General features: G+C 45.4%; 3 protein-coding genes across 4 annotated transcripts; all 3 read left to right on the top strand.

The window, feature by feature from the left end:
• The first annotated feature begins 4,350 nt into the window (after window positions 1-4,350).
• Window positions 4,351-28,688, top strand: LOC135817135 (putative uncharacterized protein DDB_G0271606). 2 transcript variants are annotated; one of them, XM_065330258.1, is made up of 5 exons: window positions 4,351-4,476; window positions 12,988-13,899; window positions 17,807-18,004; window positions 26,073-26,120; window positions 28,174-28,688. In XM_065330258.1, exons 1-4 carry the CDS (start codon window positions 4,450-4,452, stop codon window positions 26,076-26,078), a joined length of 1,143 nt encoding a protein of 380 aa, XP_065186330.1. In that variant the 5' UTR covers window positions 4,351-4,449; the 3' UTR covers window positions 26,079-26,120; window positions 28,174-28,688. The 2 variants fall into 2 exon arrangements, with proteins under 2 accessions (XP_065186330.1, XP_065186329.1); XM_065330257.1 differs by having other exon boundaries at window positions 28,171-28,688.
• Window positions 28,689-44,991: 16,303 nt separating this feature from the next.
• On the top strand, window positions 44,992-57,408 carry LOC135816528 (putative uncharacterized protein DDB_G0271606). The gene is made up of 5 exons (XM_065329724.1): window positions 44,992-44,997; window positions 47,326-48,300; window positions 49,786-49,935; window positions 56,290-56,337; window positions 56,860-57,408. The coding sequence occupies exons 1-4, from the start codon at window positions 44,992-44,994 to the stop codon at window positions 56,293-56,295; spliced, it is 1,137 nt and encodes a 378-aa protein (XP_065185796.1). The 3' UTR covers window positions 56,296-56,337; window positions 56,860-57,408.
• A 195-nt stretch (window positions 57,409-57,603) lies between these two features.
• Window positions 57,604-58,170, top strand: LOC135816527 (uncharacterized protein DDB_G0271670-like). Its single transcript, XM_065329723.1, has one exon. It carries the CDS (start codon window positions 57,604-57,606, stop codon window positions 58,168-58,170), a length of 567 nt encoding a protein of 188 aa, XP_065185795.1.
• The last annotated feature ends 4,997 nt before the right edge of the window (window positions 58,171-63,167 follow it).

The raw sequence follows: 63,167 nt of genomic DNA, 5'->3' as shown, positions 1-63,167 counted from the left end.
AATGCACGTGCTACCAAAGCCAAAGGTGTAAAGGGTATCGCAGCCATCATGCAGTAGAGCCCAGAAATGCACACAAATTTATCGCTTGCCCGGGGACAGAGGTGGCAAGCTAACTTCTCAACATGCATTCCACTACTTTTCGAAGTGCATGCATTTCAATATCGAGTAGTGATATACATGGCAGGAACTGATCGCTTGAAGGTGCCGATCCAGGCTTGACGGAGGAGTAAAGTTAGCAAAATGTTATGCAATTTGGGGCCTGACTCCCTATTAGACTTTCGACTGTTGATAGAACGACGAACATTTGACCATAATAATTATGTCTTTCATTGTGTTGAAACAGGAATGAACATGCAGTTGATCAATGTCGGCGACGTGAGATGGCCCGCCAGCTTTTTTTATCGAGGAGGCCCAGCAGCTAAGGCAAGAAACTACAGCAGCAGCATCAGCAAGAAAAGCAGATGCAGCAGCGTGAACAGCAGCAGGAGAAAGAACAGCAGCTGCTCGAGTCTGTAGCCCAGGAGCAGAACGGGAAAGTATGTTCTTTAGTTTTGGTTACTATCAACTTTGTGAAAAAGATCTGTAGCTAATGCAATGTTTGACATTGAATGCGTATTATTGCTCTCCAGCTGAGTATCATTTCCAGTGCATCCAGACACATTTTTACGTATACCTCTTCCCTCTCTTATTCCTCACCTCTTCGCTACCTTTTTAACTCCCATTTTGGATTTGCGAAATAAAATATAAACCCAATTTGTTCGACGGAACGGTAGTATTATTTTAATATACGTTGAAATTGTTCAAGTAACATATCATTCAGCAATGTATTTCGACTATGACAATCAGCTCATGCGATAACGTTGCACAAAACCAACCGAGAGTGCTGATGCTCTACAATAATTGGTCTTATTCTCACTGCAAAATCACTTTTTGTCAGATCTTGACCAAATTTGGAACGGACTTCTCGCTTCAGGTGCACGTGGAACGGACGACAAGTTGACTCTCTACTTTGATAGGAGAGACGAGCTAGAACAAAGTGCGAATGTGCTCGTCTAAATGCGCTGGTGAAAGAATGGATTGTTAGTGTCAGCATGAAGAAGCTACCTGAGTCTTTTGTGCAGGGTAGCAGGTGATAACGCGGGAAAAAGAAAAGTGTGAAGTACTGTTGACGCGCATTGAACATGCATGCAGCGTCGGAAATTCGGCGCGGAAAATCAATCACTATTCAATGCAGAAATAACGTGCCAGAATCAGATTACTATCATCATAACAAAAGTGATAACAAGGTCACGTGCTACATGTTCCTGTCCCAGCCATGAGCGCGTGTCGCGATCACCTGACCTTGTTATCACTTTTGTCACTTAGGGTATGCCATGTTTCTATGCAGAATGAGCGCAATTTCGCCAATTTAGCCCTATAAATTTAGGGCTAAAATAAATTTAGCCCTATAAAGATCAGTCTATTCTTATTATTCTTTCATTCAACATCATATGCCACCACTGATGATCTCAGGAGGAGCGAAAAAGCTGTCTGGAGTGTCATTGTCAACATCAATCTATATACCGGAATTGTCCTCGCTGTGGTGATCGTGATGTGAGCGCAGAGTTTGGATCAGCCAAGAGCGCAATGTGGTGGTGTGGTGTATTGGATTCCATAATGGCCGGTGTCATATAGTAGAATGACCCCCGTAGTGGAAGGCCCCCCCGGTCATTGTACTATATAGTAGACTGCCCCCGGGGTCACTCTACTAAATAGTACAACGACCCCCTCGGCCGCTATTTTAGTAGAGGTCCGTGAACTCCTGAACTCCTGAATAATCCAAAAGGAGCAAGGAGCACACAGAAAACTCAAAGGAACACTGAACTTGCAAACTTTCTTCCAACTCCAAAACAAAAACAATCCAACACAAGGTGGGATGTTCATGTCTCCTAAAGAGGAAAAGTGCGCGACCTATGTACAAATGTTGTGGACTTTTCACCACATATTCCCACAATCAAGAGTACATAACCCCGGACTCTTGCCACAATCCATAATGTCCACGTGGAATCTGTGGTGCAAACTCCATCCCTTTCTACCTGCACGTGCGAAACGACAAGTCTGGTGGACTCTGTAGTAGAATGACAGGGGGCAATCTACTATAAAGTAGAACGACCCCCCCCCCGGTCATTGTACTATATAGTAGAGTGACCCCGGGGTCACTCTACTATATAGTACAATGACCGGGGGTCCATCTGCTGGGGGGTCATTCTACTATAGTACACCGGGTCGTCGCTACTTCTTCAAAACAGGTAAAAAAGAGAGTAAATTATCGTGTCTGTTCCCGAAGGGAACTCACGACGGCCGCTAACACCCGGTAAACCCTAGCGGCAGATGCAGCGCCTAACGGTGGGGGTGAGTGGGTAAGTCTAACAACCACTGGCACAAGTGCCGAGAACGACCCCATTAGCTGCATCCATGTGCCCCTTGTGCCTGGCCACAAGTTCCCAGTTGACTGTGGGGAGCAGCACGGCTGGAAAAACCGCTTCCAGGCAGGACTTGAACCAGGTACCTCTCGTATCTCAATCATGGTCTTTGACCAACACACTGTGCCTGCCTGGTTCAAAACAGGCATAATGCCTAATAACATTGGACCCACCGTCATTATCCGCTGGACTCTAGCCACTACACATGTACATGCACCAGATGCAAGAAGGTGCTATACAGTCATGTATTTACGCGCATTACTTGACTTGCGCGGAGGAGAAGTGCTAACCACCCACGTTCAGACTTAGCGTGAAACCCGGTGTCAGCCCTAATAAGCCTATAACGAAAAAAATAGGGTCGTGATGACTTCATCATATGATGACTACATACATGTATTGACCTTTGACGCCCATCGCCGGAGGCGATGATAGCAATGCTACGGCAGAAGCCATAGCAACTTGTGCTGGGATTGCACCATTCAACAGCTTGCAAGGCTGAAGAATTGACCGTCACTATTCAGCCTGGTCTACACCATACAGCTATTTGAAGTGATTTTTCTGGCCAGTGAATCCCTATTTTTGACCATGATGACTGCGTAGACTGCCTGTAGAGTGTAGAGTGTTGACTGTAGTGCGGGGTGCACCATGTACTAAGTATGCGCACAAGGGTACTGGGCCATGGGTGATCGTGATTCCACTGACGTGTATTACATGCCGGCCAGGAGTATTTTTTATTCTATTGCTTTTAGTTTACATGGCAAGTCAAACGGGCAATCATGCCCAATGCTATGATGACGATGGAAAGACTACTACTCAAAACCTTTATTTGAAAGAACCCGAAGTACTAGTATAGTACTACCAAGAGTTCATAACCCCCAATAGTGCGCATTTGTCAGATCTGGGACGGCGAAATCCGTGTTGCACGTCATAAATAATAATGACATCATGAGTTCATAACCCCCAACTGGCCCCAAGCAAGAGTGTGCAACTTAACTGGCAGTCACCCAGCGCTCCGCGAAATTCCTACATTACGTCATGCGCAACTGTTACTTGTCATCCGAGGTAAAATTTAGGTTCCTTGCGATTTCTGGAAACTATACCCGGAACCTCTCTAAACTCAAGGCTATAGCCTTGACATTTCGAAGCTTCTATTTGAAGACGGTTCCGGTGGGACGTACAAGTATTACTTTATCAAAAACAAATTCTTTCTCCAAGAATCCCTGGACATCAACGACAAGAAGAAGGTGTAGCTTGTGCCAACTGGCGAGGCAAACAGATTTTGCATTGCTGTCGAGGATAAACATCTGATAGCTGTGAAACTCAGCCGAGAAATGCTCCTTCCACGCATTCTCAACTCCCTCAATCATTTGAAAATATATTCAAGGGAAGCACGGAAATATGCCGAGAAAAAAAAAGGTTTTGAACTTCAGAGACCTGGCTGCACTGCACTGGCGAAAGCAGAAGGCGACAAAGAGTTGCCATTGCGGGCATTGGCATGGAAAAATAGTCTTGTTTTTTAGGATCGAGCGCTTTGTTTTGCTTCTTCAAGTTCTTTTTGGGAACTCACACCAGAATCGCAGTTTGAGGCAGTTTACCCTGAGGAAGCATCCCGGTTTGACTGCAAAGTTTAGAAGAATTCATTGGCATGACTCATCGCACTGCACCAAATATGACGCAATGAAGGAATTCCGCCGAGCGGGCTTCCATACAGACAGATACTGATCAGGCGTTGCACACTCTTGGGAGTTATGAGCTCTTCGTACTACTGCACTAGTAGATCCGCTGTGTATTTACTGAGTAGTCGCTAGCAGTAGTACATGTATAAGAATGCGCTAGCAGCAGTTTCTACACCAGTGTAGTGTTGAACTGACACTGCTAGCAGTAGTAAAACGGAGTGTGTTTCCTGATTTGCAATCTGCTGTTTCCTGATGTGCTGCCACAACTAACTTCATAAGTACTACTACCTCATTGAAAGAGACGACGTTCTATGGAAGGAGAAGAGGACAACATGGTGGTAAGAATTATTATTGATTAATTGGTTTAGAATGCTTTCGGACGATTCAGGCAACTTTATAAGTAGAAGAGAGGGGTTTGAGCAACATTGGTCCAGACTCGATCCCTGACCTGGAGTTCACAAACTCAGTTTAGGTATGGACTCGGATGGAAAGCCAAGGATTAATTTATACAAAAGAGAAAGGATCAAGGAATTACAAGTTACGCTATACCGTCCAGTGTCCACTAACAACACCAGTTACTAAACAATCAGCTCATGTGATAACATTGCACGACACTGACCGACGGCTCTTTGGATGCGCACTCCAACAGCCTTAAAACTTTACAGCTGAGACTTCCAGCTCGTGCTTATCTTGGTTTCGCTCACCTTCCCCTCCTTATGTTATTTCTATAACTTAGAACCTTCCAAGTAATAGTTGGAAGGCTGTTGGAGTGTGCATCCAAGATGTGCTAGAGCTGTTAGCCAATTAGTTGTAGAACGTCAGTACAGTCGGTCAGTGTCGTGCAATGTTATCGCATGAGCTGATTGTTTAGCAACAGGTGGTGTTAGTGGACAGTATCGTAACTTGTAGTTCCTTGATCCTTTTTCATTTTCGGAAAAAAGTATTTTACCGCTACGATCTCGACCTACGTACCCGTCAACATCAGGAATACAGTTATTAATAGGTTGTGCGGATAGACATGACTGACTAATTCGTGATCGTGATGCTGTATACATTACGATAGTATTGTTTTAACATCACGAGGTGAACAGGCAGGCAATGCAACCGTCCTGCTTTAGACCAAAACATTAATTTTGTATACATTTGCTGTCGAAGTGCCGACGTCAAGACGCAGCCCGGAAGCTCGTAGTTGTGCGTAGTGTACAAGGCCATGTCACATGTGGTGACAAACAAAAGTTGGGTCACCTGCTCTTGTCGTGTTTCCAGTCACGGCATCCCTTTGACTGGGGCGCGCTGGTGCAAGATGGCGAGTTCAATTTTTTGTTTTACTTCAAGAAGCTTCTTCTTCGCGCTCAAGCCATCGTGCAGTGTTTTTCCCGCGGAGTGTTCACCAGCACCTGAGAAATAGGACTTCTGATTTTCGCTTGCCGCTGGACAAGGCAACGGGCCCAGAGGTGGCTGGTCTTAGAACCAAAAGAAATCAGAGATGGCTGCGATAGAAATAACAGAGACACCCAGCGAAAACTACAAACTCGGCGACAAGTAGCAGCAAATTTGAAATAAAATTTAATAATAATATTCTCGCTCGCGCTCCTCAGTCAAAATGATGCTGTAGCTACATGTACAGTAAGATCGGGCGCCGAAGAACGCAGGGGCTCGAGCGCAGCCTAGGAAAGTTCTTAAATTTTTGATTCTAGCCAGACCGTTCTTATTCACACGCGCGCGGCGAGTCGAGTGACGTCATGACGTTTGTCATGTACATGATTGTACATGTACATGTAGTGCAATGTAGTACTTCTAAACTAGTGGGTGGAAGGGGACGATGAGGATGTTGCATCGGATGTTGAGGCTAGTGGTGAGGAGGATGGACAATGAACATACAGAACGTCATCTGGTGTTGAGAGTTGATTGTACATGGATGCCATGAGCTCCACCTGCAATGATGGTACTGTATGGACAATCACGGCATGCATAAATGCAATGTATATGCTGTCTCTATGTTCTTGTACATAATCATAATAAATACTTCAAGCAAGTTATTGTCCAGATTCTTACATACATGTACATGTATATGCTTCAAGTACATTGTACACATACATGTACATGTAGCATGCTGAAACTCAACTCCTGGAGCTTCCTGTAATACTGTGCATGTGCTATTACTATTATTACTATTATTATTATGTACAGGTGTTGTGGCGAGCTCAAAGCCGATCAGTTAAATACTGCACTCATGTGGAAATTCCAAATTTTAAAAGTGTTCTTAAATCTGATAATTTTAGCCTGGACTGTTCTTAAATTTTGCCGGTTTTCCAGCCTGGGTGTTCTTCGGCGAGGTGTTCTTCGGCGCCCGATCTTACTGTAGCTGTGTTCACTGCATGCATGGTGCTGCCACTGGAAACAGGACAAGTAGTTGAAGTGCAGGTACAGATGACGCGACGTTACGGTCGTTGTTTGTCACCACTTAAGTACTTCGGCAGTCGGCACTTGGCCAAGTACTACTACTAGTACACTAGCACTAATACTACGCGTTGTCACGAAACAGTGACGTCAGTCTACGAAAGTAATGACGTCTAAACGGCCAGGGAGTAGTAAGGTTACGTCAGATTTCTACTTTTGGATCCACTAAGCCTAGGCCTATAGCAAGAGTACATAACCCCCCAGAGTGTGCAACTCCACTATGGGTGCTGTCCCGACAGAATTTCAAGTTGACGTCATTTTGATGATGCAATGCGCACTGTACACGGATTATCAGACGAATCCGGAACCTAGCTAGGCTAAGGTCCAAAAGTAAGGAGCAAGGTGTACAATCTATTCATCGCCGTAAGGTCGAGCGCCGCAGCGGATAATGCCGGCATTATATTCGGCATTATGAATGATGCACCAACGCATATGGCCCATTGGCCTGCCTGCGAATCATGAGGTCCGGAGTTCGAGACCCGCACTGGCAGCAGGGAACGTGTAAAAAGACTTTTTACGCGTGTTGAACTGCGCCGACACCCACGCGTGGTCAACTGGGTACTCACAGCTCGGAGTGAGTTGTTGTTATTGTTTTTGTTGTTTGGCTTTATTTAGAGTGGAGTTCCAAAACAGACCTAAACCTAATGACAATGGTCCCACTGATAATAAGAGAAAAGAAAAAAATATAAAAATAAGCGGACAAACAGAACAGAGAAGAAGATAGTTAGATAACTAATATGAGCACGGCGGCAGGGAAAAAAAGTCACAAGCACGGCAACCGGGAAAAAAAGGAGTGAGTGAGTGAGTGAGAGAGAGAGAGAGAGAGAGAGAGAGAGAGAGAGAGAGAGAGAGAGAGAGAGAGAGAGAGAGAGAGAGAGAGAGAGAGAGAGAGAGAGAGAGAGAGAGGATAACAAGGGTGCAGTTTACAGGGTTATGCCTTATGGGCCGTTACACGCCTGATTGGTTGAGAGACTCGCCTCCTCTCCCCTGACTCACTTGTGAGGTCTGCATTCGCCACTGAAGGTGTAAAGGCATAGTGGTGGCTAGGCTTAGGCTCCGGCGGATTATGCTCGCGAAATCATGGAATTATGCTTTCATGGAATCTCTCATTATGCTCGCGAAATCATGGAATTATGCTTTCATGGAATCTCTCATTATGCTCGCGAAATCATGGAATTATGCTTTCATGGAATCTCTCATTATGCTCGCGAAATCTTCATAATTATTATGCTTTGGCACGCGGGGATACATATCACATTTTTGTACTTGTGGAGCCTCAAAATTGAGAAAATCGTGCCTTTTTCGTACTTGCAAGTGGCCATAAGTACAACGAAATGTTACATGAGTATCCCCATACCAAGGTATCCGTGCATGCTAGAGATCAACATGAAAAGGAGAAAACATACTTCTTCTATTCATTCGTTGACTGCTTTGTAAAAATATTTTTTCATTGCCAAAATAGTTTGAGTTACCTTTGAAAATTATCATGTTCAACTGTCTTCGTAATCGTCATACTCGTCCAATGGACGTCACCCTCAACCTGCGAATAATCAGCTCATCTCTCCCGTAGCTCCACCTCTCCTTCCATCATGACCGAACATCAACTATACCTCTTCTTCTTCTTTTTTAATTATTAGAGCAATATCCATAGCCTGCACAGTCATGGCTGCTAAAGTCCAGAGGTCATGACTTCGTAACATGCATAATAGATATCCTTAACTAAAAATACGCTAACGTAAACGCAAACCTTTCCTTACTTCAGATCGTTCAAGCTAACTTTTCCCTTAGCACAAAGTACGTTATAGTTGAGACGAAGTAGTCGTGACAACCATGGCGATATGAATTTTCGTGTCAACAGATGCGGGAAATTCAAAATTTTGAACCAGGGATTAGTTTGCTGTCGTTCCGAAAGAATACCTTGGCGAGGTCTTTTACTCTGGTATAGCAAAAGCACAGCGAAAATGAGTTTTCGCTGTTCCCAGGTCCTTGGAAAACCTTTCCTAAACGCAGCACCGAAGACTGTAAGGGTTCTCCAGCTCCAGCACGTCTGGGAGAGGCTGATGAATTTCTTCCTCAGGAGTGCCGTGGAACTGGTCCTTTGTTTCCCAGATGGGATAGAGGGAGAAAGGCACGAAGCAGAGGACGCAGACATTGTCAACTGAAAGGCAAAACTCGCCAAAAAGCTAAATGTCACAAGAGGATGCAATCTCGACTCTCATCTCGATCTGCAAGTGCTTTTTTATCTCCCGCCAGTTACAAAACAATGCGAGTTTTTGCTTTTTTGCAGAATTTCCATAACGAACGTCGGCCCGTTATTTTGAGCTCTGTAACGTTTTTCCGTTATCCGATAACGTCTTGTGTCACGGCTGGGAGTGAGTACCGTAAAAGGTAGCGTTATCGTACTTTTGCTAAGGATGTCTAATGTACATGTACGCGGAGTTTTGCGGATTACCCGTCACTATCTCGTCCGCCCCAGGATATCTAATAAAGGCTGATTCACTCGCATCTTCTGCTACATGTACTATATCAGCGCGAGAAAGAACTTTGAAGAAGACGAGTTCGAGCATACTATACTGTATTGTCGTGATTTCTACCCTGCTTTTCATTGAAAACACTATCTGCATGACCTCCAAGCCCTTTGCCATGCAGACCACCAGCACTGAATAATGCCATTGATCAGGTGCATTGTGCACAACTGTGTAGCCTACATACTACTTCTTGAAGTAGAACTGTGGTACAATCATGTAGTTATGCTCCCACCTACGAAAGGATGCCACATTATGCTCCAAATGTTCAACCACCAAAGTATGCCAATAATTATGCCGGCATAATCCGCCGGTGTCGAGTGGTGGCCTGCGGAAGCGAAGGCTACTTAGTGTGTTTCTGAACATTCAAGTGATGCTAACCTGTCCCCGGGGAAAATCGCGGAAAAAAATCGCAAAAAACGCGGCAAAAACGCGGCATAATATAGCATAATTTGCGGTGAATTTGTGGTAAATATGCGGTAAATATGCGGTGAATATTATTGATATCATCTCGCGGCGGCAAGTTTGCAGTTGATATGAGGCAATTTTCAGTGAGTATGTCGTGAAATCAATCAGTTACAAGTCTCTGGTGTAAGTACTCGTCATATTTGAGTACAAAGCCGCCACGATGAGACGTTGCAGACCGAACAGTGCACTGTGTGTACGTGTAGTGCAACAAAAAAGTTCAAAAAACGCAGGAAAATCGCGGAAAAAACGCGGCCGCGGAATCGTGATTTTCCCCGGGGACAGGCTAACGCGGATTCCGCGAATATTATTGTATTATATTATGACACTATCCAAGCATTAGAGAATTATGGAGCATTAGAAAGAAACAAGACGAGCAATCGTCGAGCATTGTGTGAGGTGTGGTCACCGTCACCGGTCGGGGACAAGGCACTGCATGGGAGTTACAGAATTTCCAAGATTTGGATCTTGGTAATTCTGTAACTCTCAATATATTTTGTCTTCATGCCGTGTGCCAAGAGCTATTTCCATCAAATCTTGTAAATCTATATCCATGCCTATTCTTGCTATCCCGGAGTCACGAACTCTCCCAATACAAGCTTTTCAGATAACGAGCAGAGAAACTCTCTTCAAATAAAAAAATTCTGTGACTGTGAAATCAAAGCCGTTCTGCTGACACTGCATAGCCCGTGCGCGTGCAGCAAACGTTTTACGTGACACTTCCGTGGCTTGCTTCAAAGCAACCTTCAACTTGGAACCCCCGCCGGATGTACCAGATATGCACATGGGGATATGGCCCCATCCGCCCATGCTTGCCCGGGGACCGGATGACGCAATGTTTGGATTTCGTTGCGCCAGACCCCAACCTGGAGTTGCACACTCTGGGGGGTTATGGACTCTTGGTTATAGTTGAGACGAAGTAGTCGTGACAACCATGGCGATATGAATTTTCGTGTCAACAGATGCGGGAAATTCAAAATTTTGAACCAGGGATTAGTTTGCTGTCGTTCCGAAAGAATACCTTGGCGAGGTCTTTTACTCTGGAATAGCAAAAGCACAGCGAAAATGAGTTTTCGCTGTTCCCAGGTCCTTGGAAAACCTTTCCTAAACGCAGCACCGAAGACTGTAAGGGTTCTCCAGCTCCAGCACGTCTGGGAGAGGCTGATGAATTTCTTCCTCAGGAGTGCCGTGGAACTGGTCCTTTGTTTCCCAGATGGGATAGAGGGAGAAAGGCACGAAGCAGAGGACGCAGACATTGTCAACTGAAAGGCAAAACTCGCCAAAAAGCTAAATGTCACAAGAGGATGCAATCTCGACTCTCATCTCGATCTGCAAGTGCTTTTTTATCTCCCGCCAGTTACAAAACAATGCGAGTTTTTGCATTTTTGCAGAATTTCCATAACGAACGTCGGCCCGTTATTTTGAGCTCTGTAACGTTTTTCCGTTATCCAATAACGTCTTGTGTCACGGCTGGGAGTGAGTACCGTAAAAGGTAGCGTTATCGTACTTTTGCTAAGGATGTCTAATGTACATGTACGCGGAGTTTTGCGGATTACCCGTCACTATCTCGTCCGCCCCAGGATATCTAATAAAGGCTGATTCACTCGCATCTTCTGCTACATGTACTATATCAGCGCGAGAAAGAACTTTGAAGAAGACGAGTTCGAGCATACAATACTGTATTGTCGTGATTTCTACCCTGCTTTTCATTGAAAACACTATCTGCATGACCTCCAAGCCCTTTGCCATGCAGACCACCAGCACTGAATAATGCCATTGATCAGGTGCATTGTGCACAATTGTGTAGCCTACATACTACTTCTTGAAGTAGAACTGTGGTACAATCATGTAGTTATGCTCCCACCTACGAAAGGATGCCAAATTATGCTCCAAATGTTCAACCACCAAAGTATGCCAATAATTATGCCGGCATAATCCGCCGGTGTCGAGTGGTGGCCTGCGGAAGCGAAGGCTACTTAGTGTGTTTCTGAACATTCAAGTGATGCTAACCTGTCCCCGGGGAAAATCGCGGAAAAAAATCGCAAAAAACGCGGCAAAAACGCGGCCAAAAAAAAGAAAAAAAAGAAGTAAATTATCGTATCCGTTCCCGAAGGGAACTCACGATGGCCGCTAACACCCGATAAACCCTAGCGGCAGATGCAGCGCCTAACGGTGGGGGTGAGTGGGTAAGTCTCACAACCACTGGCACAAGTGCCGAAAGCGACCCCATTAGCTGCATCCATGTACCCCTTGTGCCTGGCCACAAGTTCCCAGTTGACTGTGGGTAGCAGCACAGCTGGAAAAACCGCTCCCAGGCAGGACTTGAACCAGGTACCTCTCGTATCTCAATCATGGTCTTTGACCAACCCACTGTGCCTGCCTGGTCGCGGCATAAAACGCGGCATAATATGGCATAATTTGCGGTGAATTTGCGGTGTAAATATGCGGTAAATATGCGGTGAATATTATTGATATCATCTCGCGGCGGCAAGTTTGCAGTTGATATGAGGCAATTTTCAGTGAGTATGTCGTGAAATCAATCAGTTACAAGTCTCTGGTGTAAGGACTCGTCATATTTGAGTACAAAGCCGCCACGATGAGACGTTGCAGACCGAACAGTGCACTGTGTGTACGTGTAGTGCAACAAAAAAGTTCAAAAAACGCAGGAAAATCGCGAAAAAACGCGGCCGCGGAATCGTGATTTTCCCCGGGGACAGGCTAACGCGGATTCCGCGAATATTATTGTATTATATTATGACACTATCCAAGCATCAGAGAATTATGGAGCATTAGAAAGAAACAAGACGAGCAATCGTCGAGCATTGTGTGAGGTGTGGTCACCGTCACCGGTCGGGGACAAGGCACTGCATGGGAGTTACAGAATTTCCAAGATTTGGATCTTGGTAATTCTGTAACTCTCAATATATTTTGTTGGGGAAGTGCCGGAGATCTGCGGCATAACGCCATTGTTTCCACACGCAAAAGAGTAGTAATATTTCAACTAAATCTCTTGCACAGGTTGCCAGGGAGACAGAGATGCCCAGATAGGAGACTCGATAAGAGTGTACTTCTAGCTGCTCTTCTAAGTACAATTATGTATTCGAGTGCTGGTGCATAATCCATGATTGGTGGATGGAGCGGGTGCGTGATCCTTCCGAAAATACCGAAAAAAAACCTCAGACTGTTTATTGGAAATGTACCAACTCTTTACAGCCTACACGGACAGCAGTTTGAGCACGGAAGAGGCACAAACATAATATGTTTGTGCCTCTTTATAACTAGAGCATCAATTCTACTCCCCACTAGACCTCTGACTGTTGATAGGTGAGCCACTGCCTACTGTGACATACAAAGCATCAAAAACATTTGAACGAATGTCCTTCCATCGTGTTGTAACAGCTTTTAACACCTGAACAACATCAGTGGTGGCGGAGGCTCCTTCAGCGCTTCCGGGAGGGACTACAGCGACGTCAAAGGCAACGACAGCAGCAGCAGCAATATCAACAACTCCAGCAGCAAGGACAACAGCACCTGCTTCAAGAACAGCAGCACCTGCAGCAAGATCAACAACTCCAGCAGCAAGAACAACAGCGCCTGCAACAAGAACAACAGCAGCTGCTGGAAGATCAACAGCACCTGCACCAACAACAACAGCAACTGCAACAACAACAACTGCAACTGCAACAACAACAGCAGCAGCAGCAAGAACGACAGCAGCCGCTGCACGAACGAACGTACCGGCAGCAAGAACAGCAGCACCTGCAGCAACAACAACAGTGCCAGCAGCGACAGCAACTGCGAGAACAACAGTTTCAGCAGGGAGAACAAAAGTGCCAATGCCAGCTGCTAGAACAACAGCGCCAGGAGCGACAGGAACTGCAAGACCAACAGCGCCAAGAGCAAGAACAACAGAGCCGCTTGCATTGGCACTACCAATACGATCTGCTAGCATTTCAATACCAGCAGGGACAGCAACTGCGAGACCAACAGTGCCAGCAGCGACTGCAACAGCGAGAACAACAGCATCATCAGTTAGCACAACAGCGTCAGCTGGGAGAACAAAAGTGCCAATGCCAGCTGCCAGAACAACAGCGCCCGCAGCGACAGCAAATGCAAGATCAACAGTGCCAGCAGCGAGAGCAACAGCGAGAACAACAGCGTCAGCAGCGAGAACAACAGTGCCAAAGGCAGCTGCTAGAACAACAGCAGCAGCAGCACGAATCCGAGCCAGAACAACAGCCTCAGCAGATAGAACGGCGCCAGAGGATGGAACAACAGATGCAGGAACTAGAACAATGGTTCCAGGAGCAAGTAAGACGAATGAATCGCCAGAACGGTGTGGTAATCCGTTGTGGGTGGGTGTGTAAGGGGGGGGGGGGGGGGGGGGGCTGGTGGCTCGCACTAAACTTTCTTGCCTGAAAAGGCCTTCTAAAACAAAGGACTTGGGCAGGCACATACACACTGTGCATGTACGTGTACCTGGGTCAGGGAATTGTCTACCGTAGCGACGCGCATATAAGCACATGTGCCTATACCCGGGCATTAGCACACCCTCACAAATAACGGCATGGGCTTAAGTTATACGTGAACCAAAGTGCGGTCCATCCCGTGACACACAGACACCACGAAAACACCATGTTCACATAGTTCAATGTGCATTGCAGTACTGCAATATGTGCATACTTATGCAAGGTACCGGTACACTGGTAACTCAAGCGCATGCGCCTAGCCCTAGGTGTGAGACAAACGACCCGCAAAAAATAGCAAATAACGCAAAACTCACTCATAAGCGAATGGGCCTTTATGTGCGTCACTGCGGTATAATAATTATACTAAGTATTACCGTATTTGCCGGAGTATAACGCCCACCCGACTATTACATACCCCCACCAATTCTTTAAAGAACGTTTTCGCAATTCAAAGTTCATCCAGAGTTCAATGTGCAGCCTAGATAAGAGCAGTATCGATCATAAAGACAGTATAGTCATCTAGAGTTCAATTTACATGTATTATGTGCAGCCTAGATTTAAGAGCACTCTTGATCATAAAGACAGTACATCCAGAGTTCAATGTGCAGCCTAGATTTAAGAGCATTATCGATCATAAAGACAGTTTAGAACGAGGTCTGTCTCGTTGTCCAGGAAACGACCAATCAGCGACATTCCCGCCAAGGGCCTTATCAGAGTTTAAAGCCCGCTCAATCGTTATTTTACTACTCTTGATGACGCGTCGAGGGCCTTGGATTAGTTTAAAGCCCGCTGAATATACTCTAAACTGGTGCGTACAACTCCCTGTATGCATTATAGTACGGTGCAGATAATGAACTCTGCATAAAATGGACGGTGTACAACTAAAAGCTACGCATTTCAGAAGTGTGTACGGTTTTTGCCTCCCGTATTCTTTCATCTGTACGAATTTCCTTTGTCAACAGCTTGCGGAAACCTATAAAAACCAAAGATCGAAGTCATTATAGGTATCGACAAGGGGCTCTCAAATCCCCTAAATAGCTCCACAAGCTATGAATAAGAATGAAGCTCGCAATAAGAGCCCAGCATTTCATTTGCTTCTATTTTACTTTAAGTAGTCCTAAGTGGTGCTGAGTTACCATAACTTACCAGAAAAAATATTCTTTCATACCACACCAAGTCTCTCTGCACACAAACCACAAAACTACCCAATATAATGGTACACAAGCATGATGGAAGTGAGATAATGCATGTAACCTCGTTCTAAAATAGTTAGTGCATGGCAGGGAGGGTCTTATGGCTTGTTTGTGCCCTTCAGGGTAGCCCTCGGGCCTACGGCCCTCAGGCTAACCTGTCGGGGACTAACAAGCCATAAGGCCCTCCCTGCCATGCACTTACCTATAAATAGTCATCTAGAGTTCAATTTACAGGTACATGTATTATGTGCAGCCTAGATTTAAGAGCACTATTGATCATAAAGACAGTACATCCAGAGTTCAATGTGCAGCCTAGATTTAAGGTGGCAGACTACCCAAAAATTCGCTGAAAAATCGAATTTGTAAATTCATATTGAGTGCTATGTCAGTTGAAAGAGCATGAATAGCTGCAAATTCTCTGAAAATTGTGTCCCGATCTGACCGGCCGTTCAAGAGTTATGGCCGAAAATGTGCCCTTGCAAGGAAAGATTTTTTTGTTGCACGCTGTCATTTGTTCGCAGCACTGTATTTGAATGTGAGCAGACCGTGCGCACCTTGTCGTATCATGGAAACACGTGAAAGTGTGCAGAATTTTGCTCTAAGTCCAAAAAATCAGGTTTTTGAGCCACGTATTGGGCTGCACGGCGGCGGGTGAAGCCCGCCGCCGTGCAGCAGGACTTTTGCCAGCACCCTCGTGACGTTGCAGATATGTGGCTTGATTATTGTAGTTGACGTTGATTTAGTGACTTTGGCAAGTTTGAGTCGTGTCAAGAAGTCAGGTAGGATTCAGTACTAGGCAGTAGTGAAACGTGAGTGGTAGTCTTTGCCGGTTTCTGAGGGTATCCTGGATTTGGTGTGCAGCGCTGTGGAAATGGCTTGCTGTGGAGGTCCCAGCACTGGATGTTGTATCAAAGGTACGACCTCGTAGCACGTGCTAAACCTAAAAAAATTCAAAAATTGACTTGGGTCTGTGTGAGTGTGTGAGAGAACGCCCACTCGTTCTGTTGTGACAGATTCCAGGGCCTCGTTGAGGGGCCCTACCCCATCACCCATGGCTGCTTCTGGACTTGTTCTAGGTTTGGGTCCCGCGCACGGACAGAATGAGCACGAAAATGTGAATAATTGTAAATGCATTTGTTTGGCTCCTGGGTGGCTCGCACACCGTGGCACTATGCCGGAATTTTGAGTTTTTCCGGCCTGGAAAGCCTGTCAGTGAGGCGCAAGAACTTGTAAATCATGTCCTGAGGGCCAGCATAGTGGCAGGAGTGTGTGGTCAAAATTTCACTCAAATCCATTGAGAAACACCAAAGTTACGGTCAATTGAATGCCATATGAAATTTATGGGTAGGCTGCCCCCTTAAGAGCATTATCGATCATAAATACAGTACAGTCTATGGTGTGCCAATCGTATCATAAAATTACGTTCGTAAAATGCGTGTGCTGCCAAAGGGGTATCGTACCCATTATACATTAGCAGTGTAGCTGGCAGTGAAAAAATAAAAAAATAAAAAAAATTATCGTGTCCGTTCCCGAAGGGAACTTACGACGGCCGCTAACACCCGATAAACCCTGGCAGCTGGCAGTAGATAATACAAATGCACACAGTCATATAGTTTGAGGTAGCAAACTAAATTCTGAACAGTTTGATGCATTTACTGCTTTTCGAAGTGCAAAAATATTCACGGTTCGTGTGAGACTCGGCTGGAAGCCGAGTTTTCCGCATCCACAGGAACGCCACCACCTTCTTGGGCCCAGGCGCAGATGCAGCTCCTAGGCAGTGGGCGGTGAGTAGATCAGGCCCACCACAAAGTGGTCAAAGACCGAAAAATTCACTGCATCTATGATTCCCTCGTGTTAGGCCACGAGTTCCCAATAAACTGTGGGTCGAAGTGCAGGCACTTTCATATTCGGGGCATAGTGCGCACTTGCGATTTGGTGCCTGAAATTGTACGTCTAAAGTGTGCACTATTCTCCGGAAAATACGGTGCTTGTATGTGGCCACATGATTGTATTACATTATTGTTCTGCAGCAAAGTACGTGTGCTATCTGCTGTCTGTTGGTGCGTTGAGATTAGGCAATGAGAACATGTGAACTACTGAGTACAGTCCATTTCAAACTATAGACGCGTACCTAGGCAAAAACCGTTATGCCAGCATCTATACCACATAAAATCTGTGATCAGTTTGTGCATACATTTTTTCCAAATTGGGCGTCTGTAGTTTTGAAATGGACTGCAAGTACTTTACTTTTACACAATATAATGTGTACGCATGCATGGGTCTAGTAACCAGTGAACTTCTACCACGCACTCGACAGTCTAAACAGTACTAAAGTCATTATGGCTGGTAGTGGACTTCATTGTGAGTCCGTGTGAGGGGTGGTTGATCTTTGTGTTCTGCGGGAGGCATTGGTTTTGCCAGCTATCCACATGGGCTAGCAGGGGGTGATGCGGTGCTGCTGGTGCGTTGCACGCTCAACCGACCAGCAGTCTGGGAAACATTGAATGCCAGTCTGCACACTGTAGTGTTGCCATGTACACGACTGATTGTATGCAGCTCGCATTCACCGAACTGGAGGCACTTCAGCATCAAGAACAACAGCAAGATCAGCAAGAACAGCAGCAGCAACATCAAGAACAACAGCAAGATCAGCAAGAACAGCAGCAGCAACATCAAGAACAACAGCAAGATCAGCAAGAACAGCAGCAGCAGCAGCAGCAGCAGCAGAACCAGGATGATCTATCGTGCCTGCAAGTAAGACTAATGAATCGCCAGGACAGTGCTGTAATCAGTTTGGGGCTAGCTTAGGGGTGCTGCGGGGGGGGGGAGGGGGGGCTGGGGGGCGAGGGGGGGGGGGCGGGGGGGGGGGGGGAGTGGGGGTGCTGCGGAGGGGGGGGGGGGTGCTGGGGAGCGGGGGGGGGGGGGTGGCGGATGGATCTCACTAAGCCTTCGTGACTAAACAAGAAACACTCCTAAACCAAGGACTTGGGTGGGCAGACACCTGGATCGGGGTCCAAATGTTATACTGTGGTTGTCTGGGCAATGCGAACTTGTACACTTTACTTGTACACAAATGTGTACGCGTGCATTGTTCTAGCAGTCAGTGGACTACTCAAGCCGAGTTTATTCAAATAATACGACATGGAAAGAAGGAAGAAAACCAAAGATACAAGGGATGAAACTCGACGATGAAATCAAAATGAAAATGCCAGTGGACTACTACTCTGCACTCTAAACAGTCGTACAGTCATTAAGGCTGGCACTGGAATTCACTGTTAGTCCACGTGTGGGTGGTAAGCCGTCTCCTCTGCGGAAGGCGTTTTATAGGCCACAGAACGAACGGGTTAGCATGGGTTGAGATGGCTTCAACCAGAGCTTCTGGGCTTCTTTCAATGGCAGGTGAACTATATCCAGGGGAAAGCATAAGCAGGGGTGAAATGAAAAATTAATGAGAAGGGGGGGGGGGATTTGAAGATCAGCAGAGAAGAACAAACAGTAAAACAGAAAATGGGAGTGAAAAGGAGTGTCAAAAGAAGGTAAAAGGATTTTAGCTACTCAGAATCGGTGAGGATTTGGCCCTGCATGGGAGACGCACAGACATGTGAAGTGTCTGCCAGCCTGCTCGTGTCTGAGGCACTTTGGGCTTACAACAGAAAGTGATACAGGCTGACAGCACTAGCGGGAGGAAAACAAGCTCTTGGGCTTAGACTCTTCACTTCATAATTCCACACAGCAATGAGAAAGAATGATGGGTTTATATAGGCCAGATGGAGAGAGCAGCTGGGAGCGAGGGCAAAAGATTACTAGGAAGACAACTGTTGAAAGATCTACAAGTAAGGAAAAAGACCTTTGAATGTGTGTGAGCTAGGGCTGAACAATAACATGGATTCGGGGAAGAAAGCTGTTGGATGCCTAGAACCGGGAAGGAATCTCGCAAGGGATCAAGAGGGTCAGTGATGGGGAACGGACTATACAGGAATCAATGTAATGTATTAGTACAGCATGAATGCAGAGCAGCCTGGCCCCGCCACCACTTCTCGCACATATTTGGGAATATAGTGGACTTTCGTATAAAATAAAAAAATTGCGATAGGTCATGCCGTACCGGTCTTGCAAGCAGGGCTATCTAGTCCTAAGTGGTTGCGCGTGAGAAGCACTTAGATAGAATGTACCTGTTAACTACAATGTAACTACTGGTAGAGACTTGGCTGTGTGATTACTGACAGTCAGGGATACTACACATGTACCCAGAAAAGGCTAGAATGGACGTGATCTTGACTATTAAAGAGGGTGCGGCCCTTATCCATACCCGCATGAAATAGTCTAGGATCGGCCGGACAAAATGCTACGGCAGCAACTCCGCCCGAATGAAAGCAGGCGAGATGGTGCCCAATGGCACTGCCAGATTGGAGCAAGATGTCAGCAAGTGTTACTAGTATTCCGCTGGAGTACGCTAGCCACAGCTGAGTGCGCAGATGCCTCTCAAGCATTTCCATTGGGTGTGATGACATCTGAATATGGTGATGAAATGAGGTCATAGAAGTTGAACTCGATGACAGCACCCAGCAAAGTCACATGAAACAAAATTGGCATCGTCAGCCTTCAACTTCTTCCAGATTTATCACATGACCTTCCAGATGAAATCTCCTCAGATGCACTTCTTCCAGATCAACTCTTTTCAGATGAACTGCTTCCAGATGAACTCTTTTCAGATGCACTGCTTCAAGATGAACTCTTTTCAGATGAACTGCTTCAAGATGAACTCTTTTCAGATGAAGCAAAAGGACAAAACATAGGGGATGTAGGGATGCCATACATTGTATCAGCACTTGACCACTAAAGAGAGGACACAATGCTCTGTGTAGACCCAGCTGAAGCGCTCACACACACATGATACCAGTGGACAGTCGGCAATACTGACACTGTGCCGTTGCTGACCAGCCGCACAGATCAAAGCATTTGAAAACCTTTCGGTGCCAGCACATCAAAATCATAGCAGTGTGCGAAATCTCCACCAAGGGATGGGCAGAGAATGTCTGCAGTGGCACACATATTCACAAAGTCCAAGCTGACCCTGCGGAGACAACCACCATGCTGAGTGGCCACATTCTGCAAGGATAACAATAGCCTGAGCGGACTAGATAGGCTGGAGTCACCTAGCAGTAAAAGTCCTGGACATACGTATGACTGTTACTTGCAAGGGTAAGCTGCTGGCAAAAGAAATACACAATTCGCGTGAGACTCGGCTGGAAACAGAGTTTTCCGCATCCGTAGGATGGCAAGCCATGGACCAAATACAAAACAAGAGGACTGATGCTGAATGGTAGGCTGTGCAGCTGATGCAATGACACGTCCATTCGAGAAAAACAAGGGAGAGAGAGAGCCTTTTTGGAAGAAAGCAGTCTATACGCCTGTCTCAGTATTACAAACAGTAGCAGCAGCAGTGTTCGCACTGTAGATCAGGTAATGCGAAATCTGATTGTGTTCGTGGGTATTCCGATAGCCACTTCTCTTTTTTGTCACCAACCTGTGTACGTGGTCTCGCCCATATGAAAGTGTTAGAAGCTACTTAGAAGTATATATATATTATATATATATATATTTGCACTGCCCAGCTACCTTTGGGCTTTGTGTAAACAAAAGAAAAATGTAATATCTCTCAAGTTGTTTTCTGACACCCCAGATCCCACTAGTTAGTGTACCGTCTATTTCTTGTTTTAATTTACACAGTGTGTGTTTTAGTTCCTCTTGTCTCAATCCTAACCTTCTCTTTCCCTCTTTTCCCTTTTTATTATCTCCCCCTGTGCATAAATTCTTCCCTGAATTTATCCCCTAGTTGTAATGTTTACCACCCTTGTGATGCTACTTATCCCTATGTTTCATTGGTTCTGCTGGCTTGTAATTCATTTGAAGAGAATGCCCAAAGACTAGTTCATGAATTTCGGAGTCCTTATTGATGATAAAATAATTTTTATCCAGCGCATACGCCAAAAGCGAATAACAACTAATTATCACATGGCACGTGATTGTTGCCCGTACTCCAGCGAATCAGCACCTTTCGCGCCGCGGGCAATAATATGCGATATTGCCCGCAAAAAAATAGTTTATTTGCCCGCAAAAAAATAGTTTATTTCAGTGATCGCGTGACTACGACGACTCTGTAGACTGTACGACTCCACGACGAGTCGCAGTGTAGCATTGAGACGAAGATGGAATTCTTTTTGGAGATGGACATCCCGGCAATGGACATGGCCTCGGACGTCTGCCGTGTGGTGCTTGCAGGGATCATTTGTTCAGTCATGTTGGCAGCCTGACCGTCGGTAAGCTTGTGGATAAGATTCAGTTCTGCTCGAAGTGGTACTGTGATCACAAACAATTATTTGAAATAACACAAATTCAACTCAGCGTCGTGCGTTTTCAAATCCTCGCAAAGACTTTTTTAGTTAAGTCACTGCCTGTGTGTGGTCTTTATGTGCCACGCAAAACTCTTACCAGGCTCATCTGTCCTCTGCCTTCACCTTTGCTTGAACAACAAACACAACAATTCAGGAATGTTTTGCAATGAAAAATACAGCTATCTGGAGCTGAAAAAAAGAAGAAAAATTGTCCTCAGAATTACACACCAGGGAGTCGTCAAATACTTGCACTTGTTGCAGTACTGTATTTGACCACTTCCTGATACACATGTAAACATGAAGAAACTCGTTGTGGTAGCACTCTTAATTATTCAACTGAAATTATGATTCTGCTGTATTTTATTGTCGTTGCCATGTCTATTGCTATGACGATGCGGTGCCGGCACTTTTTTTCTGTCTCCGTCTTTCAGCACTGTATACTCTCTGATGGCCTGCAGCAGACTTTTTGTCAGGGTGTAGGAGAAATATCTTCATTTTTCCTGTTTTGATAATGATAGCACATCAATATACATTGTGGTCATAATGTGTTGGCATTTGGGCTAATTTCAACAGCAGCCCAATGGTCTGCTCTGTGGGCCATGTGATAAATGTGTTATCGCATGGTTGCTGCAGGCCTTATGGCATATTATTGCCCCTCGAGGTTAGCCCTCGGGCCTACGGCCCTCGGGCTAACCTCTCGGGGCAATAATATGCCATAAGGCCCTTGCAACCATGCGATAACATATACATAGAGCGGTTGTCAGTTGACAAACCCTTTTTACTCCCGTAGCTATGCAGAGGACGTTACTTCAGTAACGTCTGGCGCTAGCCAGGGTCCAGACAGCTTTAGGCTGTGTTTACATGAGAAATTTCAACCCGGGTCGAGTTCAGCCCGGGTTGAAAGTCTGTACGACAGACAAAAGAGGTGAGCGTTTACATGAAGACAGTTGACCCGGGTCAAATACTGATATGCCGCCAAAAGTCCACTTCTACAGTCCTGTATGGTCACGTGAATCCGTTCGCGCGAAATTTGCATCTGCAGTGCTGTTCAAACCTGGCGCGAGATACGCACAGAAGTACGTTTGTACGATTTTCTTGACCCGGGTTGATTTCAACCCTCCCCTTGGGGGGAGGGTTGAAATCAACCCGGGGCGAAATTTCAACCCGGGTCAAGCGCAATGCGTCATGTAAACGCGCCATTCACTTTGTGCACATGGCGGGTTGAAATCTGACCCGGGTCGAACTCAACCCGGGTTGAAACGCTTCATGTAAACACAGCCTTAATTTGGTGTTTGCGTGTTTGTGTCACGCCTGGCGCTATCCCGTATCTGTCCCGTACCGTACCGTACCATCAAACACAGCTGGCCACATACAGCTGGCCGCACTATTGAAATAGGGCTTTCAAACTAGGCCTTGGCGGATAATGCCGGCAGAAAAATTGGCAGAATTAGGTACTTTTTCTGGTAAGTTTCATGCATGTTTGGTATGTGGATAAAGAAATGGAGCAGAATTCGAGGAATTGCCCGCCATAAGGTTTGTATGGTTCTGCCAATTTCGGTGCAAAAAAAGCAGAATCTGCCACCTTTTCGAGCATTATCCGCCAAGGCCTATTTCAAACGCAAGATCATAACGTGAAGCAACTTGGAAGAATGAGTATGAATGCGAAGTATTGTATTGTATTGTATTGTATTTATTTAAAAGGATTCTCCAAAAGCAAATGGATGCTTATCACGGAAGTCTCCCACATAAATATCGCAAGAAAAATGGGGAAATGGGGAGAGGAGAGTGGAAGATGAAGCATGGGAAGAAGGGAAACAAGTACCTAAATATCGAGGTATAAAAGCAGGAAAGAAATCGACGAGGGAAGAAATCACCTCTGCAGATAATAGCGGGACATTTAGATGAAAAAAAAACAGCAAGGATTAATTTCAAGGAAAAAAATTTCTCAAACGGAAAAGTTCGGAATTCCAGTCAGAGAATATCTATGCTGAGAGTAATGAGCCTTTAGAGCAATGCGAAAATTGACAGAGGACTGAACGCAGCGGATGTGTTCTGGAAGTTTGTTCCATTCCACAGATAAACTGAAGAGAGGGGATTTAAGGAAATGGGCGCCAGAACGAGGTAAAACTATAGAGGACGGGTGACGACAACTAAGGGATACATTGAATTTGAAACGAATTAGCAAAGTGTATGGGGGAATGCATGTAGGGCGATAGTGCGGGTTCGAATCCCAGGTAATGCCTGAAAAATAGGAAAATTGAAAAAATTATAACATCCCTATTCATTTTTGCCGTCATCATGGTCATCAAGGCCGTAGATGGTGTCGTATTACCCTCGACCGTACCTGTCCCGTACCTGTCCCGTACCGTGCAATCAAAGACAGCTGGCCAAAATGCATACCGGTATTCAAATAGGGCTTTCAAATACAAGATCATAACGTGAAGCAACTTGGAAGAATTAGTATGTATGTGAAGTGTATCGGGGGATGCATGCAGGGCGATAGTGCGGGTTCGAATCCCAGGTTATGTCTAAAAGCACAAAGTAGAAACGTATAAGAATTTATAACATCCCTATGCTTTTTTGTCTAGGTCATCAAGGCAAAAAAGCATAGCGTAGGGCCCTGAGCTTCCAAGCTCTCCCGTTTACAATGCAGTTGCGTGATGTCCACCACTTTCTGAACTTATTGATGATGATGTGGAAGAATAGCTTCAGGTTTGTAGTTTTTATTTCCCAGACAAAAGAATGAGTACCTTTATAGGGTAAAGGTGACGCAATTGTGCACTGTCTACATAGAAAGGTGGCATATCTAAAGAACTTGAAGGTGACGAAGGTCAAAGTCCAAGACTCCAAATGCCAAGCTATCATCATTGAAACAACCGACGAGGAGACAATAGTCGCAAAATAGCAATAAATAAGATTAAATGTGCACTATTGTTTTATTTTAATATTATTATGAGTGCACATTTAATCCTATTTATTGCTATAATCATTGAACAAGAGGGGTAATCACTGAATATACGAACTATTCTAATAATAATTATAATCATTGCCTAAATCTTTTGTGTAGAGTCCGGAAGTCAACAAACATGCATGGCCCGCGTAATGAAGTTGAAAACGCTGTGAGCACTAGGATTTAAAGCAATACTTTGAAGTACATTAATAATCTTAATAATGCAATTAATGTAACTAAATGCGCACTCATATCACAACCATGGGGACGAATAATGTATTCCAGAACGTTTTATTATCACAATTATCAATGGAATTCGTGACTAAAGAGAATGATGAAACTACAATAGGATTTATAGCTGTTTCACTCCAAGTGTATAAATCCTATTGTAGTTTCATCATTCTCTTTAGTCACGAATTCCATTGATAATTGTGATAATAAAACGTTCTGGAATACATTATTCGTCCCCATGGTTGTGATATGAGTGCGCATTTAGTTATATTCATTGCATTATTAAGATTATTGTCTCCACGTCGCCATTTTTAATTAATAATATTAGGAAATTAGAGGCCACATGCCACGTACTGCTCTTTTCTCTCCGAAACTCAACACTTGCAAGCCAGATATGAAAGAAAGAGAAAATCATCAGTCATACCACCGGGACAGAGCAGCACGTGGCATGTAGCCTCTAATTTCATAATACTTTGAAATTCTCCGTGAAGTCCAAATTTGAAATTACATTCATAATCTTTAACATAATTACTACGGTTTCAACTAATCGTAAAAATCATTTGCTCTTGTCTTTGTTGGTGATGGAAGACGCTTTGTGTTCCGGTGGCATCAGGTTCCAGTACATACTTGAATGTCTTCAAGCAGATGTAAAAATCGAGTAGTTTAAATTGCAGCTGTTGCAAATGTAGCTGGTATTTGTGCTAAATTCGCTAAGAGAATTTTTCTTTCCTTGCAGGCAGCTAGCTGGCCTCCATCGTCCATCATGTTTTAGAAGTAAAAAGTAAACAATTCCGTTTTCGCCGGTATTGTTTCCTTTTTACTTCTACTTGACCCTTTGAGGTGCCACTGAACGCGTGAAAGTACTCTATTGCAGTTCACTCCACCATTTCCACCATAACTTACGTTCTGTTTGCTTGATTCTGACAATCTAGGGCTCTTTGAAATGCTCTTTTCGCTGCCAAGAGAATGAGGCCACGCTCAATTCCGGTTAATATAATTATTGTTTTTCTCGGCGTGCCAAAGTCTCAGCGTGAATCATTCATGCGCACTTCACACTTTTCAAAGTATTCGTCTAGGGTTAGAGTTGATTTTTTTCACAACCTTGATACGTCCACATAGAGTTTCTTTAGATAACACTATTTCAAATTTTCACGGTTTTGATTGCATCTCCGAGTTTCATCTCTTGTATGTTTGGTGTTCTTCCTTCTTTCCTTGTATTGAACGCAATTCTACTACCACTATGTAGCAGTAGGAGAGCCAGGATGGCCAACCGGAGCACCGACGGGGGCTGCAAGTAAGACTGATTTTTCGTATACTTAGCAACGCTATAGAAAGAATTAACTGTGCCATCATGTCCACACACATAAACACCCACCCACACACACGCACGCACGCACGCACACACACACACACACACACACACACACACGGCAATGTAGCAAGGGTTGAACGTTTTCTTGTGACTATCTTCAGCCTGTTCAGGGTCTGCAGGCATCTGCAGGCAGGCATAGTGGGATGGTCTAAGAACATAATTGAGAAACAGAGGGTACCAGGTTCAAGTCCTGCTTGAAAGCGGAAGGAATTTTTCCAGCCGTGCTGCGACCCACAGTTAATTGGGAACTCGTGGCCTGGCACGAGGGTAACACGAATACAGCTACTGTTTTTTAAACAATGCAACACAATATTGTGGAACGGATACAGCTAATGGGATTTCGGTGTTTGACCACTTGGTGGTGGGTCTGATCTACTCACCTCCCACCGTTTAGGCGCTGCATCTGCGCCTTGATCCTAGAGGGTGGCGGCGTTCCCACGGCGGATGCGGAAAACTCGGCTTTCAGCGGAGTCTCACGCGAACCGTGAAATTTATTTATTATTTATCTTCAGGGTAAAATCGTCACTGATGGGTGAAAACGAATAACACGAGATTAATAAACCATCAGGTGCTAGTATTATAACCACACAGAACATAAACGAAAATATTCTGGCAAAATTACGTGCCCATAAGGTCTTGTGAGGTGCGAAGGAATTTCACTTGTACCAAGTACGAGTGTACAAGGCACAAATGGGGACATGGGTGAAGCAAGAAGGGGAAAAGTGTGGGTACAGTGACTGATTCCTTGTGTATGCATACATGTAGGTCTGGTTTTCTGCTTGTGGATGTAAAACTGCCCCTGACATTTTCCACTGGCAAAATTATGGGCAAATCAATGTCCAAGAAGTACAATGATGTACAAGTAGTTAAATTCTGATGCACAGTTCAGGTTATCCTGCATAGTCCTTGATTGGTGTAGGAAGCAGGAGAGGAATCTTTCCAAACATCCCAGCTGACAAAAATCTCAGACTATGCGCTGGAAATGTTTTGACTTTCTACAGCCTGCAAGGAAAGCCGTGTGAATCAGAAGCCTGAGTCGTAATTACAGATATCAAGAGTAGATAAACAAGAGTGTGCAACTCCGGATCTCTCCTGCATAATCTGCAGATACCCCCGTCCACGGCGGAATTTTTTGTTGACGTCACCTTTTTTTCAGAAGAACGCGCATTTTGCCGCAGAGCAGTGTGAGTGCACGTGCTGGGCACCGACCTTGTAATGTAAAGCCGGCCAAGAGCACGAGGGAAAACTTTCCGAAAGACTCGCAGCGCGTGCGTCGTCGAAAAGATTACGTCAACAAAAAATTCCGCCATGGGCCTACCCATCCGCGAGTTGCCCCACTCTTGTTTATCTACTCTTGCAGATATGACTAGATCATGAGTTCGACTCCCTTCTACTACCAGATGTTTGCCTGTTTATATGACAATGTCTGTCTACTTAACCCATTCAGCGCTACTGGGCCTTGCCTATGGTACTCTGCATATAAAATGCTAAAAACAGGGCCAATAGCAAGTTCTAAAACTCAAGGTTCTTGCAACTGGGGTCCTCAAATATTTTGGAAATGATTGCCAAGACTATCAACCACAGGGTGACAGAATCGATACAGTCTCCAAAAAGGACAGCGCCTCACAATAGGGGACGCAAGTTTGCTCATATTCCGTGAAATACGCCAAATGCGTGAAATTGCAGCTGAAAGATCGCTGAAAAGAGAAGAAAAAAGACCCGTAGTGTTTCCAAGCGGGATCCGTACCAACGACCTATCGTACAAGAGGCAGGATCATGATCCAACTGACTATCAGTGCTTTTACACATCAGACAGTGCCAGAAATCACTATATATCCCATGACGTCTATAGACGTCATCCCGCGCATGGGGGGCATTTTCAATGACGTCTATAGACGTCATCAGCGTTCAATGGGTTAAACACACAAAACATCAACGACGTGTGACTGTGTGTTGTTTTATTGTGTTAAAGCAGGTTTCAACAACTGAGGAATACCAGCGGCTGCGGCAGAGGAGCCATAAGGCTATCCAGGGTGCTCAAAATCAATGATGTGCCGTTCCCTACTATGGGCACGTGGGTGTTGTGTCTCCACGTGGCTAGATTTCAGCAACTTACTTGTGTTGTCTTTCATTCAGTTATCTTCCATAAACGGACTTTGTAATATTTAATATCTTCCTTTCTGGCCTCAGCTGATTAAATCTTACTTGGTTACGTTGGCTCTTATGCATGTATTGCAAGGTATTGCACGGTAGATAGACACTGACCGTTGTGGCTTCATGCTCTGGGTCATCCCGATAACGATATTATTATTATTATTATGATAAGGAGAGCAGTACTAACCTTGTAATGCGACATAATAGTGATACGCGTCAGGTACTAGTTGACGTTTGTGGCTTTTTCAGTATGGGCTGGTATGCCCAACAATCCAGAGCGAACTTGCCAGATATACTCTCTCTCTGTGTCTCAGGGTGTGATTAATAAAAGATGGATAAAAACGTTTCCGAACACGTTTACTAGAGACATTCATCTGGGAAAATACATCTCAATACTGAAATCTAGCAATATACAACGATATATACGTGGAAGAGTACGAAATGCAGTATGTGAAAGAAAATAGGAGAAAAGAAGGTGAAGTGGGAAAGACAAGAGAAGTGTGAACTAATAACAGGGGTGGGCAGGTGAGAAATAATAACAATGTGAGACTCAGAGAGGGTGAAGTGTAAGGAGTTTGCGCATGGGTATGTGGGTGGGTGTATGTGTGTGTGAATGCTAAGAATATAGTCTAAGTTTAGTTACATTATCTTTCTGGATGCATAGGTTGGGGTTATGTTTGCGAATGAAAACAGCTTCCAATACTTTTAAAAGGTGGCAGCCTGGTCATAAAATCCCTGAAAAATCGAATTTGTAAATTCACATCGAGTGCTACATCAGTTGAAAGAGCATGAATAGTTGCAAAATCTCTGAAAATGTTGTCTTGATCTGACCAGCCGTTCAAGAGTTATGGCCGAAAATGTGCCCTTGCAAGGAACATTTTTTGCTGTGGCATGCTGTCATTTGTTGGCAGCGCTGTACAGTCCGTATCGCCTATAAGGTTGGCGGCTATAGTAATATACCGGATATAGTGATCAATTTCTCAAATTCATTTTCAGTTGCCATAGCTAAGTATACACAGTTACCGCGAATAGTAATAATCGTCTATAGTAATAATTATATCGCCTATAGTGATCAAATTCATATTTCAAAAGACCTTCGTTACAATTATTTTTGCATCGGTTATAGTGATTGATGTAAAATCAAGCGATGTCAGAGGAGAACAGAGTGTTACTTCTTCGTGAAGAACTTGTCCAGTGAGTGTTGTTTGGTGAGTTTTGCTCGTACAAGTTGCCAAAATATGCCTCCATCATGAGGAAATGCTGATTTTGTGTGTCAGGAGCTACAGCCAGCTACATGTTATTGTACATGTAAGTAGTGCGTATGTGCATGGCGCGCTGAGTTGTTTGACACCCCACTCGCATACATTACATGCAGTATCGGTCATAGTAATTATATCGCTAATACCGTAAAGTCCGCCGCAAAAGCCCACCACATTTTTGCAAGATCTGCTGGCCTGTACACACTGACCCCATGCACTGTCACCCCTACTGTACGAAAGTGCATCTCACACCGGAGCGGAAAGAGCACTTTCCTACGGTAAACTATGTCCACTTTCCTGTTTTCAAAATCTCTTTGGGCACTAGCCACGAGCTAGCTCGTAGTGATTTTATAATGATGGTTGATTTATTTCGCAAATCCGAACGGGTTTTCTTCCGAATAACAAGGTAGCGAATAACAGAGTATTGAAGGAACCAAATACACTTCTGACGGTTTTTCAAGCCATTATTTCGAGATCACACAACGCCTAAAGGCAAATGTTTTTCTTGGGCACTTCGGAGTTTTCAACAAGTTAGCAGCGACTTTGTAGGTGTGGCTTCTGTGATATACCCTGTTCGACTTTCAACTGCAATATTGGGACCCGGCAGTCAAGTCGTTGACTGACGCTTCATCAGAACAATTACTGTTCCTGACAGCGCGACATCGTGGCACTGCACAAATTTTTACGGCATTACTCGTGCCACATGGAGAACGAACTACCACAAAAATGACACATTTATCGTATGAAAGGAAATCTCGACAGAAGTTATTTCTTTGCAGGAAGATAATGACAATCGCTTTTGCACAGCTTCCTGGTAGGACATAGGCAGTTTGTAGGCATTACAGTCGTTCTCGTACGCATTCGACCTTCATGCCAGTTATTATTATTATTATTAGACACAATCTCATAGCATGTGACAAGCATAGCTAATGCAGGGACAGAATCCCCTGAGACAAGGGCGTTGAGCCAGCCACGGCAATAGTAAGCTAGGAAAACAAAGCAAAATATGAATTAGAGCAGAAAATGAATGGAAAATTACAAAGAAAAACGATTAACGGAAGTGAGCACTATCAAAATTCGTGCATCACCCAGGTATTCGAGAATGTTCTTCGATGATAATTATTGCGTCTAGTTCAGTTGTGATAGTAGATCTTTAAACTGACCAATAGAAGAACAAGTTTTCAGACCGTATGGTAATGATAACCAATGAGAGTAGCCGGAAAACAAAGGGGACTTTAGATACTGGGCTGACTTAACAAGAGGCAGGATGAGCGCGTTACGGGTTGAGCTTGTCGAAAACCAATTGTACTTCATCATGTGTGAAGGGGTTTTATGAAGAAATATTTTATGAACCAGTGTACAGAGATGGTGCTTATGACGAACGGAGAGAGGAGAAGTGTGTGCAAGTCGATAAAGGGCATCCGAAGGAAAACATCGATCCTTGTTGTAAAGAATTTTAAGTATAAATCTATGGTGGACTTCTAATTGGTTCAGAGTTGTGTCAGAAAGGCCACACCAAGCGGTATCGCAATAGTCGAATATAGGGAGAATATAGCACTGATAAAATAATAGTTTACACTGGATGGGCAAATGAGTGCAATGTGGTTGTAGTACCCCTAATGCTGAACTGGTTCGCTTGCATACACAGTTGACATGTGCAGCCCAAGAGAGTTTGCAGTCAAACATCACACCTAGATTTTTGTGCTGAGTAACAACACGGATAGGCATAGTCGAGTCAGGGAAGTATAATGGTTGATCAGGAGGGGATGAAGAAATATACATGGCTTCTGTCTTGTCTAAATTGGGCTGGAGTTTCCACGTTTTCATCCACATGACAGTGCTGTTGATGCGATGCTGCATGGTAAGGAGTAATTGTGCAGGGGAGGAATCAGAACAGATAAGGCCAGTGTCATCCGCATACAAACTAACATCGGGGACAACTGAAGGTAGGTCATTAACGTAAAGCAAGAATAACAAAGGACCCAGAATGGAACCTTGGGGCACTCCAGACGTTACAGGGAGGGGATCAGACAAGAAATAAGACAAGCGAACAGCCTGAGAACGAGCAGACAGATACGAGGATATCCAACGCAAGGCAGCATCCTCCACCCGGAAGGTGACCTCCAACTTGGCAAGTAAGCCACGATGCCAAACGGTGTCGAATGCCTTAGCCAAGTCGAAAAACACCATTCCCACATGCTCCCCACAGTTCCTCTTTGTCGCTATGTCTTGGACAAGTCGAGTCACCTGGTATTGAGTTGAGTCACCACGGCAGAATCCCGACTGAGCTGGTGAGAGAGCCGGAGCGATGTGCAGGTAGAGGGAATCGAATACAATACGCTCACAAAGTTTGGAAACTGTGCGCAGCAGAGAGATGGGGCGGTAGTTTGCCGGGCAAGCACGGGAGCCTTTATTCTTGTAAAGCGGTGTCACGATGGCGGATTTCCAATCCTGTGGGAATGTACCAGTTCGAAATGACATATTAAAAATAATGGCGAGAGGATAGGCTATTGATGGTGCAAGAGACTGCAGCACTTCATTCGGGATCCCATCTGAGCCGGGAGACTTTCCACATTTCAGGCGCTTCAGATATTTCCGAACTTGAAACGTAGTGACAGTGATTGTACGGAACGGAACAGATATGAAAGGCGACTGGGACAAAGGGGGAATGCGCCACGAAGGATCATCAGGTAGCCCAAATGAGGTGAACTGAGTGTTCAGAACATCAGCTATGCTCTTGGGGGACGTGGCGACCGTACCGTCGGATGCTATCATCGTTTGGGGCATGACACGGCCGGAAGTGTGCCGCTGTGCTCGCACAAACTGAAAGAGTGTAGGTCGATTCGGTGACGTTAGTGATGCTTGGATGGAGCGTATATATTGACGATGTGCTTGCCGAGACAGGTGCTTTACAGCATTCCTTTGTCGGTTATAAGCTGCATGATTTACTGCTGTCGGATATTTTTTGTACCCACTATATAGATCACGCTTGCGTTTTACAGCAGACCTGAGCTCAGCAGTAACCCATGGTGGAGATTGCATGCGGGGTCGTGGAGATGTCACAGTGTGGGTGGCTCCGAATGAGGTGAGGTGACGACGGAAGGCGGACTGGAGCTCACAATCAAAGTGATGAAGTGCGTCATTAACATCAGTGTACGAGTTCAGAGAGGACCAGTTGTAGCCAGCTAAATCAGCGTTGATTAATTGCCAAAGGTGCGAAGGTACTTGTTTGAAGCGATACAGTGAAGAGGGAGGACCAGTGGAAGAGTTGGGGAAGTAGTTCGAAATAGGGGCGTAACATAAAGTGCAAACAATCTGTATATGGTCAGACATACCCAAGGGAGGTGCTTGATCAATGGAGCGCACGAGGCGTGGTCGGTTGGTGATCACCAAGTCCAGACACGAAACAGAGCCATTAGGCGAGGAATGAGTGGGGAAGTCAACCATCTGGTGGAGCCCAAGAGCAGAAAATACTGTGTTAAGGAGATCACCAGCCTTCGAGGTAGAATCGGTGGGACACCAGCTTGAGTTGTGGGCGTTGAAATCGCCAGTCACTAACAGATCATAAGAATCTAAACAGACTGACTGTAATGCCTCAACAAACATGTCACAAAAGTACGACAATTGCATTGTGCTCTGTGAGGGTGGTCGATACATGCAGCATAGTAAGATGGGATTCTGAGATTGAGTAGAGGGGGAGCCAAGTTCAAGCCACACAGACTCGCAGCCAGGGCGTTGAAGGTCGGCACGAGGGGAGACGTACGGAAAGGAGTCCGAACGGACAAGTACGGCAACACCCCCATACCCACGGCTACAATGCGCTGACCGATTGTCTTCCGAAGGTCGATCTCTGCGGATGCAGATATAGCCTGACAGTGAGAGCGGGTTCGAGGGACAGAGCCACGTCTCTGTTAGGCAGATTATGTCAGGCTTAGCACATTCGGCAATAACGCAGAGCTCAGACAACTTGTTGACAACAGAGCGACAATTCAGAGATACTAGGGTTAAATCACGCTGGGATTTAGGGAAAAAAGGGAACGCTGATGGATTTAGCGCTGGACATGCAATGTGTGCGGGTCGGCCAGAGGAGGGCTGAGCGGGGTAGAGCCGGTGGGCTAGTTTCGATCGTGGGGTGAATACAGGGGCGTTGGGATTTAGTCGTTGTTGCTGCATCGTTGTGTATGTTGGTTTGTTAGCATGACAGTTCAGGATTGATCATCACTGCCTCGCCGCGAAGTAGAAGACGACTTGTTACCTTGGGCATCAGCAAAGCGCCACTTTCGCACTGTGTGCTGGATGGTGGCCGGCCAGAATTTGGAGTCGAGAACTTTGTCCTCGTCCGATGCTGCCACGGTTACGCGAGCATGGCAAGTACCCAGGTACGTGTTTTCTGAAATCGAACAGTTCAGTACGTCAACTTGGCGGGCCTTGCACCACGCTGTTATTGACTCTGCCCTGCAACCCGGACTGACATTTCCAACGTACAGAACAAGCTTCTTTGTACGTTCAGGCCCTGTTAGCACACGCGGGTCGGCTGCCCGGGGCTGAGGTTTCACGTAGCGTGACGTAACCCTACGGCGTGTGACTTCCGACCACTCTGCACCTGCAGCACTCGACCCTGGGTTGGATTGCTCAGGTGGGTGTGGTCTGGTGCCATGCATTGACAAAACAGGCTGCGACAAATGGCTGGAGGTGGTGTGAGCGGGGGTCATATGGTGAGTACTAGAACCCGTACTACCCTGTGTGTACTGCATAGGACCAGAGGAAATATGGGTGCGTGCACGTGGGGGATTCAAGTCTCCTACGGCGGTGCTGTACAACTTCCCGCCGGACATTGCCAAATTTTGCTGTGCTTCCTGTACGAGAGGGTGTACACAGATTTCCGGTTGTTGGAGCCCCTGAACTTCCCGCCTGAGTTGTTGCACTTCTAATTCCAGACTCAGGATTTTGTCGGCTCTATCCTGTCTCAAGGAGACAATTTCCAGTGACATGCAGCTAATTGAGTCAGTAAGGCTTACAATTGCAAGTTGGAGCTCCGATGTGGGTAGCGAACTCTGCGCCAACACGCCCACTCCACGCTTCCTCAGCTCGCTCACCAGATCCGGCCGGGAGAGGCTCGAGGCTTTATCCACAGACATTTGCTCGCCGATCTTGATGAGCTCCTCATAGCCAACCAAAGCCAGGTCCATGCCTTCGTTTGTCGCCATTGGTACTGTTGGTCTCTTCTATTAGTTCTAAGCAATAATGGGGAGGGGTAGTTCTGTAGAGAGACGCACCTCGAGGCTAATCCTCGGAGCACAAAAATGTCAAACCGCACCCTACTTTCACTTCTACACAAAGTTCCAGTTGCTTACAACTATAATATAGCAATAAAAACTGCTTTGTGGCAGTTTTCTAAAAAAAGTTATTGTGTTCTAGTCCATGGACCCCGTCTAAAAAGTAAGAAATTAACGAAATGTGATAGCCGAAAATTAAAATTTCACACAAAACCTCACAATATTCACAACACTTGAAATGCTGCTTTCAACACTAAACTTGTACTGCACCAACAATTGGCAACATGCATGCATAGGAAAGAGGATCACGAGGGGAAAAGGTATTCAACATGTAGCTTTTCATTCTGTGTGTGATTATTGTGAGGTTTTGTGTGAAATTTTAATTTTCGGCTATCACATTTCGTTAATTTCTTACTTTTTAGACGGGGTCCATGGACTAGAACACAATAACTTTTTTTTAGAAAACTGCCACAAAGCAGTTTTTATTGCTATAATTTCTTTTGTTTTTTCTGTCACCAATCAATGGAATGCCCTATATCAATATGTAAATCATGGCCTTCACATCATATCAATACCATATTATACGCATTGATGTGCAAGCCTTTTCTTGCAGAAAATGGCACTAGCATAATGCATGGTCTTCTGCGGGGAAACATGTGAGCAGTGGTGGTGATACTTTTTTTATACGGAGGTCATTCTGTGCATGTTGCTGTTGCAGAATTTCATGACTCTGTCATAAAATGGTCTTGCCTTTCAGAGATTTCAGATTTCTCCACCCTCAATCAGATTTATTTGAGAAATGTAGCCATGCGCCAGGTGCGTGTCGCAGATGTTTTTGTTGATTCTGTGTTTATAATGGTTTATAGTCATGGGTTATCGTGATAAGGTCATCCAGCATCATATTGAACCTGAAATCGTAATCCTGTTGATGTCGATACAACTTTTGGAAGTAGTTCAATGACTTCAAACTGTCAGTCCACGATTGTCTAAAACACAGCAAAGGAGGAGCAATAAACAAAAATGTAAAGGAATACATTGCTGAGTCCAAAACCTCGTTCCAGACACAACTACACTGATCCTGAGGAGAAAAGGGGCAAGGCTATGGTTGGAGGTACTGAGAGATAAACAAGGCACTCCACAATAATAAAATCTTACACATCTTTTGGTGAGTATGAATGATATCCAGTCGAACCTCTTTAGGACGAACACCAAGGGACCGATGGTATTTATTCTGTGAGCTCAACCTATTTTATAACCAGAGAATACAATTATATCTCCAATAGACATACGAATAGATTTCTTCTACAGCGAAAGATTCTAAGCCACACCGACTCATTGACTCATCTGGTCTGAAACAATTGAGTCACTAGAGAGATTCTGCAAAACGAAAATGCGTACAAACTATTGCTCTACATCATGAAGTGCGAAACTTCGCACCTTTGGACGCGAAACTTGCAGGGAACGCGAAATGAACTGTCGTAGGAAATTTCGTGAGATCGGGTCATGGCGTACGTGCACTTGGCCCGCGCAAACTACGAAAATGTGCAGAACGCAAAGTTCGCGCAAAAATTCGCACACACTTTCGCAAGGACTGTCGCGAAACTTCGTTCGAATTTTCGTTTTGCAGAACGTCTCTACTGAACCTTTCTTTAGCAACATGACGGCAACTGAAACAGCAACAGAGAAAGTACGATACATGTACTCCACATTCTTACAGGTACTACAAACAGATTGCAGATCGTAATTCTTGCTTTGGCGGCACGAAACTTTATTTGGGGCAGTGCAATCTCGGCGGTACTCACAAATCAAACAGCCCAGACTTGGGTAAACAAATCCCATCATACAAGTACGAGATTTTCACGAGACGAGACTGCACCCATTGGCTTGTTTCGTATGAAACAAACAAGTTACTGAACCTCTCCACAATAGAGATTTCCCCTGATATACGAATTTATTTTGCAAACTCGGTCAATTGGTACTTGAACCTTTCCCTCCAGATTGGGAACTGCCAACGATAGTATGCCACTGACCAGTGCCTTACTTGTAACGTACCAATGTACAATGAATATTAGTATTTCGACAACACATCTAACATAAGCCTTACCGTCAAGAAGTTGAACTCGCGTTCTTCGCACACTGTAGACAAGGGCAAAGAGATAAAAATGGATCTAAATCCGAATAAAATCAGCACACGTTTCCGTAAATGAAAGGTGAACATAAGCAAATGAATCGAAGGAAACCGGTCAACTTAGAGATCACCTGTCATCGAGTATTCCGTAAAAGGAGGCCTCGCAGCTCGGCAGCAGAAAAGCAAAATTTCGAAAAGAGATCCTGTCAACTTTTCCATTATTTATTGCATTCCGCCCCAAAATCAGCACACTTTTCCTGAATGAAAGAGTCAACACAAGCCAATGAATCAAAGGCAACTGGTCAACTCACCTGTCATTGAGTAATATTCCGCGAAAGGAGGTCTCAGCTGCGCCGAAACGAAATAAGCCAGGCCATGAGACGAAATATCCGAAACAGCTCATGCAAGAAGCAGTTCCAAAGAAGGAAGTTCCTCGCGCATGCACATCCGAACACGGATCCGCGGACTGCATGCACTGAACACAATGTCTGCCGTGCACGTGCACAGCACACGGCTACCACGCGAAGGTAGATCTAATACCGAGCACCTTACGTAGAGACTTACGTAGCCTAAGTGAAATACCGAGCACCTTACGTAGAAACTTACGTAGCATAGCGATGTCGTTTTTTCTGCCATGTGAACACAATAATAGAAAAGCTGACAGGATCGCTTTTCTAAATGACCTGAAAAAGACGAAAATAGTATGGACCCGCTGGGGTTTGCTGCGAATTGGGCGTTTGCTCCGGACTTTACGGTAGTGATAAAAGGCTCAAAATGGAACACCGACATTATAGGGGATACTGACTGTATTTGAATGTGAGCAGACCATGCGCAACTTGTCGTATCATGGAAACACGCAAAAGTGTGCTGAATTTTGCTCCAAGTCCAAGAAAGTCCAAAAATCACGATTTTTAGCCACGCATTGGGCTGCACGGCGGCGGCAAAGCCCGCCGCCGTGCAGCAGGACTTTTGCCAGCACCCTCGTGACGTTGCAGACATGTGGCTTGATTATTGTAGTTGACAATAATTTAATGACTTTGGCAAGTTTGAGCCATGTCAAGAAGTCAGGTAGGAGTCAGTACTAGGCAGTAGTGGAACGCCAATTTTTGAGGGTATCCTGGATTTAGTGCGCAGCGCTGTGGAAATGGCTTGCTGTGGACGTCCCAGCACTAGATGTTGTATCAAAAGTACGATCTCGTAGCACACCCTAAACCTAAACAATTCCAAAAAATTGACTTCGGTCAGTGGGAGTCTATGGAGAGATTCCAGGGCCACATTGAAGGGCCCTATCCCACCACCCATGGCTGCTTCTGGACCTTTTTTAGATTTGGGTCCCACGCACGGACAGAATGGGCAAGAAAAGGTGAACAAATTGTGAATGCATTTAGTTGGCTCCTGGGTGGCTCGCACATCGTGGCACTATGCTGGAATTTTGAGTTTTTCCGGCCTGGAAAGCCTGTCAGTGAGGTGCAAGAACTTTTTAATCATGTCCAAAGGGCCAGCATAGTGGTAGGAGTTTGTGGTGAAAATTTCACTCAAATCCATTGAGAGACACAAAAGGTACGGTCAATTGAATGCCATATGAAATTTATGGGTAGGCTGCTACCTTAATTTTAACCCTTTGCATGCTAAGCCCCTTTTCTCCAATCCACTGGCTTTCCACTGCACTGACTCTCTTGGTGGAGTATGCACTCACAGCTCCGAACGAAATTATTCTCATTTCACTCCACCTTGATGGATTTTCATCATCCTGGGCTAGTTGCAAAGATCAGGACCAAGCGAATCCATCCTGGCAGCTCTCAGGTCCATAGACACATCAGGGCCACTTCCACGTCCTCTCCAAACTACTCCGCCATGCCTCGGAACGGCACAACAACTCAATCATGGCCAGCAGTTGGCTACCACCCGACTTCTCATTATATTGGCAGTCTTCTGACGAGCCAGGAGATGTTGAATTAATAATAATCGAGGAAATCTGAGAGTTGTAAATTTTTGTACTCCTCCGAGGTGTGATTTTTGGCGTGCTGGGCCAAGCACAAGGAAGCCATCTGCCAAAAAATGAAGAAAATGGTTGTTGTTTGATCCTTTGGTGTAATCTTTGTAGCTAGTCGAAGGAAGTTGCTGTTTTGAGCAGAAACACTGAAATTGACTATTTTCTGACTCATGCATATACTCATGTACTCAGGCATGCAGTGTCACTCGTATTTTAGCTCATTTTCTGGAATGGATGCTGCTCTGCGCCCCTTGGTGAACATTTCCTGCGCTCGTGGAGCAGCTGAAAAGGACCACTGGTATGTCTGGTTCCTGGTTTGAAAGTGGAGAGTCGACTATTGTGCCTTGAAAAAGGAGTAGAGAGTGATAAAGGTACTTCTGTAGCTTATTTTGAGTGCTCCTCGTACATTTTTGATCGTGATAGAAATTCTCAGACCAAAGTCAGCGTGAAGATGGCCGTACAGTTTTCTTGTGGATATTTTAGTTGTTTCGTCTCGTATCTATGTCAGTATCGTGATGGTGAAGTGGAGAGGGTGATTTTCTTCCTCTGGGCTTCGTTCGGCCGACTTTGCTTCGTCCTCGCTGAAAAGTGATGCTGAAAAAAAGGTCGATTTAGCATAATTATGTTGATTTTGAATGTACATGTACATGTACGTGATGACATGCGATTGCTGGCTATGTTCACATTATTGTTCGGCTTCTTGCCCAAATCCAACCGAATTTCACGATTCAAACTGCGCTGCAAAGCTGAGATCCAAGCGCTTCGCTTGATGTCCATCACGCGTGCGCCGTGTCACAGGGAAATCCCTGGCACGCTCCTCAACAAAAATAAGTCATGAACAAAAAAATTCGCGTTCCCTCTCGGGCCCGTGATTTCCGTGTTCATCCTGTTGCCGCTCAATGAATTCCTATCCTATCGCGATGAACTTTATATCCCCGGAAAGATGAGGTCCAGACCTTTCCACAGTGTATTGAGTGTCGCGATGCGTTTATGTTTGACGAAGTTACGAAAGTTTGTACACTGGTCTATGCACTGCGATATATCGCGCGAATTATTTTGCGAGTTAAAGGGGAAGTGCATCGATTTTTCGAGTATGGTCCAGAAGAAAGGCAATTTGATATTGGTTCGAATGGCATATCTCTCGCTTCCATACGATAAGCCAAACTTGCCAAATCGCCAATTGTATACTCACGTTGCCATAGCGACCAGCGCAGTGATGACGTACGAAAGGCTTAGCTTCACCACAGAGAAGGTCGATCACTGCAGAAGTTGGTCACTATTATATGATTTTCAATTGGTTTATAGTATTCACGAAGTGAAAGAAAGGCTGTGTTCAATGCTGTTAGTGCAGTGAACTGTTTGTTAGTAGTCCTCTCGGTTGTGTACTGGGACGTGACACCGACAGGAGAAAGCTGGAGTGCGGAGACACCAGCAGACAAGCGAAAATAGTGACGAACAAAATGCTGAAATCTTGGTTGGGACAAATCAGATGTTCAGCATTTCCCCCAACGAAGGACCATGCCGTTTGCTCTTTCCACTTCCTGAAGATGAATGTGATTCTTCCTGGCGACTCTCCTATCTCGTAACATCTTCTGAAGCCAGGTAAGACGACGGGTGGTGGAGATTGACGAATGAAATAATGTCGTAGGTTTGAAAGTTTGCTGAAAATGTCTCAGGAGAGATGGCGAATTCCAAACATCTTGTCCTGGAGGAAACCATTTCCAAGGCCCAGGCAGCCTAGGGAAATGCATGAGAAGGGCGATAAATAGTTCACGGCACTAACAGCATTGAACACAGCACTTTTTTCACATCGTGAATACAATAAGACAATTGAAAATGACTAATTTCTGCAGTGATCGACCTTCTCTGTGGAGGAGCTAAGCCTTTCATACGTCATCACTGCGCTGGTCGCTATGGCAACGTGAGCATACAATTGGCGATTTGGCAAGTTTGGCTTTTCGTATGGAAGCGAGAGATATGCCATTCGAACCGATATCAAATTGTCTTTCTCCTGGACCCTACTCGAAAAATCGATGCACTTCCCCTTTAACTCGTACGTACATTGTAGTGGATCAGGTCATGCATAAAGCGCGAGTTAACTCGTACTCAGCACGCAAAGGGTGGCAGCCTGGTCGTAAAATCCCTGAAAATTCGAATTTGTAAATTCATATCGAGTGCTACATCAGTTGAAAGAGCATGAATAGTTGCAAAATCTCTGAAAATGTTGTCTCGGATCTGACCAGCCTTTCAAGAGTTATGGCCAAAAATGGCCCTTGCAAGGAAAGATTCTTTTGTTGCATGCTGTCATTTGTTGGCAGCACTGTATTTGAATGTGAGCAGACCATGCGCAACTTGTCGTATCATGGAAACACGTGAAAGTGTGCCGAATTTTGCTCCAAGTCCAAAAAATCACGTTTTTTAGCCACGTATTGGGCTGCAGGACTTTTGCCAGCATCCTCGTGACGTTGCAGATATGAGGCTTGATTATTGTAGTTGACGTTGATTTAGTGACTTTGGCAAGTTTGAGTCGTGTCAAGAAGTCAGGTAGGAGTCAGTACTAGGCAGTAGTGGAACGTGAGTGGTAGTCTTTGCTGATTTTTGAGGGCATCCTGGATTTGGTGCGCAGCGCTGTGGAAATGGCTTGCTGTGGACGTCCCAGCACTGGATGTTGTATCAAAGGTACGATCTCGTAGCACACCCTAAACCTAAAAAAATTTAAAAAATTGACTTCGGTCTGTGGGAGTCTGTGAGAGAACGCCCACTCGTGCCCTTGTGACAGATTCCAGGGCCACATTGAAGGGCCCTATCCCACCACCCATGGCTGCTTCTGGACTTTTTTTGGTTTGGGTCCCGCGCACGGACAGAATGGGCAAGAAAAGGTGAACAAATTATAAATGCATTTTGTTGGCTCCTGGTTGGCTCGCACACCGTGGCACTATGCCGGAATTTTGAGTTTTTCCGGCCTGGAAAGCCTGTCAGTGAGGCGCAAGAACTTTTAAATCATGTCCAGAGGGCCAGCATAGTGGCAGGAGTGTGTGATGAAAAATTCACTCAAATCCATTTAGAGACACCAAAGTTACAGTCAATTGAATTATTATTATTATTATACGCATTCCCGCGTTGAAGTGTAGCAGCAGTATGCTGCGTCCACAGCTTCGCTTATGCAGAATGGCTTGGGTGAGAGGAGAGGGGAGAGAAAGCAACAAGGCAACCAACATCTATGAAATTGGTCACGATAACATGAAGAGAACCAACCTACATATGCATGGTCAATTGAATGCCATATGAAATTTATGGGTAGGCTGCCACCTTAAGTTCACTAAACCTACGAGCACGGCTCAAAACTGTGAAACAAGTGTCATCATAAACTGAATGGCACTGACTGTTGGACAACAGGTGTTTCTTTATTGCGGATCTCTTTCCAGTATCATCACCCTCACCTTGCATCTGTCCACTGTTGACCTCAATATCCCCGTCCTGCTCTCCATCACTGCCAGTGCCTTCATCGTCCGTGGTCTGCCGATCCTCATCCTCCATCAATATAGTTGTCACGTCCGTTGCGGCTTCAGATCCATGTCCATTGGTGGAATTCATTCGTGTTGATGGAGTTATGCTGCGTGTTATTGGTCGATGTGTTTCGAATTGGTTAGCATCTGGGCTGTCTGTTAATCGTGTAATCTCCTCAGGTAAAAGTTTCTTCTTCTCCGGAGGTTGCGCGGAGACAAACGGTTGGCCACAATACTCTTCTTTTCTGATGGCACTTGACTGTAGGCCTTGCATTACAATCGTCCACGACCAACTGTACGTGCTTCACCAGGAAAGTAAGACAAGCGCTCCTGAGCAGTCAAATCGACTTGGTACTGCGTCCATGAGGAACTCTAGTTCTTTTCGAGCCTGCTGAGGTGGACTCAGCTAAGGCAGTTCTTTGGAACAAGCTTTTTCTGTTTATAGCCGATCCTTCATCCAGGTCCAAATTTATCAATGGATCAGTATTTACTTCAGCATCGCTAGAGATGCTATGGCCAGAGCCTATGGCATAACAGGAAACTCCTCTTCGTCTGTTTGATATTCACTTCCCGTAGACACGTCTAGTCACCTCCATGGCTCTCCATGATTTCTAAAAAAAGAACTTCCCGTAAATCATCGTTACGGATTTTGTGTATAAACAGCCTCAGTTGCAACGTTGGGGATGCTACATCACCTGTACATTTCTGACCTGACTACGTTGCTACATAAGGACTTTATGTAGCAATGGCATTACATGTACATGTATGTAGTCAGGTAAATGTAGCATTAGTGCTTAACGTGTTTGCACCTCATGGCTTTAGCCGATTGTTGCCAAAAACCTGAGATTTCCCGAATGATTATCCACTATGAAACTCGTTATGCCGCTCAACCCTTACAATCATATTGCTCGTCTTGTTCCTTTCTAATGCTCCATAATGCTCCGATGCTCGGATAGTCTCATAATGCCGAATATAATGCCGGCATTATCCGCTGGACCCTATCAAGGATAAACATTCTGATAGCTGTGAAACTCAGCCGAGAAATGTTCCTTCCACGTATTCTCAATTCCCTCAATCATTTGAAATTCTATTCGAGGGAAGCACGAAATAAGCCGAGGGCTCAGGGAAATTTGTTTGTGAAGAGACTGGCTGCACTGCACTGGCGAAAGCAGAAGGCGACAAAGAGTTGCCATTGCGGGCATTGGCATGGAAAAAAATAGTCTTGTCTTTTAGGACCGAGCGCTTTGTTTTGCTTTTTCAAGTTCGTGTTGAGAACTAGACGTAGTAGTAGTAAAATTTATTATTTTGATAGGGAAGGCCCTGCAGACGTTGCCGTCTTGTGAACTCACACCAGAATCGCAGTTTGAGGCGGTTTACCGTGAGGAAGCATCCCGGTTTGACTGCAAATTTTAGAAGAATTCATTGGCATGACTCATCGCACTGCACCAAATATGACGCAATGAAGGAATTCCGCCGAGTGGGCTTCCATACAGTTACTGATCAGGAGTTGCACACTCTTGGGAGTTATGAACTCTTGGCACCACTTGTACTGTACTATTGTTAGATTGACAGCATGAAACAAGGTGGATGACACTGTGTTCGGAAACAGTGACCTTACTAAAACCTTCCGCGGTTGGCAGAGCCCCAGTCTCTTCGGACCATTTGAACCATATGGGTGTTGAACCCGGTTTTGACCCTCATTATGCTAGGGGAGTTTTAGACTTCTCCTTACGTCCATCGTGTATTCTTTGATCGCTCCTGGATGTCGTCCTGCTAGTCATGTAGTTACTTACAACTGAATTGCTTTTCTCCCCTATCATAGTGAGGGTCAGAACCGGGTTCAACACCCATATGGTTCAAATGGTCCGAAGGGACTGGGGCTCTGCCAACCGCGGAAGATTGTAGTAAGGTCACTGTTTCCGAACACAGCGTCATCCACCTTGTTTCATGCTGTCAATCTAACAATATGACACATTGTGTGAACTATAACAAGATTTATCTATACAATGTCATGTAAATAGCGGACATGGAAATCCAGTCGATTGACCGGGGCCGACGCCCTCAGCGCGTACAGAGAGCTGCGAGCAGTGCACAGTCATGTTGATCCGATGCGACCAGCGCACAACAGCGCATAAATGCATGTGCGTACCGATTATCCACGGATGCATGGCCAGCGCTGTGGGGCGGCTAGACGTGCGACAGGATTTTCATGTCCACTACAGACTAGAGTACAGTAGATCCGCTGCTAGTGCTGAGACAGTGTATTAGTCGCACAGTAGTATAAGAATGCGCTAGCAGCAGTTTCTGCACCAGTGTAGTGTTGAACTGATACTGCTAGCAGTAGTAGATAATAAAACGGAGTGTGTTTCCTGATCTGCTGTCTGCTGTTTCCTGATGTGCTGCCACAACTAACTTTAAAACAATTACTACTACCTCATTGAAAGAGACGACGTTCTATGGAAGGAGAAGAGGACAAGATGGTGGTAAGAATTATTCTTGATCAATTGGTTTAGAATGCTGTCGGACGATTCACGCAGCTTCATAAGTAGAAGAGAGGGGTTTGAGCAACATTGGTCCAGACTTGATCCCTGACCTGGAGTTCACAAACTCATTCTAGGTATGGACTCGGATGGAGAGCCAAGGATTAATTTATACAAAAGAGAAAGGATCAAGGAACTACAAGTTACGCTATACTGTCCACTAACACCACCAGTTACCAAACAATCAGCTCATGCGATAACATTGCACCACACCGACCGACAGTACTGACGTTCTTCAACTAACTGGCTAACAGCTCTAGTACATCTTGGATGCGCACTCCAACAGCCTTAAATCTTGGTTGCGCTCACCTTCCCCTCCTTATGATATTTCTATAACTTAGAACCTTCCAAGTTAGTTAGTTAGAAGACTGTTGGATTGTGCATCGAAGATGTGCTACAGCTGCTAGCCAGTTAGTTGTAGAACGTCAGTACCGTCGGTCAGTGTCGTGCAATGTTATGGCATGAGCTGATTGTTTAGTAACTGGTGGTGTTAGTGGACAGTATAGCGTAACTTGTAGTTCCTTGATCTTTTCTCATTTTAGGTAGAAAGTATTTTACCGCTACGATCTCGACCTACGTACCCGTCAACATCAGGAATACAGTGATTAATAGGTTGTGCGGATAGGCAGCACTGTCTAATTCGTGATCGTGATGCTGTATACATTACGATAGTATTGTTTTAACATCACGAGGTGAACAGGCAGGCTGCCCAACCGTCTTGCTTTCGACCAAAACATTAATTTCGTCTACATTTGCTGTCGAAGTGCCGACGCCAAGACGCTGCCGGCCCGGAAGCTCGTACTTGTATACGTAGTTACCATGGTTACCATTGTGTGACAAACAAAAGTTGGGTCACCTGCTCTTATCTTGTCGTGTTTCCAGTCACGGCATCACTTTGACTGGGGCGCGCTCGTGCAAAATCGCGAGTTCAATTTTTTGTTTTACTTCAAGAAGCTTCTTCTTCGCGCTCAAGCCATCGTGCAGTGTTTTTCCCGCGGAGTGTTCACCAGCACCTGAGAAATAGGACTTCTGATTTCGCTTGCCGCTGGACAAGGCAACGAGCCCAGAGGTGGCTGGTCTTAGAACAAAAAGAAATCAGAGATGGCTGAGATAGAAATAACAGAGACACCCAGCGAAAACTACAAATTCGGCGACATGTAGCAGTATATTTGAAAATTAATAATAATATTCTCACTCGCGCTCCTCAGTCAAAATGATGCTGTAGCTACATGTAGCTGTGTTCACCGCATACATGGTGCTGCCACTGGAAAAAGGACAAGTGCCGGTAGTTGAACTGAAGTTCAGGTACAGGTGACGCAACTACGTTTTTTGTTTGTCACCCAAAACTGCCAAGTACACTACGCGTTGTCACGAAACAGTGACCTGGTGACGTCAGTCTTCGACGGCCTACAGGCTACAGCCTAGTACAGGCATATGAGGCTAGGCTACAGTACTTGTCAGTAGGCTCGAAAGCAATAACGTCTAAACGGCCAGGGAGTAGTACGGTTACGTCAGATTTCTACTTTTGGATCCACTAAGCCTAGGCTAAGCCTGGAAAGGTGTACAATCCATTCATCGCCGTAGGGTCCAGCGGATAATGCCAGCATTATATTCGGCATTATGACAATATCCGAGCATCAGAGAATTATGGAGCATTAGAAAGAAACAAGACGAGCAATCGTCGAGCATTGTGTGAGGTGTGGTCACCGTCACTGGTCGGGGACAAGGCACTGCATGGGAGTTACAGAATTTCCAAGATTTGGATCTTGGGAATTCTGTAACTCTCAATAATTATATTTTGTTGGGGAAGTGCCGGAGATCTGCGGCATAACGCCATTGTTTCCACACTCAAAAAGAGTAGTAATATTTCAACTAAATCTCTTGCACAGGTTGCCAGGGAGACATAGATGCCCGTAGCTAGCTTCGATGCCCAGTAGGAGACTCGATGGGAGAGTACTTCTAGCTGCTCTTCTAAGTACAATGATGTATTCGAGTGCTAGAACAAAGTCCGCGATTGGTGGATGAAGCGGGTGCGTGATCTTTCCGAAAATACCAAAAAAACAAAACCTCAGATTGTTTACTGGAAATGTACCAACTTCCTCCAGCCTAAATGACAGCAGTTTGAGTACGGAAGCGGCACAAAAATATGACTAGATCATCAATTCTACTCCCCACTAGGCCTTTGACTGTTGATAGGTCGGCCACTGCCTTCTGTGCCACACAAAACATCAAAAACATTTGAAGGAATGTCCTTTCATCGTGTTGAAACAGATCTTAACACCTGAACAACACCAGTGGTGGCAGAGTATCCCTCAGCGCCTCCGGGAGAGACAACAGGGACGTCAAAGGCAACGACAGCAGCAGCAAGATCAACAACTCCAGCAGCAAGGACAACAGCACCTGCAGCAAGAAAAACAGCACCTGCAACAACAACAACAGCAGCTGCTGCAAGAACGACAGCAACTGCTGCAAGAACGAAAGAACCTGCAGCAAGAACAGCAGCACCTCCAGCAACAACAACAGCAGCTGCTGCAAGAACAAATGCACCTGCAGCAAGAACAACAGCACCTGCTGCAAGACAAAGAGCACCTTCAGCGAGAGCAACAGTGCCTGCAGCAAGAACAGCAGCAGCAGCGAGTACAACAGCGAGCACAACAGTGCCAATGCCAGCAGGCAGAGGAACATTACCAGCAGCGACGGCAACTGCGAAAGCAACAGTGCCAGCAGCGACAGCAACGGCAAGAACAACAGTGTCAGCAGGGAGAAAAAAAGTGTCAATACCAGCTGCTAGAACAACAGCGCCAGGAGCGACAGGAGCTGCGAGACCTACAGCGCCAACAGCAAGAACAACAGTGCGGCTTGCATTGGCACTGCCAATCCCTTGAGCTAGAACAACATTACCAGCAGCGACAGCAACTGCGAGACCAACAGTACCAGCAGCGACTGCAACAGCGAGAACAACAGCATCATCAGTTGTTTGAACTACAGCGTCAGCAGGGAGGCAAAAAGTGCCAATGCCAGCTGCTAGAACAACAGCTCCAGCAGCGACAGGAACTCCAAGACGAACAGTACCAGCAGCGAGAGCAACAGCGAGAACAACAACGTCACCAGCGAGAACCACAGTGCCAATGTCAGCTGCTAGAACAACAGCAGCAGCAGCACGAACCACAGCAAGAACAACAGCCACAGCAGATAGAACCACGCCCGAGCGAACAACGGATAAAGGAACAATGGCTCCATCAGGAAGTAAGACGAAAGAATCGCCAGGACGGTGTTGTGATCCGTTGTGTGTGTGTGGGGGGAGGGGGGGGGGGGGCTAGTGGCTCGCGCTAAGCTATCTTGCCCAAAAAAGACCTTCTAAAACAAATGACTTGGGCAGGCACATACCTGGGTCAGGGAATTGTACCCTGGAAGTTATATTACCGTATTTGGCGGAGTATAACGCCCACCCGACTATTGCATACCCCACCAATTCTTTGAACTCTGGATGTACTGTCTTTATGATCGATAATGCTCTTAAGAGCACTATCGATCACAAAGACAGTACATCCGGAGTTCAGTGTGCAGCCTAGATTTAAGAGCATCATCGATCATAAAGACTGTACATACTATGGTGTGCCAATCGTATCATAAAATTACGTTCGTAAAATGCATGTGCTGCCAAAGGGGTATCGTACCCCTCATGCGTTAGCCCTGTAGCTGGCAGCAGACACTACAAATGCACACAGTCATAGTGCGTGAGACTCGGCTGGAAGCCGAGTTTTCCGCATCCCCAGGAACGCCACCATCCTCTAGCCTGAGTCTAGGGTCAAGGTGCAGATGCAGCTCCTAAAGCGGTGGGAGGTGAGTAGATCAGACCCGCCACAAAGTGGTCAAAGATAGCTGTGGGTCGAAGTGCAGGCACTTTCATGTTCGGGGCATAGTGTGCACCTGCGATTTGGGGCCTGGAACTGTACGTCTAAAGTGTGCACTATTCTCCGGAAAATACGGTACTTGTATGTGGATGTGTTACATATTGTTCTGTAGCAAAGTACCGTATTATCTCTGATATAAGCACGGTCCTTTATTTTTTCAATGTACCTCCGCCCCGTGCTATTAACAGATTAATGGAGACGTTCCTTTATTGGAGACTGTTCCATTATTATTTCAACCTCATTTCAGAGGCATGTTGCCATGCCAAATTTATATGTCACACACACATTTCAGGGTTTTTTCGCCGATACAGATAATGAATTTACACAGTGTGCTTATAATGGAGACTGAGCACTTTATTTTTTGAATGCCGCCCCAAGGTGTTCTATTATTGGAGACGTGCTATTATTGGAGACTGTGCTTATATTAGAGATGATACGGTACGTGTGCTATCTGCTGTCTGTTGCTGTCTTGAGACTAGGCAATGAGAACATGTGAACTAAGTACTTTACTTTTACACAATAATTATAAAGTGTACGCATGCATGGTTCTAGTACCCAGGGGAGCCTCCCCGTCCTTGTATCACGTACTCCACAGTCTAAACAGTCCCCCAGTCATTTTGGCTGGCAGTGAACTTCACTGTCAGTCCGTGTGGGGGGTGGTTGATTTTTGTGTTCTGTGGGAGGCATTGGTTTTACCAGATATCCAAATGGGCTAGCATGGGGTGATACGGTGCTGGTGGTGCCTTGCATGCCCAACCGACCAGCGGCCTCGGGCAACATTGAATGGCAGACACAGTTTTCTCTGTTTACTGTACAGTCAGTTACATGTCTGGAGCACCGCATATTCATCGAACTGGGGGCCCTACAGCGGCAAGAACAACAGCAACATCAGCAAGAACAGCAGCAAATCAAACAGCAACAACAGCAACAACAGCAGCAGAACGAGGATGGTCGATCGTGGCTGCAAGTAAGACTAATGAATCACGAGCACAGTGTTGTAATCACTTTGGGGCTGGGGGTGCGGCGGGGGGGGGGGGGGGGGGGTGCTGGGGAGGGGGGGGCGGGGGGGGGGGGGCGGGCGGGGGTGACGGATGGCTCTAAGCCTAACTTAGAGCATGGCATGCTGGTGTGGATGAGCGCAGCCCCCACCACCTTGGCCCGCCTCCCTGCCATCCAGCGCCGTGCCCTGCACATAATTGGAGATGGATCACACCTCCCAAGTCTCGACGTTCGCCGTACCGTAGCAGGGCTCTGCTTTCTGTACAAGCTGCACTTTGTGGAGGGTCCGGAAATGGTGAAAGCCATTCTGCCACCATCAGCAGCCGCACCGCAATGCCGCATGTCTACTCGTGAGACAACCAGATCTGCAGCACATCATCCATCACAACTCACCAGTATCCTTCCTTCTCAGTCACAAAACAACACGCGCCGCTCATTTCCCCACTCCCTCATCGCAACGTGGAATCAGCTCCCACCTACCCTTCTGCAGTCTCCCCCTTCTCGCAGATTACTAGTATGCACACCTTCAAGAAAAATGTCAACGACCACTTGCGGCGCAGCAAGTGGGAGTGGGCCACAGACAGGCTATGATCTCTCCATCGCAGCCAACACACCAGCCTAATTATGTAGTGTCTGCCAGCCTGCTCGTGTCTGAGGCACTTTGGACTTACAACAGAAAGTGATACAGGCTGACAGCACTAGCGGGAGGAAAAAAAGCTCTTGGGCTTAAAACTCTTCACTTCATAATTCCACACAGCAATGAGAAAGAATGATGGGTTTATTTAGGCCAGAGGGAGAGAGCAGCTGGGAGCGAGGGCAAAATATTACTAGGAAGACAACTGTTGAAAGATCTAAGGAAAAGACCTTTGAATGTGTGTGAGCTAGGGCTGAACAATAACATGGATTCGGGGAAGAAAGCTGTTGGATGCCTAGAACCGGGAAGGAATCTCGCAAGGGATCAAGAGGGTCAGTGATGGGGAACGGACTATACAGGAATCAATGTAATGTATTAGTACAGCATGAACGCAATAGGTCATGCCGTACCTGTCTTGCAAGCAGGGCAATCTAGTCCTAAGTGGTTGCGCGTGAGAAGCACTTAGATAGAATGTACCTGTGAACTACAATGTAACTACTGGTAGAGATGTGGCTGTGTGATTACTGACAGTCAGGGATACTACAATTATACTGACCGCACTCCAGTTCCCTTCTACCCCTCTTTGATCCCCTTCACTCAGCCTTAATATCCGATTATCAGTTCTCTCCAACTTCCTACGGTGCACTGCTTTTACTATTGTTTTGTCCTATCTCAATCTCAAATTCTCCCCATTACTGTTTGCAAAGTCGGTGCTTCCCTCTTGGCTGCACATGTTTCTTTTCTCCTATGTATTGGCGCACAGGAGTAACAATGATTCCGAGACCTTTGGTCGGAGGAGTTACGTTTGCCCCGCCCCCGCTTCCATCCAATATGCCACCGCCCCCGCTGTGCAGCATCTGATGGTTCTGTGGTATTCAGTAAAAAAATTAGTGTAGCGTCCATTTGGTGTTTTTATTTACACAGTGTGTGTTTTAGTTCCTCTTGTCTCAATCCTCACATTCTCTTTCCCTCTTTTCCCTTTTTATTATCTCCCCCTGTGCATAAATTCTTCCCTGAATTTATCACCTAGTTGTAATGTTTACCACCCTTGTGATGCTACTCATCCCTATGTTTCATTGGTTCTGCTGGCTTGTAATTCATTTGAAGAGAATGCCCAAAAACTGGTTCATGAACTTCGGAGTCCTTATTGATGATAAAATAATTTTTATCCAGCGCATGCGTCAAAAGCGAATAGCAACTAAATAGAGCGGTTATCAGTTGACAAACCCTTTTATTTACAATGCAGTTGCGTGATGTCCACCACTTTCTCAACTTATTGATGATGATAATGTGGAAGAATAGCTTGAGGTTTGTAGTTTTTATTTCCCAGACAAAGGAATGAGTATATTTATAGGGTAAAAGTGACGCAACTGTGCACTGTCTACATAGAAAAGTGGCATGTCCAAAGAACTTGAAGGTGACGAAAGTCCAAGTCCAAGACTCCAAATGCCAAGCTATAATCATTGAAATAGCCGACGAGGAGACAATAGTCGCAAAATTGCAATAAATAGGATGAAATGTGCACTATTGTTTTATTTTAATATTATTATGAGTGCACATTAAATCCTGTTTATTGCTATAATCATTGAACAAGAGGGCTAATCACTGAATATATTATGAACTATTCTAATTCAAACAGTAGTTTGGAGGCGGTGGGAAAAACAGTTTCGTAATACGTATTCGCATGCAACGACGCAAATCCACACAATTCAGTAGACACTTTTTCTATCAAACGTTTTCTTTCCCTTCTCTTCAGGATAGTACAGGGAATGTTGGAAATTAGAAAAAAACATAACTATATAGGGAATGAAAGAAAGAAAAAGTCAACACTTCAACATAGGTGTTAAAAATGATTAAAGTGTTAAAAACTCAAAAACAAACAGCTGCAAGTTGTAGAGAAACACGTGAACGGGACGGTGTGATATCCTTCTTAGATGCCAATATTACCCGCAACAACGACACCAAGAGTTTAGACATGACGGTTTACAGAAAACCCACCTTTACTGGCTTGTATATTCCATGGGGAAGCTACACACCAACTAAATCCAAAGTTCACCTTGTCAAAGCACTAGTCTATCGTGCCCATCGAATCTGCTCTCCTCACCTTCTTCAAGAAGAACTGAGGCGGCTCACATCAAGTTTGACAAACAATGGATACCCCTCGTCACTACTAACAAAACTTATTAATAACAAACCAATCACGCAGGATCCGAAACCATTTGGACCAGACAGGTGCCCCGTGGTACTACGCTTACCCTGGGTGGGTGCTGGTTCTGCGCGCGTCGAGAAGGAGGTGCGCAACATTGTCTGTTTGTCTTACCCGTGCGTGAAATTGTATTTAGTATTTGGAACGACGCGTGCGTTCAGTGTGAAGAAGGACGTTCTACCTACCCTTAGTAGAAGCAACCTTATCTATTTTTTTCAGTGCCGAGAATGTGAAGATCGGTACGTAGGTAGAACCCTTCAACACCTGGGCGCACGCATCCGTCAACATGTGCCGTTAAGTTTTGTCCCTGTTGACGCTCGTGGTACTCGTCCTCGTCGTGGCCATCCTCCAAAATGTGCTGTGCAGTCCGATACTGGAACGCCTTTGTCTGCGTCCAGTGTAGATGTACGCATGCGCGCCTCCGCCTCGACGGGCGGGGAGCTTGGCCCATCTCAGACAAGCGTGAGGAAGCGAGGGAGACCGTCTCGAAAACCACCCAATGTGACACTGGAGCTCATAGACACCGGAAGAGTTACCAGAAGCAAGGTGAAGAGACGGAGTACTGGGGATCTGAATACGTCGATAATGGAAGTGACAACAACGATCAACAAGAGGAAACGAGGAAGACCAAGAAGTGACACGAAAACGGCCATGAAATCAACAAAAACGGACATGAAATCAACGGACGTTGGAGGTGTGGACCGGAACCAACCAAACAAGCCTAACGGAAGCGAACAACGGCAGGCGTCGAAGGTGACAGAGCTAAGTGATCGGACATCGTCCATCAAGCGTCATTTGTCGGGCAGTGCTAGTTGTCGTAAGTTGTATAGTGATGATATCTTTTCGATTTTGACTCGTGGAAGGTCTAAGTTACATCTTGCTGTGTTAGAAGCTCTGTATATTCGTAAACTAGATCCAGAACTATGTGTACAGAAGGAGAATGTGTTATCGTTGCAGTTGTTTGGTGTCACACCTCGTGAAAGTGTGACAAGTGTCCCCTGATGTGTTCAACGTGTTTGTCTACAACTTGCAGCTGTTTGTTTTTGAGTTTTTAACACTTTAATCATTTTTAACACCTATGTTGAAGTGTTGACTTTTTCTTTCTTTCATTCCCTATATAGTTATGTTTTTTTCTAATTTCCAACATTCCCTGTACTATCCTGAAGAGAAGGGAAAGAAAACGTTTGATAGAAAAAGTGTCTACTGAATTGTGTGGATTTGCGTCGTTGCATGCGAATACGTATTACGAAACTATTCTAATAATAATTATAATCATTGCCTAAATCTTTTGTCTAGAGTCCGGAAGTCAACAAACATGCAGGGCCCGCGTAATGAAGTTGGAAACCCTGTGAGCACTAGGATTTAAAGCAATACTTTGAAGTACTGAAGTTGATTGTTCCAACTAGGAACACACGCTTCTTGCCGAACTTGACACTTGACTGACTCACGACTGCCATCCGGAGCACACCAGGAGCACGTCGCACCTTCCACTCGGCAAACCTGCAAGAAAGCACCACTCCCTGCTCAATACACGGTGTTTCGGGGAATTCACGCCTCATCAGTTGAGCTTGAGTAGGCTGAGGAAGATTGTGCAAGTGGTGCTTTTCAGGCACAATCTTCCTCAGCCTACTCAAGCTCAACTGATGAGGGGTGAATTCCCCGAAACACCGTGTATTGAGCAGGGAGTGGTGCTTTCTTGCAGGTTTGCCGAGTGGAAGGTGCGACGTGCTCCGGATGGCAGTCGTGAGTCAGTCAAGTGTCAAGTTCGGCAAGAAGCGTGTGTTCCTAGTTGGAACAATCAACTTCATGACTAATACCGCCGAAGTTGCAACTTCTAAGTTCACTTTGAAGTACATCAATAATTAGGAATGGGCTTGCTCCCACACTGGAGCTCGCGCTATTCCGCCGAGTTGACCTGACAATTGACTTCTCGTGGAATAGTGTGGGAGCAAACCCATTCCTAAACAAAATCATCGCCGAAGTCGCAACCTCTATTTCGTACATTAATAATATTACGAAATTAGAGGCCACATGCCACGTACTGCTCTTTTCTCTCCGAAACTCAACACTTGCAAGCCAGATATGAAAGAAAGAGAAAATCATCAGTCACACCACCGGGACAGAGCAGCACGTGGCATGTAGCCTCTAATTTCCTAATACTTTGAAATTCTCCGTGAAGTCCAAATTTGAAATTATATTCATAATCTTTAACATAACTACTACGGTTTCAACTAATCGTAAAAATCATTTGCTCTTGTCTTTGTTGGTGATGGAAGACGCTTTGTGTTCCGGTGGCATCAGGTTCCAGTACACACTTGAATGTCTTCAAGCAGATGTAAAAATCGAGAAGTTTAAATTGTAACTGTTGCAAATGTAGCTTGTACAGTCAACTTCGCTCATGACGACTTGGGATATAACGACAATTCGTGAATAACGACAGAATTTCCATGCCCAGAGCAAAGTCCCATCTAACTGTATACATTAAACTTCGGATATAACGACTATCTGAATAACGACAATTCGCGAATAGCGACATGCTTTTAGTGCCCCGAGGTCATATTCACTGCTTGAATAACGACTTGCTGGGTTTTTGACAGCTATTTCAAGTACCTGTCATGCAGAAGTACCAGAGCCCGTGGCGATGGATAAGGCACACATACAAGAAGAATACAGCCAAGGGGGGGGGGGGGTTCTTTCTTTCTTTTTTATTTCGCTTCAAAAATAGTTGGAGTGATCAGCACAACTACATGACTGTACACAACTACATGTACATGTAATTGTACATTAATCATCATACATGTACATGACAATGTACGTAATACTATAATATTATGTCCCTGTAGATGGCTCAAAAAGGCTATTTTTTCTATTTATTTCCCTTGGATATTGACTTTATAGTTCCTTTCAATTGCAATATAAAAATAAAGTACAATTTGACGTAGAGCATGAAAAGAGCTTCATTTCGATATGCATGTCATACTATACCAAATATGGGTTCACATACATTCAAATGGGACTTCGGATATAAGGACACTTCGCGAATAAGGACACTTTTCTGATGCCCGCCGAATGTCGTTATTCGCAAAGTTGACTGTATTTGTACTATATTCGCTAAGAGAATTTTTCTTTCCTTGCAGACAGCTAGCTGGCCTCTATCGTCCATCATGTCTTAGAAGTAAAAAGTAAACAATACCGTTTTCGCCGGTATTGTTTCCTTTTTACTTCTATCAATAATTATATTGTTTTTCTTGGCGTGCCAAAGTCTCAGCGTGAACCATTCATGTGCACTTCACACTTTTCAAAGTATTCGTCTAGGGTTTGAGTTGATTCTTTTCACAACCTTGATATGTCCACATAGAGTTTCTTTGGATAACACTATTTCAATTTTTGATTTTGATTGCATCGCCGAGTTTCATCTCTTGTATGTTTGGTGTTCTTCCTTCTTTCCTTGTATTGAACGCAATTCTACTACCACTATGTAGCAGTAGGTGAGCCAGGATGGCCAACCGGAGCACCGACGGGGGCTGCAAGTAAGACTGATTTTTCGTATACTTAATAGCGCTATAGAAATAATTAACTGTGCCGTCATGTCCACACACACACACACACACACACACACACACACACACGCGCGCATGCACGCAAGTACGCACGCACGCACACACACACACACACACACACACAAGGTAATGTAGCGAGGGTTGAACGTTTTCTTGTGGCTATCTTCAGCCTTTTAAGGGTCTGCAGGTCTGAAGGCATCTGCAGGCAGGCATAGTGGGATGGTCTAAGACCATGATTGAGAAACAGAGGGTACCAGGTGCAGAAGCCTGAGTCATAATTTTAGATATGACTAGATCATGAGTTCGACTCATGGGTCGAACTCATGCGCTAGTTGCACACTCTTGTTTATCTACTCTTGCGGATATGACTAGATCATGAGTTCGACTCCCTTCTACTAGCAGATGTTTGACTGTTTATAGGACAATGTCTGTCTACTTAAAAACACAAAACATCAACAACGTGTGACTGTGTGTTGTTTTATTGTGTTAAAGCAGGTTTCAACAACTGAGGAATACCAGCGGCTGCGGCAGAGGAGCCATAAGGCTATCCAGGGTGCTCAATATCAATGATGTGCCGTTCCCTACTATGGGCACGTGGGTGTTGTGTCTCCACGTGGCTAGATTGCAGTAACTTACTTGTGTTGTCTTTCATTCAGTTATCTTCCACAAACGGACTTTGTATTATTTAATATCTTCCTTTCTGGCCTCAGCTGATTAAATCTTACTTGGTAACGTTGGCTCTTATGCATTTATTGCAAGGTATTGCACGGTAGATAGACACTGACCTTTGTGGCATGATAAGGAGAGTAGTGCTATCCTGGTACTGCGACATAGTAGTGATACGCATCAACTACTACTAGTTGGCGTTTGTGGCTTTTTCAGTTTGGGCTGGTATGCCCAGCAATCAAGAGCGAACTTGCCAGATGTACTCTCTCTCTGTGTCTTAGGGTGTGATTATATGTACAGCCCCAGGAATTTGAGGCGGCAGCTTTCTCTCTCTCTCTTGGTTGTTTAGTCTCTCTTATCGTGTCTTGGTCAGACTTGGAGTAAGGTATCTTCTTGGAAGACATGGGTAAACCTGGACACTGGCGTGAGTGTATGTGATGTGTCTATGTCTGAGTGAGGCTGTGAAAGTATGTCTAGATATGTGTGCGTGCGTGAGTAAGGGTAATTTTGTCTGTGGACTCTCTCAAAATGTTCACCATTGCATGGATTACTGGTTTCGTAAGTTAGTTCATGTCTACCCGGCTACAGGCCCGGCCGATCAGATACGACAATAGCAACAGCAACAACAGCAGTGGGAGCAAGAACAGTAGCAACAACAGCAGTGCAAGCAAGAACAGTAGCAACAACAGCAGTGGGAGCAAGAACAGTAGCAGCAGCAGCAGCAGTGGGAGCAGGAACAGTAGCAGCAGCAGCAGCAGTGGGAGCAAGAACAGTAGCAGCAGCAGCAGCAACAGCAGTGGGAGCAAGAACAGTAGTAGCAACAGCAACAACAGCAGTGTGAGCAAGAACAGTAGCAGTAACAGCAACAACAGCAGTGGGAGCAAGAACAGTAGTAGCAACAGCAACAACAGCAGTGGGAGCAAGAACAGTAGCAGCAGCAGCAGCAGCAGGAACAACAACAACAACAACGACAACGACAGCGGCAGCGGCAGCAGCGACAGAAGCGACAGCAGCGACAGCAGCGACAACAGCAGCAGCCTCAGTGAACAGTCAATGACTCTGCCCTGCTCGGAGGATCAAATAATTGATCCTGCATCGCAGGGATTTGCGAGGCTTTGGCGCGGACAGTATCGCTAGAGCCTGGCAGGCGGCACAAGGAGAAACTGTGGATCCTCTTCAACTGTTTGATATTCACTTCGCTTACGTGCCGTCTCCATCATGGCTCTCCATGATTTCATTTTCTAAACAAACATTTACTCCTTGAATATCATCGTTTCGGATTTGCGTAATGGCTTTGTTTGTGCTTGCTGTCATGTACTTTTACCTGACTACTAGCCACCAGCTACCGGTACATCATGGTACATCAGTTCCACATCCTACTGGAACGGAAGAGATTCGTGCTCAACAGGCAATCTGGAAAGTCCACAGGCGTCTCTCACGGCTAGGCCCGTATACCACGGTCATAGATCAAACACGTTCCGGTTCAAACAATCTCGAAATCCAGGCATGAGAACAATAATTATCACAATCCCCTGCTTTTGGCTACGGGGAAGGACTTTAAAACAAAACAATTATTTAAGCGCAGCAACATGCTTCTTTTGTTAACAGAGCACAGGCTTACGCAAACGAATACACACAGCTTCAAGAACCTTCAACTGACGGGGATAACGTGCACGACAAAACACAGAAAAGCAGAAAATCATTGTACACTTCCAAACGCCAGTAGCCCTAAGGTTAGGGTGAGATAACAAATGCAAAACACAGCAGACTTCTGACGATCATCATCTCCATCCAACTCACCATCACCATCATCCGCAGCACCATCATCCATTTCATTGCCGAATTAGTTTGATGTATCCTGGGGCGGACGAAATAGTGATGGGTAGTCCGCGTACATGTAATAATGCAGGCTACGAAGTCATGAGCTGGCTCTGGATTTTAGCAGCCATGACTGCAAAGGCTATGGATATTGCTCTAATAATTTAAAACAATTCAGTTGATGTTTGGTCATGCTGGAAGGAGAGGTGGAGCTACGGGAGAGGGCGAGGGTGACATCAGTTGGACGAGTATGACGATTCTGAAGACAGTTGAACATGATAACTGAATTTTCAAAGGTAAATCTGAGGGTGGCATACCGCAGTTTCTTCTTTGGCTTTGATCCGCATGTACATGTCCTTCACTATTTTCCCTTGTCTGGTGATGTCTTCACAGAGACAATTTCTGACAAAATCCGAAGATTATGGCGGAAATTATGTACCTAACACCAGCATAGTCCGCCAAGGGCTACCTTTGTACATGTATTTTATTGGCCCTGTACTGGCTAGCCCTTTCCCAAAGATGCTCGCCACTTTTTTCGGAACTTTTCGTTGTTTAGGAAGAAATCGCAACTTTCTTCATTTTCCGGAGCTATTTCGCAACTTCTCCGCAACCTTGGCGCAATTGGCCCCATGGCACTACATATTGCATTGTTGGACAAATGCATACTCTTGCTGGCTCATTTCTCGCTTGCCTTCAGGCTCATTTCTGAGAAACAGTAGATCAACGGTAGTTACGATAAATATGTGCATTCCCTTTTCCGTGCACTGTAATGATGTACATGTACAACATGTAGGACACATGCAACAGGCTACTGGCAATGTGTAAAGTGGTGCCACAGCAGGAAGGGGTGTACGAGTTTGCTGTCGTAGCGTCGCTGCATTTCTGCTCCCTGTTTTGTAGGTTTTGCACAAGAACTCTCCAATTTTGAGTTGCGACATTGGCAACTTTTGAGCTTTTTCTGAAAATATGGATGCGATTTCAGCAACTAGCACTTGTTTTGGCACGGTTGCGAAAAGCATACGGTGCGAAAAACTATGGCATCTTTGGGAAAGGGTTAGTATTGGCTGTATACATGTAGCTCGTGTAGAAAGTTTTAGTTAAAAAAAATCTATTTCCCCCGTAGATCTACTAGTTACATCTACGTGTACACTGGAGCTGGGACGCGTAGTGTCTGTAACGACGTCTACTATACTACAGTACAGCTAGTACAGCTAGCTGCTGTGCCCCACGTGTAGACCTACGTGTAGAGTCTACGTGTAGAGTCTACGTGTGTGAACCATGTGAACAGACGCTACAAAGTAGAGACAGCTAGCAATGTAGCTACAGCCTACATGTCTTATGCCTGTTTCACATTTTGTAGGCCGATTTTCCGGCCGACATGGTTTCCGACAGATCTGAGGCGATTTTCTCGTCGCACTAGTTTTAGGTGTTATGGTGGCAGTCTGATACCGAAGCCGTTCATGTCGTTGACCCCGGCTAGCCGCCGCCAACCGGTCAGTGCAACCTCGGCTACGCAACAGCTCATCCGACACGGTCGGTGGATTTCTTGTCGGAATCGGTGTTGAAGCATCGGCCGGAAAATCGGCCAAGTAAGTGTGAACCAGGTATTATTACACTGACTGTACAACGCAGCTCGTTCGCAGTCTACACAACTGCAAAGTTTAGCACTACGTCTCCGACCTAGTGAAGTGGCGCAGCGCGGGTGAAGTTTGTATTCACACTTCGACTAACGGCAGTAACGCTCGGTGGTTGAAGAAAGGGAGACGGAATGGCAGAAAGGGAACCAGTCTACTGGCCGTGTTATCGCCTACGGTACCTGCTTTCTCTTCGACACCAGTGATGTGCATCCATTCGAGGTAGACAGGAAGCGACGCTCGAGGAGGAACTCGTACAGACTATTCTACTGTTTCGACATTGCAGGGCCGTCAGTTCGCAGCTGGTTTCACAATTCAGCGGCTCAGTCGCTCGGCTTCCTCTGTTGTTGTGAGGTGACTTGAGAGTTCTGTGAAGATGGCGTGTACATTTCGTGGTAAGTGCAGTGCGTTAGTGTTGACTGAAGTATTTGACTTTTTACTTTGTGGGTGGCCATTGGTGAGTCTGTTCGACAGTCCAAATAACTCCGTCTTGCGAAACTGTATCTGCTGGACTGTGAATGGTGGCCGTCTTGCAAGGTAGTTTCTCCCAAGTGTAGTGTTCTGTGTGTGGATGTACCGGAGCGGAACACGAATTCTCAATGTTTGCTTTCTCCTTCGTTTCTGTCACAGGTGAATCCACCGTCCTCCGTTTTTGCCTAACTACCTTTGACTCGTGCTCTGGATGGCCTGGCTGAGTGACTGAGTGACTGCCTTGCTGTAGCCCCTACGCGAGTGACGGACTTCTAGATTCCGACGGCAAGCACGCTGCCATTATCAGCTACCTTACTTAGTAAGTTGTTGCACTACCAAGCGGCGGGGTCAAATGTACTGCAAAGCTACTATTGTATAAGCGACTTTCCAAGCACCGGTTGTACTCTGGCTGACAAAACCACTGCCAAGTGTTGGCTCCGGTAAGTTCCAAAGATCTATTTTCTATTCAGGGGCGTAGGAGGGGTTTTGGAAGTGGTACGGCCGAAGGTTGGTGCGGCCGAAGGCCGTGTTGGAGGGAGGTTTTTTTTGTTTTTTGTTTTGTTTTTTTGGTTTCCCGTTCTCGGGGCCTTCTATTCGGTACTCGTTGTAGTTGTACTTCTGTACTGTTGAGCTATCCGAATTCAAAGGTCCGGGGGACCCGGACCTCCCGCGGGAAAATTTTGTAAAAAAGACACAAAATCCTGCGTTCTGGGAACTTCTGGCACACTTCTGGCGCAGTGTACGTGTGCAGTCGAGTACAGTAGATCTACTCAGTAGATCTACGACTGCAGATGCATAACAGATCTACGAGTAGATCTACGTAGACGAGTCTAGAAAAAGGTCAGTCTGATGCGCATATGCATCGATGGATCCTGATTTTTGGTATTACGGTTTTGCACGTTCCGGACCACACTTTTCGAAAAGTGGTACGGCCATGGTTGTAGTCGTAGCGGGTGCTACGCCCCTGCTATTTTGGTGTATTTCAAACTGTCAATCCCTCAAGTTGAAACTTCGCTCGCAGATTGCTTATTACTAGCAACAGAAGTTTGATGTTGACAGACTAGCATCACGTCGAACCTTGCAGCAATGCAAATTGTGGTGTTTGAGCACTTGAAAACTTGCCCAAGTCACTTCAAACTCTTGTCGTGAGCTTCTCCAGAGCACATGAAAGAGGGGAAGTAGTAAAACTTATGCTATTCCAATCTGCAAAGCCAGTCTACAGTGCAGGGCATAGATTAACGGCCGGACATCGGACATTTTCCGGCCATTTTCGGCCACTGACTGGACGTTTTCAATTTCACCGAACATAGTGTCCGGTCAAAAAAGTAAAAAAAAGAGCAGGGACCTTTCGACCTTTTTATGCAGAGTTGGGCTTTCTTCGGAGCTTCGTGCCAAATGCCACTTGCATGTCGTACAACTAACACGTATACCGTCGTCTCAGGTGTAGACTTCACTATATTATTTACTTGATCCGCCTGTAGCAACGCGTTGTTGCTACAGTCAATTCAGATACGTCCACATAATGAGTCATTGTGAATATACTTCAGTACTACTACGAAAAAAAAGAAGAAACACCCTGAAAATGTGTTGTGGAAAATGTCCGGGCATGTCCGGACAGATTTCAAAACGGAAGGACATTTGTCCGGGCTAAATGAAATCCTTAAGCTATGCCCTGCAGTGAAGTCCACCTGTTAGTAACAACGCGTCTCACCATCAGTTCTCAGTGTGAATTAGCTTTGCTCGGGACGACTGAATAGAATGAATAACACCGGACCAAAACAAAGCAAAAATAATCATAGCCAGCAATCGCATGTCATCACGTACATTCAAAATCAACATAATTTTTGCGAATCGACCTTTTTTTCAGGATCACTTTTCAACGAGGACGAACCAAAGTCGGCCGAACGAAGCCTAGAGGAAGAAAATCACCCTCTCCACTTCACCATCACGATACTGACATAGATACGAGATGAAACAACTAAAAAATCCACAAGAAAACTGTACGGCCATCATCGTGCTGACTTTGGTCTGAGAATTTCTATCACGATCAAAAATGTACGAGGAGCACTCAAAAATCAGCCACAGACGTACCTTTATCGCTCTCTACTCCTTTTTCAAGGCACAAAAGTCGACTCTCCACTTTCAAACCAGGAACCAGACATACCAGTGGTCCTTTTCAGCTGCTCCACGAGCGCAGGAAATGTTCACCAA

The sequence above is a fragment of the Sycon ciliatum genome, chromosome 5 (genome assembly GCF_964019385.1).
Source record: "Sycon ciliatum chromosome 5, ocSycCili1.1, whole genome shotgun sequence".
Lineage (NCBI taxonomy): Eukaryota > Metazoa > Porifera > Calcarea > Leucosolenida > Sycettidae > Sycon > Sycon ciliatum.
Note: the sequence above shows the minus strand (reverse complement) of the source record. Positions and strands in the feature narration are given on the sequence as shown.

Bases quoted from the DNA above. Each gene is read 5' to 3' on its own strand.
- LOC135816527 (XM_065329723.1), top strand. From the start codon at position 57,604: ATGTCTACCCGGCTACAGGCCCGGCCGATCAGATACGACAATAGCAAC.
- LOC135816528 (XM_065329724.1), top strand. The intron at 48,301-49,785 runs GTAAGACGAAAG...TTTACTGTACAG, and splicing joins AACAATGGCTCCATCAGGAA to TCAGTTACATGTCTGGAGCA.
- LOC135817135 (XM_065330258.1), top strand. From the start codon at position 4,450: ATGGAAGGAGAAGAGGACAACATGGTG. The intron at 4,477-12,987 runs GTAAGAATTATT...GTGTTGTAACAG, and splicing joins GAGAAGAGGACAACATGGTG to CTTTTAACACCTGAACAACA. The intron at 13,900-17,806 runs GTAAGACGAATG...GATTGTATGCAG, and splicing joins AACAATGGTTCCAGGAGCAA to CTCGCATTCACCGAACTGGA.